Genomic DNA, 60,063 nt, shown 5'->3' with positions numbered 1-60,063 from the left:
ATCAATTTTAGCAAGAAAAATTCTTATTTTTAAATCGATAATGAGTTGCACAAACTGGACAATGCAAGTCATAGCAGTAAAATCGAATCACATTGTGCTGCAATATTCTGTGAATTTAAGCTTCGCAGTGTCTCGAATTTTGTTCTTGAAAGTTTATATTTGGATCTTGAAAATTTGCTGTTAAAACTGCATCTGAATTTGACTTTTTTTTCAACTGTAAACTGCTGTAATTCACAAGAGACAAATTATTGTGAGTCAGTTAAATGTCTCATTTTTGTCACTAGAGGGCGCTCTGACAAATTTACACTATTCTGGATTACTTTAGCAACATAAATTACACAGTTTACAGTACCACATGTAATCATAATTGACATCATAAGCTGACTCCACCAATCAGAGATTATCTTAATGTGAAATTTACATGTAACAAGTGATCTGATAGGCTAAGGTCACCTGGGTGTAACAAACACTGTGGCTGCTCTTCTAATGGGAATCTGTGTAATATTAATGTGTAATTTTATCATATTATTTTATCATTAACTGTTCATAATTCATAACTTCATGACCTTTGAACTTTGAACATTACAAAGAAATTTATCACCAAATAAGTGTGAGGAATCGACATGGACAAAAAATAAAATGTATACGAATGTTAATTTCAAATGAATATCGTTTTCTGACATTTTAGTAATACTGTAAAATACTTTATTTTCGCTTGGAATTAATTTTCGCTATTTTCGCTAAATAAATGATTCATTGAAAATAAAATTCAGCGCATATACCTTTCCTATATTTTACATTCAACTCGTCAAAAATCAGTGAAAATAAATTCCATACAAAACACCCAAAAAGTATTTTCAGGTATTTCCTTCAATCAATTTTATTGTCTGAAATTCATGGAAGCCTCAATGTCTGTTTTCGAGATACCAAACCTGTATACCTTCAGGACTTCACAGAGGTATAAAAAGTCAATTCTTTCGATGCCTAGGGAGTTTATTTTGGTGCCCTTAGTAAAAAATATAAAACACAGGCTTCGTTGATGGACAACCATATACAGACTAAAACAATATTGACAATTTGAACGACCTTTATGTCATCAAGGTACGTAATTGAAGCATTTTCTCTCTAGAGTGCGATATTTATAGGAAAGGTGTATCCTCGGGGGCGGAGCTACGTCACAAGACATTCCACGTTGCTAAGACGCGCACCACTGTACATGCATTTCTATAGGCTCTTTTCGCGCTACTGTGGAACGGCGGTCTAGCCGGTGAAAATTTGAGAAAACAACACAAACTCAACTTTGAAGTAATCCTGAACAATCAAATTTATATATGTTACACACGTAGGCCTAACATTGTTATACTGTTCAGGGGAGTTTCAACCACCATCCCAAAATATCGTTTTCTGCGAGTTTTTGGCCTTTGTTTTCACCGCCAGGGTTGCCAAGCGGTGAAAATGCCCGGATGTCCGCCCCCGAGGATACCAATTTTATCAAGCCCTGCAAAAAGTTTGATATTTCAAGTTCAGTTTTTGTTGTCTAAGACGTTTTTTTAGCTGGTTTGGTCTTGAATGTCGAGTATTTTCTGAAAACTAAAATCCCCCCCCATTTGTTTATTATTTATGCGGTGGCCCCAACTAAAACTAACATTGTTGTATAATACTGGTTTTGTGTCAATCAGAGTTCAAAGGTCATTGCAAGCTATATGTAAGTACATGCACTATTAATAGAGCAAATACAGTATTGTATACTGAATCATTAAAATATGACTTATTTTGACCATAGACACCTCTGTCATTTATGTAAGTACATGCACTACTAATAGAGCAAATACAGTATTGTATACTGAATCATTAAAATATGACTTATTTTGACCATAGACACCTCTGTCATTTACGTAAGTGCATGCACTACTAATAGAGCAAATACAGTATTGTATACTGAATCATTAAAATATGACTTATTTTGACCATAGACACCTCTGTCATTTACGTAAGTACATGCACTACTAATAGAGCAAATACAGTATTGTATACTGAATCATTAAAATATGACTTATTTTGACCATAGACACACCTCTGTCATTTACGTAAGTGCATACCTTCAACTTTTGTTTAAACTAACAATGCATTTTTTTTCGCGGTGAAAACATCAAATGGGACTGATTGCCTTACAGGTTATAAATATGATTGGGGAGCCAATTATGGGAACTATTGCATGTCACTTAATTTTTTCCCAATAAATATACTAAATGGTCCCTGATTGGGTATGGTGTCAGGAATGAGCAGCCAATCAGATTAATCATGTAAATAATAACCCATAATACCTCACTCCAAGTATGTCATACTAAGAGGGGTTTCTAGCATTCTAGTACATATGCGGGAGGTAGGGGGCTGTATACAGTGTAGCAGACAAATATTGACATTTGAATGCCAAAGTCAACTACAGTCGCCATCCACAAAATAGTTCCATTTATAGTCTGCTCTGATCAACTTAAAAGTTGATGAAAATTTTCCAAATTTTTCAATAACAAATTAGAAGCAATGCATTATGTTTTCTCCAAAATTAAGACTGAATTCAGTGAAAATTACAGAAAATCTCAAAATTAACTGAATTTCAGTTACCATCCACAAAATAGTTACATTTATAGTCTAGCTGCTCTGTTCAATCTAAAATGTTGAAAACAAATTTCAAATTTTTTGGTCATATTTATCTGTTTGGTTTAAGGGATTGGTCAGTTACTTCGGCCTGGGGGGGGGTGTTGGCAGATTCCATTTTGCCAGCTCTAAATCTCAGTCGACCCACCCCCTATCAAATAAAAAAAAGTGGGTGACCCCCCCAACATTATATTATTATGTGTTTATGAAAACAGAGGAAACCTTGATTTTGTTCAAATTTGTGTTGGATTTTGGTATTTTACAGAGCAAAATATGCATATTTAAAAGTTAAAAAAACAAAAAAACTATTTATTTTTTCATCATTTATTTTAATTTATATATCAACATTTTCACAAATTTAACTAATTTGATTTGCTGAACAAAAACTGTCACTGCTCTTTGTACTAATTGCTGTGTTGTCTTTCCCTCTCCTGTTATAATTGGATAAATCCAGTAAATATCTTATACAATGGTGACTTCAGACTTTAAATACAATAATCTGATATCAGCAGCACATGGACTTGGGATGTGCTTAAAACTTAACTGTATAATTGGGGTTCTAGCCGCATTGCATAATCTGTTAGTTATTTGGCAACTTTAACCTCAAAATATTTAGCCTATAACATTTTTTGCATCAACAAATTTATAGGTAACTGACCAATCCCTGAAATTAAAATTTACACCAATTTGGAGAATGAACATTTTGGCACTCAAAATGACAAAACATCTTTTCAAAACCTGGTCTGCAATGTAAGATTGCTGACAGTGATATGCATTAATTACATAGGTATTTATGCAAATTCCACTGCAGAGCACCTTTTTAGCCAAGATTTGTTTAATCGTCCATTGCCTTCACAACTATACCGTACTCGACCACGTTAGCGCCCAGGGTCCTCAACTCATAAAATCTGGATTTTTTAGGGGTGGGGGCTTACCCAAGCACCCCCTCGAAAAGTGCAACTGACAATTTTAATTCACCGATGACAGATTGAGGGGGATATAACGTCTTTGAAAATTTGAGGGAAAATAAAATTACGATATTAGTTGTGTCGTCATTGACTCTTACAATGAAGAAACAGAAATGGTCAATTATGCACATTTTATTACAATATTAATTACGTACCACCCGAATTTACAAGATTAAAAATATTTGAGTCTGTTGGAACATAGTCAAAGTCAAAATCTTAATCATTATCGCCATTGACGTATGTGTCGGATCATACACAAACTCTTGATAAAAAGCACTTTCCGCCATGATGTATTTGCATTTGACCTGCATCAACCTCCTTTGACCTAATGGGTCAAGTTGGTTATTAATCAATCAAAATGCTGTCACAGTGTGTGGTACCGACGTAATTCTTTAGAAATTCCTGAAGATTATTGGGTTAACGCAATGCGGAAGTGAATTATCCATGTCGAAGTACGATCTGTTGAAATTGATTTTGGCGAATAAACGACACGTTTTTTTTTTTTAAATGGTAACTAGCAATTTTTATCGGTAAACTGAATACGGCATGAAATATTTACTGCATTTTACTTTTATTAACAGGTCATTGTCGAAGCATGGTTGATGCACTGTTATCGTAGTCTACACATTCACAACATATTCACAGCAGTCAATATCCACGCTGTATCATGATACAAAAACGATTACCAGTATTCGTTAAGTAATGATCAAAGACCAAGTTTTAAATTATTGGCATTTTGAAGGGGTGGGCGCTTTGCTGAATGTGACCCCTAATATAAAAATTGCGCAAAAGTGGGGGGTGGGCGCTTGACCGGGCATGGGCGCTAACACGAACGAGTATGGTACCTTGACAGATATTGTTCAGCCAGTGTGTTTTGAAGTGCGCCCTCTTTGGCAAGTTGACATCCTGCACTTTTGTTTTATTTCGTTCGCGTCAGCACAGTCCCTCTAAGATAGAAGGACTGTGCCATAAGCTATGCAGACTATGATGAAGCAGATACATTAGAGGCGTGTGTAATCAGGTCTACGTAATACTGTAAAATACTTTATTTTAGCAGGAATTAATTTTCGCTGAAAAGACATTTTGGGTGTTTTGTATAGACTTTATTTTCACTGATTTTTGATAAGTTTAATGTAAAATATAGGAAAAAAGGTATATTCAGATTTTATTTCCATTGAATCATTCTTTCAGCGAAAATAGCGAAAATAAAGTATTCTACAGTATACCAAGTCTAGTATGCTACCGTTCGGTAGAATCACAAACAGGTTTGTTGGGAGTAGTAGATTTACATCAAGTTTTCAAAACTCCAGGATTCTGACGATGATTGCAGCGAGAAAGCTATATATTTTAGCTAAAAAACAAACAAACTTACCGTACCTATATTTGACAATAAATAGTTGTTTTTATGAGTAATGTTTCACAGATGAAATAAAATAACCCATATTTGCATTTAATATTTACTGTATGAGAGACACTCACACTGTGTCAGAATTGTTCAGAATAGAATAGAATAGAATAGAATAGAATAGAATAGAATAGAATAGAATAGAATAGAATAGAATAGAATAGAATAGAATAGAATAGAATAAAATAAAATGTGATGAGATGGAATGGAATGGAATAGATTAGAATAAAATAGAACAGAATAAAATAGAATAGAATATAGAATAGAATAGAATAGAATAGAATAGAATAGAATAGAATAGAATGGAAGGGATGGAATAGAATAGAATAGAATAGAATGGGATGAGATGGAATAGAATAGAATATAATATAATATAATAGAATAGAATAGAATAGAATAGAATAGAATAGAATACATAAATGTCATATGACACTGCACAGACCTGATAGTTTGTAGGGTAATATCAGTACATATTAATTACCTGATTTGCATAATTAATTAATTTTCAGGGGTTGGTATTCAAGTAATAATGATCACGTTTCAATGAAACTTGGTACATAGTTACTTGAGGACTGTACAGAGACCTAATTAGTTTTGGGTAAATATTTGTGCATATTAATCATCTTATTAGCATAATTAGTTAATTTTCAGCTTTTCACCTGATATCTCAAGTACTAATCATCACATTTCAATGAGACTTGCGACATAGATATTCTAGGACTACGCAGAAACCTGATTAATTTTGGGATAAATAATTGTGCCTATTAATTACCTAATTTGCATAATTAGTTAATTTTTTGCTGTTCTATGGCTGTTGCACTGATGTCTAAAAACCACTCATTGGATTTTAACGAAACTTTTCAAGAGTACCTGTCACATTTCAATGAACCTAGGACTATACACCATATTAGTTTTTGGTAAATATTTATGCTTCTTAATCACCTAATTAACATAATTAATTAATACTGTATATCTCAAGTATTGATCATCACATTTGAATAAAACTTGGTACATAAATGGTCTAGGACAATAGACAGCCTGATTAATTTTGGGTTAAAATCTGTTCATATTAATTCTCTAATTAGCATAATAATTAATATTTTTTTGGTTCTAATCACATTTCAATGAAACTTGGTACATTGTGCAGACCTTATTAGTTTTACACTTAAATCTGTTCGTTACCTTATTTGCATAATAAATTTTCTGCGTTTCCATCAACATCTCAAGTTCAAGTAATTTTGAATTAATTTTTAATGTGTCTCCAATACTCTCAACACATGGGAGTTCTTTCTAAGCTTTCTTTGATTTTGTTAGGTATTATTAAAATAGGCAAAAATGTTCAAGGAGTTAAAGGGCTTCATATTGTTTGGTATTTTTAAAATAGGCAAAAATGTTCAAGGAGTTAAAGGGCCTCATTTTGTTGGATATTATTAAAATAGGCAAAAATGTTCAAGGAGTTAAAGGGCTTCATTTTAGGTATTATTAAAATAGGCAAAAATGTTCAAGGAGTTAAAGGGCTTCATTTTATTAGGTATTATTAAAATAGGCAAAAATGTTCAAGGAGTTAAAGGGCTTCATTTTAGGTATTATTAAAATAGGCAAAAATTTTCATGGAGTTAAAGGGCTTCATTTTATTAGGTATTATTAAAATAGGCAAAAATGTTCAAGGAGTTAAAGGGCTTCATTTTGTTAGGTATTATTAAAATAGGCAAAAATGTTCAAAGAGTTAAAGGGCTTCATTTTGTTAGGTATTATTAAAATAGGCAAAAATGTTCAAGGAGTTAAAGGGCTCCATTTTATTAGGTAATATTAAAATAGGCAAAAATGTTCAAGGAGTTAAAGGGCTTCATTTTGTTAGGTATTATTAAAATAGGCAAAAATGTTCAAGGAGTGAAATGGCCTCATTTTGTTAGGTATTATTGAACACTGATAATTGAACTCCAAAACATAGCAAATATTTCTTCTTCTTCAGTGCATTGTATCTAGTAATAATTTTAAAACTAATTGTTCTTATTTCTTTTTGTCCCATATCGCATAAAACTTATTGTGACCTCCCCTCCCCATAATTATTTGGTCTGCCCCTTATTGTCCCATATTACCGGTACGTTAAACTAATGGTAATCTCCCCTCCCAATTATTTATAGATCTGTCCCTCATTGTGCAATATCACATTAAACTAATGGTAATCTCTCCCCCTATTATTTATTGGTCTGTCCTCATTGTGCAATATCACATTAAACTAATGGTGATCTCTCCCCCAATTATTTATTGGTCTGTCCCTTATTGTGCAATATCACATTAAACTAATGGTGATCTCTCCCCCAATTATTTATTGGTCTGCCCCTTATTGTCCCATATTTCCGGTACATTAAACTAATGGTAATCTCCCCTCCCTATTATTTATTGGTCTGTCCCTTATTGTCCCTATCGCAGTAAACTAATGGTAATCTCTCCCCCTATTATTTATTAGTCTGTTCCTTATTGTGCAATGTCACATTAAACTAATAGTGATCTCTCCTCCTATTATTTATTCGTCTGTCCCTTATTGTTCCTATCACATTATGTTGTCTATTAAGTCCATTTAACGTTAATCACTGTCAGTCACTGACACCAAGTACCTATTGTTAATAATCAAAAAGTGTCTATTGGTGGCATGTAAGGGAACTTCTCAAAAAAAGTCTTAAGTAAAAAAAAAAAGTTTTGCTTCTCTTCATTGCGTTAGTAGGAAACCTAAACCTCAAACAATTTCTTTCAAATTTCGTGAACTGTTTCATAAAAAGAAAAAATAAGGATATTATTTGTTTTCTGTTTCAGATGTTTTGTAGATTCAAATCAACTTTTTTAATGCATGTCCTCTATAAGGAGTTAAAAACATTTAACGTCTTGTCGTTGTGGCATTGAATAATCAAATACAAATAAAAAAAAATTAAACTGTGTCACCGCTATAATTGATTTAATTCCCCTAGAATGAGAAGCAAAAACATTTTTTTTACCTTAGCTGATGATCTTGATAGGTTATTCAGCAATCTAATCCAATTTTAATCTCATAATCCTTATATTCTAAATTACTATTGGGATTAAAAAAACTGATTAAAAAATTTAAAGTTGTAACATTTGAAATGAAAAAATTGAGAAGCCCCCTTAAAATGTACCTGTTTGAACAGAACACAGACAGTGTAAACTTGTAATGTGTGAACTAAACACAATAATTTATTTTGTGAGCCAGTAGTGGGGTGGAGGTTAGAATGTTGGCAAGTCGCCATTGCTTTAATAACCTAGTTACAAGCAGACAATGTTAAAAAACCTGTTGTATTGTCTATTGTTTCACTGTCTATCGCACCGTGGAGGGTAACAGTGGTGTCTTCCACGCTGTTAACACAGATGGAATAGTTACTTTGATACAAGATTCTTTCGTCTGTTTGCTATACTCTTCGCTTTCCTTGTATCTGTTAGATGTCCGCTTCTCCTTGTCGGAATTTTCGGATTATACACCTGTTCAGTACATGGAATTATATCGTTGGAAAACTTCAACGTCAACTGCGTTCGCATCGCTAAGGTTTCCTCTTTACCACTCTTCGTACGATCTGCCCATGGATTAATCTACTCGTATACTTGCCTGGACCAAATTAATTTAGCCATTCTCGTTTCCGAAATAACTCAAATTTTCGATCAGCTGATTGTTCGCTCTTCACAACAAGGATTACTATGGACGCTTGTGTAACCAAATAACTATTTGCGGTTTGAAATATTTTAATTATTGTTTGAAATATTTTAATTATATTGACATCATTCTGCATCTATGTTTGTTTCGACATTTTGATATTGCTACTGTGTCGTCATCCGTAATCTACCGATATTAAATGGAAATAAAATTATAGAAATATGTGACCCGCTGAACAGTGTTATAAATAATATATTGTAGCATAGTGGTTTGAACTGAATCGAACTTTGTGACCCCGTGGGATTCGTTTTTAAAATGCTGTGGATGTGAAACTTACATAGCTGCCAAACCATGTATAACACTATGAGGAGGTATGCCATGTTTCCGCCGGCTTTCAGATTGCAAGGTAACGTTATTTATTTATTTTCCTACCAGCGAAAAAATTCTTGCATTCTGATTGTCGACTACTTTGAGAATTTTCTTTTTGAACAGTTATTTATTTATTTATTTTTTTCCAAGCAGCAAAAAAAATATTCTGTACACACATTCTGTACAATCACATTGAAAATTCAAACTTTTTGTAAAATGTACTGGAACGGCAATTTGCAAAGGGGACCTACAATTATAAAACTGAAGTATGGGAGTCATTTTGACCTACCCTCCCCTGTCCAAAGAACAAAAAAAAAATAGACAGAGTGCGGGATTTTATTATTTTGTTGCATTGCAGTCCAGTTTTGCAAGTGATCTAGAAACACGCAGTGTGTATTAGAGCTGTCTGGATACAATTTCACTGTCTGAAATCAATTCATATATACCGGTACTGGGGTAGTTGGGATATTAGGCTCGGTCGAGTCCATAATAATTTGGATTTAGCGAGAATGTGGAATTAGAGATGCCTGATTATCGGTATATAATATTGTATATTTTGGAAATATATTCTCTATATTGTTAATTACAGTAATATTAAACAGCTTTAAATTTTTTACCACCAGTTCACACTTTTCATCACAAATTCACAAAATAGTTATAGTCTGCACTTTCTTTCAGAAGATTGGGACAAAAATAGTCAAATTTTTTGAGTAAAAACTGAAAATTGATTCAAATTTTGTCTGTTGAATTCAAAATTAGAGTTCATTCCCAGAAATATTGAAGAATATCAGAAAAAATTGCAGAATAATTTGGGTGCGAAAGTCTGGTGGTGAAAAAGTTAAGTTTGCAAAGTTAGAATTCAATATTTTGTGGTAGCAAAAATGTCATTAAGGTTTTTCAGTCAGAGAATCACGATAATTTTCATCCCTTTGTAGTTGTCAAATGGTAAAAAATACTAACGTAAGTACAAATTTGAATGACCGTTTCCGGTACAGATCTCCATGTACCATTTTGTTTGCAAAAACTGTTAACAATAGATACATAAAACAATAGCCAGTGACACAATAGATTGCTAAACAATAACTAGAAGCAAAACAATCAACAGGCTATGAAGCAGTGATCCGATTATACTTACAATATAACAATAGGTGACTTAAACAATAATAGTGGAAAATAATGGATTCATTGTTATACAATAGAAAAGAAGACAATAGAAATTCTGTTGTACAGAACTGTCTTTACAAATACTTGTTGTAGTAGTCCTGGCCTTTGTACGGTATATTTTCATCATCTTCTTGTAGTTGAACTTGAAACAAACACTTAAATCTGTTCGTTACCTTATTTGCATAATAAATTTTCTGCGTTTCCATCAACATCTCAAGTTCAAGTAATTTTGAATTAATTTTTAATGTGTCTCCAATGCTCTCAACACATGGGAGTTCTTTCTAAGCTTTCTTTGATTTTGTTAGGTATTATTAAAATAGGCAAAAATGTTCAAGGAGTTAAAGGGCTTCATATTGTTTGGTATTTTTAAAATAGGCAAAAATGTCCAAGGAGTTAAAGGGCCTCATTTTGTTGGATATTATTAAAATAGGCAAAAATGTTCAAGGAGTTAAAGGGCTTCATTTTAGGTATATTAAAATAGGCAAAAATGTTCAAGGAGTTAAAGGGCTTCATTTTATTAGGTATTATTAAAATAGGCAAAAATTTTCAAGGAGTTAAAGGGCTTCATTTTAGGTATTATTAAAATAGGCAACAATTTTCATGGAGTTAAAGGGCTTCATTTTATTAGGTATTATTAAAATAGGCAAAAATGTTCAAGGAATTAAAGGGCTTCATTTTGTTAGGTATTATTAAAATAGGCAAAAATGTTCAAGGAGTTAAAGGGCTTCATTTTGTTAGGTATTATTAAAATAGGCAAAAATGTTCAAAGAGTTAAAGGGCTTCATTTTATTAGGTAATATTAAAATAGGCAAAAATGTTCAAGGAGTTAAAGGGCTTCATTTTGTTAGGTATTATTAAAATAGGCAAAAATGTTCAAGGAGTGAAATGGCCTCATTTTGTTAGGTATTATTGAACACTGATAATTGAACCCCAAAACATAGCAAATATTTCTTCTTCTTCAGTGCATTGTATCTAGTAATAATTTTAAAACTAATTGTTCTTATTTCTTTTTGTCCCATATCACATAAAACTTATGGTGACCTCCCCTCCCCATAATTATTTGGTCTGCCCCTTATTGTCCCATATTACCGGTACGTTAAACTAATGGTAATCTCCCCTCTCAATTATTTATAGATCTGTCCCTCATTGTGCAATATCACATTAAACTAATGGTAATCTCTCCCCCCTATTATTTATTGGTCTGTCCCTCATTGTGCAATATCACATTAAACTAATGGTGATCTCCCCCCCAATTATTTATTGGTCTGTTCCTTATTGTGCAATGTCACATTAAACTAATGGTAATCTCCCCTCCCTATTATTTATTGGTCTGTCCCTTATTGTCCCTATCACAGTAAACTAATGGTAATCTCTCCCCCTATTATTTATTGGTCTGTTCCTTATTGTGCAATGTCACATTAAACTAATAGTGATCTCTCCTCCTATTATTTATTCGTCTGTCCCTTATTGTTCCTATCACATTATGTTGTCTATTAAGTCCATTTAACATTAATCACTGTCAGTCACTGACACCAAGTACCTATTGTTAATAATCAAAAAGTGTCTATTGGTGGCATGTAAGGGAACTTCTCAAAAAAAGTCTTAAGTAAAAAAAAAAAGTTTTGCTTCTCTTCATTGCGTTAGTAGGAAACCTAAACCTCAAACAATTTCTTTCAAATTTCGTGAACTGTTTCATAAAAAGAAAAAATAAGGAAATTATTTGTTTTCTGTTTCAGATGTTTTGTAGATTCAAATCAACTTTTTTAATGCATGTCCTCTATAAGGCGTTAAAAACATTTAACGTCTTGTCGTTGTGGTATTGAATAATCAAATACAAATAAAAAAAAATTAAACTGTGTCACCGCTATAATTGATTTAATTCCCCTAGAATGAGAAGCAAAAACATTTTTTTTGCCTTAGCTGATGATCTTGATAGGTTATTCAGCAATCTAATCCAATTTTAATCTCATAATCCTTATATTCTAAATTACTATTGGGATTAAAAAAAACTGATTAAAAAATTTAAAGTTGTAACATTTGAAATGAAAAAATTGAGAAGCCCCCTTAAAATGTACCTGTTTGAACAGAACACAGACAGTGTAAACTTGTAATGTGTGAACTAAACACAATAATTTATTTTGTGAGCCAGTACTGGGGTGGAGGTTAGAATGTTGGCAAGTCGTCATCGCTTTAATAACCTAGTTACAAGCAGACAATGTTAAAAAACCTGTTGTATTGTCTATTGTTTCACTGTCTATCGCACCGTGGAGGGTAACAGTGGTGTCTTCCACGCTGTTAACACAGATGGAATAGTTACTTTGATACAAGATCCTTTCGTCTGTTTGCTATACTCTTCGCTTTCCTTGTATCTGTTAGATGTCCGCTTCTCCTTGTCGGAATTTTCGGATTATACACCTGTTCAGTACATGGAATTATATCGTTGGAAAACTTCAACGTCAACTGCGTTCGCATCGCTAAGGTTTCCTCTTTACCACTCTTCGTACGATCTGCCCACGGATTAATCTACTCGTATACTTGCCTGGACCAAATTAATTTAGCCATTCTCGTTTCCGAAATAACTCAAATTTTCGATCAGCTGATTGTTCGCTCTTCACAACAAGGATTACTATGGACGCTTGTGTAACCAAATAACTATTTGCGATTTGAAATATTTTAATTATTGTTTGAAATATTTTAATTATATTGACATCATTCTGCATCTATGTTTGTTTCGACATTTTGATATTGCTACTGTGTCGTCATCCGTAATCTACCGATATTAAATGGAAATAAAATTATAGAAATATGTGACCCGCTGAACAGTGTTATAAATAATATATGTAGCATAGTGGTTTGAACTGAACCGAACTTTGTGACCCCGTGGGATTCGTTTTTAAAATTCTGTGGATGTGAAACTTACATAGCTGCCAAACCATGTATAACACTATGAGGAGGTATGCCATGTTTCCGCCGGCTTTCAGATTGCAAGGTAAAGTTATTTATTTATTTTCCTACCAGCGAAAAAATTCTTGCATTCTGATTGTCGACTACTTTGAGAATTTTCTTTTTGAACAGTTATTTATTTATTTATTTTTTTCCAAGCAGCAAAAAAATTATTCTGTACACACATTCTGTACAATCACATTGAAAATTGAAACTTTTTGTAAAATGTACTGGAACGGCAATTTGCAAAGGGGACCTACAATTATAAAACTGAAGTATGGGAGTCATTTTGACCTACCCTCCCCTGTCCAAAGAACAAAAAAAAAATAGACAGAGTGCGGGATTTTATTATTTTGTTGCATTGCAGTCCAGTTTTGCAAGTGATCTAGAAACACGCAGTGTGTATTAGAGCTGTCTGGATACAATTTCACTGTCTGAAATCAATTCATATATACCGGTACTGGGGTAGTTGGGATATTAGGCTCGGTCGAGTCCATAATAATTTGGATTTAGCGAGAACGTGGAATTGGAGATGCCTGATTATCGGTATATAATATTGTATATTTTGGAAATATATTCTCTATATTGTTAATTACAGTAATATTAAACAGCTTTAAATTTTTTACCACCAGTTCACACTTTTCATCACAAATTCACAAAATAGTTATAGTCTGCACTTTCTTTCAGAAGATTGGGACAAAAATAGTCAAATTTTTTGAATAAAAACTGAAAATTGATTCAAATTTTGTCTGTTGAATTCAAAATTAGAGTTCATTCCCAGAAATATTGAAGAATATCAGAAAAAATTGCAGAATAATTTGGGTGCGAAAGTCTGGTGGTGAAAAAGTTAAGTTTGCAAAGTTAGAATTCAATATTTTGTGGTAGCAAAATGTCATTAAGGTTTTTCAATCAGAGAATCACGATAATTTTCATCCTTTTGTAGTTGTCAAATGGTAAAATATACTAACGTAAGTACAAATTTGAATGACCGTTTCCGGTACAGATCTCCATGTACCATTTTGTTTGCAAAAACTGTTAACAATAGATACATAAAACAATAGCCAGTGACACAATAGATTGCTAAACAATAACTGGAAGCAAAACAATCAACAGGCTATGAAGCAGTGATCCGATTATACTTACAATATAACAATAGGTGACATAAACAATTATAGTGGAAAATAATGGATTCATTGTTATACAATAGAAAACAAGACAATAGAAATTCTGTTGTACAGAACTGTCTTTACAAATACTTGTTGTAGTAGTCCTGGCCTTTGTACGGTATATTTTCATCATCCTCTTGTAGTTGAACTTGAAACAAACAACTGGCCTATGTCATGGGCATTTTAGGTACTGTAAAATACTTTATTTTTAGCTGGATTTAATTTTTGCTGAAAAGATGTTTTGTAGGGAGTTTGTTTTCACTGATTTTTGGTGAGTTGAATGTAAAATGTTTTAACCAAATAACCCCTTCAGTGAAAATAAAGAAAAGTAAATTCAATCGATAACAGTATTTTACAGTATTCCCTTTAAAGATTAGAATCTGGTGAACTTCTCATAGCTTAATCCCTGACTTTCCCAATTTTTATTTCTTCTCGACACTGGAGCACGGTGAAATAAAGATAGTCTTGTTTACAAAGATACAGAAAAAAAAATTAATAAAACTTTTAGTAAAACACATCACTTTGTTCCAGATTTCTTTTTTTTTTTAAAACAATCACGTAATTATCATTTATAATTTCTCATTAGATACATAATGGTTACTGATAGATTATTAGTTCATTGATTTCAGATTTATATAAACCCGTCCTACAACAACAATTCCCAGGGTATCAATGTTATTCTTCAACTTCACTTTATAAAGTTTAGACCACAGTCCCTCTATAGATGGGATAGAGGGACTGTGTTTAGACTAACCGATCACTGGTAGCATAGTGGTTGTTGCATCAGACTCTTGATCGGTAAATCCATGTTCAAATCCTACCTTAGACTGAACATCAAAGGGTCGACCCCTACCCTGAGAGGGTGTGCCACAGACTCAATGGGAAGTCCTATTCCACTGGCCGAGATTCATTCACTAACGAATGCGACTTTGGGGGAACCTTGGTTAAGGTTTGCAGGTGCTTGTGTTCGACCAAGCCTGGTTGACGCCAGGGTAGTGCATTAAATTTCCATTTAAAAAAAAAAAGTTTAGACTAACTATTTTTAGAAATTTCGGTTAAACATTTCACACTTTTTCATGTATTCTTTTTATTAATTTTGAACCAAATAGATATAATTTTGCAGATTGTGATAAAAATTAAAATGCCTCAGCTGTCAAGGATTCAAACCGTTAATAAACATGTGGGTTGTATTTACTTAGTATTTCATTGAAATATATCAGTGGATTTTGAGCTTGAATCAAAAACAAATATTTTTTTTAATAAAAAAAAAGATTATTAATTTATACCTGAAGTTTAATATTTTGGCCTATTGCTGCATTAGGTAAATTGGAGAAAACGTCCCACAAACCAACCAACCACACCATGTAAAGGGCGAGTGACATACACCCCTATAAAAAATTTAAACGTTTGTTTTGTCGTGTGCGTGGTCATTCATTCATTCATGAATGTAGTAATTAAATCTAAACATTAAACATTATTTGTAAGGATTTATATCTTGTGAAATAAGGCAGTTTACGTTTACCATATTTGTTCAACTAGAAGCGCATATACAATAGAAGTTTTTGTGTTAAGTTTTACATATTCATTTACTTAAAATTGAATAATTTGCATAAACATTCTTTAAAATTGACTAATTTGCATAAAACATTTACTTAAAATTGACTTATTTGCAAAACATTTACTAAAAATTGACTTATTTGCAAAACATTCCTCAAAATTGACTAATTTGCATAAACATTTCCATAAAACTTTTTAATTTGCATGAACATTTACTTAAAATTTATTAATTTGCAGAACATTCCTTAAAATTGACTAATTTGCATGAACATTCCTTGTAATTGACTAATTTGCATAAACATTTACTTAAAAAAATTGACTAATTTGCATAAACATTTCCATAAAACTTCTTAATTTGCATAAACATTTACTTAAAATTGACTTATTTGCAGAACATTCCATAAAATTGACTAATTTGCAGAACATTCCTTAAAATTGACTAATTTGCATAAAAATTTCCATAAAACTTCTTAATTTGCATAAACATTTACTTAACATTTATTAATTTGCATAAACATTCCTTAAAATTGACCAATTTGCAGAACATTCCTTAAAATTGACTAATTTGCATAAACATTTACTTAAAATTGACTAATTTGCATAAACATTTCCATAAAACTTCTTAATTTGCATAAACATTTACTTAAAATTTATTAATTTTCATAAACATTTACTTAAAATTGACTAATTATCATAAAAAAAGTTATTAAATTAAATTCTGATTAGGTAAGTTTATCGACAATGCAATAATCATTTTGAGCTTGTTTTAAATATGGTATATTTTACCAGAATTTTAAAGGAAGCAATTTTTTTTCTAAAATTAAAAAAAAAGTCATAAAATTAGTGAACTAGTCCCAGTATTTGTACATTGGTTCATGCCAACTTAATGATAACAGTGTGTAAACAATAACTATAAGATTTACTGATGTTAGGTCAGCCATGAATGACATCATATGAAGTACTTGACTGCTACCTGGTGATTACACTAGGAATAGATATGTAATTAGTTAAACATACCTCCCACTGTGTTATTTCACTATAGGCAAAGCAGGTACTGTAAAATATTCTCACTTGGAATTAATTTTCGCTGAAGGAATGAATCAGTGAAAATAAAATCCAGTCAATATACCTTTTCTCCTATGTTTTACATTCAACTTGTCAAAAATCAGTGAAAATAAATTCAATACAAAACACCCAAAAAGTCTTTTCAGTAAAAATAAATTTCAGCTAAAATAAAGTATTTTACAGTACTCAACAAGACTGGCCCAGCCATGGCTATTTTGTTGTTTTATATTGAAGATAATTTACAGTCTAGTTCATATTGTCTGTGCCCATCTAATGGTCAATGTAAACTATCAGAATTTAATTCTGTGATAGAAAAAAAAAATTGTGGAAGCACTTCTCTTACTTCTGTCCTAAATAAATTTTGCCCAACAGTTTTGACTTGCAAAATATCATTAACCTTTTCATCCCCAGTTCCCTCTTTTCATCCCAAATTCACAAAATGGTCCTGTTTATTGTCTGCACTTACCTTCAAAAGATTGGGAGAAAAAATAGCCAAATTTGCTCCCTAAGTAAATGTGAATGACAACTCTACTTTCTAACCTACTGTAAATAGAATACTGTATGACTTTCAAAGTTACCGATAATGACAACTTGACAATGTCACTCCCTAAGTGACTGTAAATAACATCTTTGCTCCCTAAGTAAATGTGAATGACAACTCGACTTTCTAACCTACTGTAAATAGAATACTGTATGACTTTCAAAGTTACCGATAATGACAACTTGACAATGTCACTCCCTAAGTGACTGTAAATAACATCTTTGCTCCCTAAGTAAATGTGAATGACAACTAGACTTTCTAACCTACTGTAAATAGAATACTGTATGACTTTCAAAGTTACCGATAATGACAACTTGACAATGTCACTCCCTAAGTGACTGTAAATAAATCTTTGCTCCCTAAGTAATTGTGAATGACAACTCGACTTTCTAAGTTACTGTAAATAGAATACTGTACGAGTTTCCAAGTTACCGATAATGACAACTTGACAATGTCACTCCCTAAGTGACTGTAAATAAATCTTTGCTCCCTAAGTAATTGTGAATGACAACTCGACTTTCTAAGTTACTGTAAATAGAATACTGTACGAGTTTCCAAGTTACCGATAATGACAACTTGACAATGTCACTCCCTAAGTGACTGTAAATAAATCTTTGCTCCCTAAGTAATTGTGAATGACAACTCGACTTTCTAAGTTACTGTAAATAGAATACTGTATGAGTTTCCAAGTTACCGATAATGACAACTTGACAATGTCACTCCCTAAGTGACTGTAAATAAATCTTTGCTCCCTAAGTGAATGTGAGTGACAACTCGACTTTCTAAGTTACTGTAAATAGAATACTGTATGAGTTTCCAAGTTACCGATAATGACAACTTGACAATGTCACTCCCTAAGTGACTGTAAATAACATCTTTGCTCCCTAAGTAAATGTGAATGACAACTCGACTTTCTAACCTACTGTAAATAGAATACTGTATGACTTTCAAAGTTACCGATAATGACAACTTGACAATGTCACTCCCTAAGTGACTGTAAATAACATCTTTGCTCCCTAAGTAAATGTGAATGACAACTCGACTTTCTAACCTACTGTAAATAGAATACTGTATGACTTTCAAAGTTACCGATAATGACAACTTGACAATGTCACTCCCTAAGTGACTGTAAATAAATCTTTGCTCCCTAAGTAATTGTGAATGACAACTCGACTTTCTAAGTTACTGTAAATAGAATACTGTACGAGTTTCCAAGTTACCGATAATGACAACTTGACAATGTCACTCCCTAAGTGACTGTAAATAAATCTTTGCTCCCTAAGTAATTGTGAATGACAACTCGACTTTCTAAGTTACTGTAAATAGAATACTGTACGAGTTTCCAAGTTACCGATAATGACAACTTGACAATGTCACTCCCTAAGTGACTGTAAATAAATCTTTGCTCCCTAAGTGAATGTGAGTGACAACTCGACTTTCTAAGTTACTGTAAATAGAATACTGTATGACTTTCAAAGTTGCCGATGACAACTTGACAATGTCACTCCCTAAGTGACTGTAAATAACATCTTTGCTCCCTAAGTAAATGTGAATGACAACTCGACTTTCTAACCTACTGTAAATAGAATACTGTATGACTTTCAAAGTTACCGATCATGACAACTTGACAATGTCACTCCCTAAGTGACTGTAAATAAATCTTTGCTCCCTAAGTAATTGTGAATGACAACTCGACTTTCTAAGTTACTGTAAATAGAATACTGTACGACTTTCCAAGTCACCGATAATGACAACTTGACAATGTCACTCCCTAAGTGACTGTAAATAAATCTTTGCTCCCTAAGTAATTGTGAATGACAACTCGACTTTCTAAGTTACTGTAAATAGAATACTGTATGAGTTTCCAAGTTACCGATAATGACAACTTGACAATGTCACTCCCTAAGTGACTGTAAATAAATCTTTGCTCCCTAAGTGAATGTGAGTGACAACTCGACTTTCTAAGTTACTGTAAATAGAATACTGTATGACTTTCCAAGTTACCGATAATGACAACTTGACAATGTCACTCCCTAAGTGACTGTTAATAAGTCTATATTCCCTAAGTGAATGTGAGTAACAACTCGACTTTCTAAGTTACTGTAAATAGAATACTGTATGACTTTCCAAGTTACCGATAATGACAACTTGACAATGTCACTCCCTAAGTGACTGTTAATAAATCTATATTCCCTAAGTGAATGTGAGTAACAACTCGACTTTCTAAGTTACTGTAAATAGAATACTGTATGACTTTCCAAGTTACCAATAATGACAACTTGACAATGTCACTCCCTAAGTGACTGTTGATGACAGTGAAATAGAATCAAATACCTCAATTTTGAGATACTGTTTTGGCTGAACTTAATTTTTGTTGAAAAGACTTTTTAGGTGTTTTGTATGGAATTTATTTTCACTGACTTTTGACAAGTTTAATGTAAAATATAGAAAAAAAGGTATATTCGCTGGATTTTATTTTCACTTAATCACCCTTCCAATGAAAATAGTGAAAATAAAGTATTTCACAGTAACAAAACATTTCTTTTTGTGTTAAAATCACTCCCTAAGTTACTGTTTAAATGATTGAGAACATCACTCTCCTTGACTGTTAAGTCTATTTTTGCATGTATTCAACAATGAACCATTGTGAATCAATATTTGCTGTACTTTTGACTCCCTAAGTTACTACATATTCTGACATTATTTTAATACTTAAAAGTATTCAGATATTGTTACCCCCAAATGACCACCAGTCTAACATTACTCCCTAAGTGACTACATATTCTGACATTAGGACTCTCTAAGTATTCTGATATTGTTACCCCTAAAGGACCATCAATCTAACATTACTCTCTCGGTGACTGTATATTATGACATTGTGACTCCCTAAGTAACTACATATTGTGACATTATTACTACTCAAGTATTCTGATATTATTACCTTCTAAGTGACTATATATTCTGTGACATTATTGCTCCCTAGTAAAGTAAAAATTCTAATATTACTCCCTAAGTGACTGCTTACACTGTTTTCTTTGCTAAAGCTAAAATATAGTCAAGGACAAATGTTTTTTTTTTTCTTTCATTAATTTTGTACTTTGTTCTTACAGGCTACAGACAAGGCAACTGCCATCAGAAATACCAAGTGAGGAAAGTCAGCCGCAGTCTGAATCTGAAAGTCAAAAAGATCTCATCAGTAAGCTGAAACAACAAATGGAAGACAGGCGAACCGTACGACGACTATCAAAATCCACGTCAATGCACGGTTCGTTGCTAAGTGCTAAGTCACGTCCTGAGACAGCAACAACTGATGATGTACCATTCGCTGATGATGATGGTGAACCTGGTATGTGGAATTTTATAATCAACAAAAATGGTTTTGTTTTTTTTAAAGTTTGAAATTTCAGTTATATTTATAGCAGGATCTACACCAATCAGCCTGATTTATGCTAATAGCATGCTAATGATAACTAATCGATGCTAATGCTATGCTAATGATTGATAATCACCACCACTCATACTTCATGTAACTGTAATTTATGCTAATGATATGCACATACTTTAAGTTTAACCAATCAGCTTCAACATTGATTTATGATAATGAGATGTAAATGCTTATTCACCCAATAAGCTTGCACATTTCTACATTATGCTAATGATATGTAAATGATCTTGGATAATCACCATATATTTATGGGTTGCTGTTGACGATCTATCTCAAAACCTTGGTGTGATGTAATGCCATATTTCCCAAATGTTAACACATTTTGTTTTTATATAGATACAAACTGTGAGTCCTCCTGATGACAGGAACTTGGAGGCTTTATTAAAATTATATGCAAATTTATTCCAATGTCTAGCTGTAGAGCTCCAGTTTGAATGAATTCCTCTAGTTTATCATCGATTAACATATTAGTAAAATGAAGCCTTTTAGCTTAATATTAATGAACAGACTCCCTAAGTTGAGCAACTATTGTTCTTATTTGAGCAATCATTGCCCATATTTGGGCATCCTTTGTTCATATTTGGGCAACCATTGCCCATATTTGGGCATCCTTTGTTCATATTTGGGCAATCATTGCTCATATTTGGGCATCCTTTGTTCATATTTGGGCAACCATTGTTCATATATAGGTACCCGTAGTCCATATTTCAGTATCCCTTGTCTATGTTTGGGTACCCCTTGTCCATGTTTGGGTACCTCTTGTCCATATTTTGATACCCATTTTCCATATTTGGTTATCCATTTTCCAGAAACCAGTATAGATAAACTTAAATACAGGAATTCATGTCAAAAGTCTTATTGTAGTTCAAGTTCATTTGCTTTGCCCACCTGAAATCTGAACACTTTTTAATAATATCATTTATTTGTCTATTTCAGGAGATCTGTCTCAATATCTGGCCATCCTGTTGTACAGGAGTATTTAAAAACTTACCAGACAGTGACGGACTTCAGAGATGAGCTTGTCAAAATACTCACAGAAAAAGGTATGCATCATATCAATTAACCTTTGAACTTTAACCCTTGTAACATCAAGATCAACTTTTGTCACCTTTTGTCACAGAATAATCCAGCATATTTTTTTTTCTAATTTTTTGAAAATTTAAACAAGGTAAACAATAAACTGTAGACTAAAAAGTAGAAAAATCTGTGTTTATGGAGTCATAGTGATGTTTATATTTAAACACTTTTTTCATTTATATGGCTATAACTGTTTCTATGACAACCAACTGATTTATGAATTTCTGTCACATTTATCGCTGTAGAATTGATGTCCCACGCTGAGCAGCTTCAGGACACGGCATCCAACATCGAGTTCGACAAAGACAGAACGGTTCATTTGCAAATCACTGAGATGAGCCAAGACGTCCATAAAAGTGAGTCAAATCAGAGAATCTAATCTGTTTTTAATTCTAGATTTTCATGATTTATACTGTAAATCACTTCAATTTTGCTTTGTTGTTGCCATGGTTACTCTTTGATTCCCTCAATATATCATTTTCTGTTCACCGCAAGATCTCGTTTTATCCGTGAAATCAAGCGTAAAAACTAGTCAAAGATTCAACAAACGCAAAAATATTGTTTTGAGTTTTTACACCTACTAATGTGCTATATACATTTGATGATGGACAATATTGATGAAGTAAAGGTATCTCAACGCCATATTTCGACGTTGAACAATAAGAAAGAGAAATTAAAGTTCAAAAACTAATCATTTGCTTTATGTGGCAGACGCCTCATCCACGTCCTTCGGGCATTACGCAATGTCTTACAGTGAACGGAAAATCACTCATTCTTGTTCATACTGTTAACCGCTTTATTTTCGCTAGTCTGTTGTCATGGTTACTAATTATTGATTCCCTCAATTGTTGTCCTGTTAATTGCAAAGTAGTAAATGATTGTTTTGTTTTTTTTTGTTCTAGTTTTACGTGAAATATCAGAAATTCTGTCTTCCCTTATCAACAATGAATTTGTAAGTATTTAAACGGATTATGTAACCTTAGTTGGCGTGAAAATCTGTTTTGTTGCATTATTATAGTTCTGGGTTGAGCACTAATCATGAAAAAACAAACCCACATAACACTCAACAATCCTATTGACTTGTAGCTTTGACTGTGGTATCCCTGGGAGCACATTTATTTGTTGCTCGAATGTAGTCAACAGAAATGGGGAATTATGCCTAAAATCAAGAAATTATCCAAAAAAATAATTTTGTCAAAATTTCAACCAGGAATATTCAATCATTCAAACAGTTGTAATATTTCATTTTCATGACCTCTAAAGGTCACACATCCTGGTTCTTTTGTCAGAATAAAAATCAAAAATGGGTTTATTTTATCGATTTTTCAGCACAATTTCCAAGACTTGAGTATTTGTTTCAGTTACTTGTGTAAAAATCTTTTGTTAGTGATGATGTCATACTAACAAAGTACCAGGATATGTGACCTTTAGGGGTCATGAAAGGAGCTTATTGCATTTGATTCCTCTGTGATGTTCAACCTCTGCAGTATTACCATAATCTGATGAATATTCCTAGAATATTAGCATGCATAATTGTGTCAGTAAAAGTGGAGAGCATTTTATATTCATCAATCGCCATGCAGTCACTGTGAGTTATCAAAACAAAACTAGAAATACAACAAAACATGCGCAATTTTGCACCAAAATGAGAAAAATTATGACTTGAACATCGTAGAGGAATCAAAGGTATTAAAAATAGACCATTTTCATGAACACTAAAGGTCACACATCCTGGTACTTTCGTTGGTATGACATCATCACAAACATACAAAATTGTGGCATATTAATGTGCTCCTAACAGAAATATTTCTATTTCTTACACTAATATTTTACTCTAGTCGCTAAAACAGATAGTTAAGTCTAGGAAATCAATAAAATATCAATAAAATAAATTAAAATGAAAACTTTTTTGATTTTCATCTCTACGAAAGTACCAGGATATGTGACCTTTAGAGGTCATGAAATGTTCTCAAAGTTTGCCTTGATGCCTTTCTAAAAATTACAAACATACCCTATTTTTTTTCTACATATATACACCAAGGCAGTTTTATCAAATTTTGGCCTTGAAAAAGGGAGCTTTCTCAACTCCAAAGATCAAGCCTTGATAATGAAATAATTTTAATTCACAAAACTGCTCCTAAATTCAATTTCTATCAAAACTACAAAAAATTGTGTTGCTTTGAGAATTACAAAACATATAATGATATATTTTTCCCATAATCCCATAAAAATGTCACAAATCGAATGAAGTCACAGACATCTCTAAAAATCACCACATAAAATTCACACCATGATGATTCGCATAACAATACATTTGTTTTGTATGGCCTCACCTATTATAGTATGCATACTCAAAGGCCGCAATGGGGCATCATAAAAACTAACTGTCTTTTAGGAGTATATGTTGTTATTAGATATGTACTACATAGAATAATCGACATGTAGACGACAAAACGAACACAACATGGTTACACGGCTGTAACACTGGAAGGCTTACTTAGATACAAAGTTTCGTATTATTAATTTTGAAATCTTCAGTTATGTTGGTGTGCTCTGGACGGAAGTGCGCATTTCATGGCGGCCGCGCAAAGACGGCACCGGCTAGACAGCCTGGCAGGAAGAATTTATCTGAAACTGCCCGGCGACTGACCCGAACTGGTTGGTCTCGTCAGTCTAGTTTTTATCGGCCGACGAGACCAATGACTCAGAAACCAAGTTTGCAGTTATCTGTCTGCACGGAGCGTAATCAGAATATTGAATCTGTTGTTAATGGCAACGATACGAATAGTGATAATTCAGAGACTAATTATCCAATACGTGTTGAGTGTGTTCGAAAACAGGATCCACGAGTGTCGTCGCTGGGATCACGTGGAATGACCAATCAGACGCTGACAACACAGCATTCACAGCCAACAATGGCGGCCGATACGCAGTCTGTACATCGAGAAGAAAGCAACATGTCCTCCATGACAGAACTTGTAGTGAGGGATTTACAAGATGCACTCAGTAAACTGTAAGTTGAAATGCACCCGCACTGCGCCCTCTGGTGTCAGAGTTATATTTTAATAATTTGCTGTTACATAATTTTCTTGGATATACTGTAAAATACGTTATTTTTGCTTGGAACTAATTTTGCTATTTTCGCTGAAAAAATGATTCAGTGAACATGAAATCCACCGAATATATCGTTTTTTTCTATATTTTTCAACTCATCAAAACTCATAAAAATAAACTCCATACAAAACAGCCTAAAAGTCTTTTCAGAGAAAATAAATAGCAGCTAAAATAAAGTATATACAGTATTTCTTGTAAAAGTTGCCAAAAAGTTGAAATATTGCCATTTTAACATTCATTGTGATAGTCCTTAATGTTTTTCCTGCCAAAAATATTTCTACAATATTTCGGAACTTTTTTTCAAATTTCATCATCAATTTTGTTGAACTGAACAGACAAAAAAAGTTATTATTTGTGAATATTGGTTTTCAAATTTGTTATGGAACTAGCCGATTTGTGTCTTATAAAAAATCTTTTGCCACTTCCCACAACATACTGTAAAACATGTTGAAAAAGCGACATGCAATTTTAGCAAATTGTGGTAAAATGACGTAATAGTGAAATGTTGATTGAGCGAATCTCTCTTGTCATTGTTGATTTCCTGTTTTCACAATACTTGTCTGTCACGCATCAAAACAAATACGCAGTTATCATCTCCATAAAAACAAAGAAAAACTGTCAAGTGTAATTTGATTTTGTTTGCAATCATAAAAAAACTGATTCAACAGCGATTTAAAAAGCCGGTATCGTTGCTGCGTTACATCCAGAATATTGACCTTTTATATTGGGACTCAAAAATTACTAATTACTACTAATTTCCGTAATAATATATTAGTATCACTTTTATTTATTTATTTTCATTGAAATAATGACCACAATGAGTACGTTTATTTTTTTGTGTTAATTTACTTTTCAATAATGTGTATTCATCATGTCAGTACGGTGGAGAAAAGAAGACGTTTGGCGGCCATTTTGAATTTATAATAAAGTCATTAGCGACATCTTGAATTAGCGAATCAGTTTTCCCTTTCAAATTTTGATCAAAATAAATTCCGTCATTTTTTCTTAGAAAAATGGCGCCCTCTTGTGTGGAGTTGGTTAAGGATTCCATATTATGATTATTCATGTAAAATACATTTACCTTTTTTTAGAAAAGTATTTTGTATTTATATTAATGCATCTTGTGTTTATGTTTGTCATTACAGTAAAGATGAGAAGAAATGAGACAAAAAGGAATATGAAGAACAGTTGAAGTACCGGGTAAGTGTTTCTCCAAATCTTGAATAATTGACACTAATTAACATATTGTAAACCGAGGGTTTATGAGATAAGGGTAAGCAAGGGGTGTGATATAAGATGAAGATCTCGCGAGAATTGATGAAATCACATGAATTGTGAGATGATCACGAAATCCCAAGAGAAACCCACATTTCTAGAAATTTGATTGCAAATTAGTGAATCTAGGAAAGAACTGATCTGATATAAAAAACTGGAAAAATCATGCTCTGAAAAACTCAAAATGTCATCCTGCAATCTTTCAAACCCTCCATAAAAATACTTTTGAAAGTTACATGTGTAAATACGCTACGAATATATGCACAATATAAAAATAATATAAGGTTATTACGAGGTTACCTCAAAGTATGCACGAAGACAGAGGTTGATGCGGCAGAGTACTGTCTGAGTGCATACTTTGAGGTATCTTCATAATAACCTTATTATTATACATCTTTTCCTACCAAGGATACATCATGGGAATGCTGAAATCTAAAAAGTTTAGAACAGAATCAGCGAACTTCTTTGTATGGAGTCCAGTCAAACCATGGTGGCAGCCATGTTTGTTTTTATTATATAGAGGACACTTACACGCATAATCATTCCATATTTGGAATTCGCATTTCCTAATATGATAGGATGAAAATACCCCGTAAAATATCGCAAAATTACGGCACGCTGTAACTTATGGCGTTACGGTGACAGATGTATAATAATATTATAATTATAGCCATGTTTGAAATGTTTTTTAATTGTTTTTTTTTAGTCATAATGCTGTTGTTATGATGGAGATGCAGGATATGATAACTGAACTGCAACGTGAATTGAATGCAGCTGCCGCAACCTCCGGACGTTATGGTTCAAACTTACCAAGTCGTGAGCAGGATTCGGCCATTATGTTCACACGGTTGGACTGGGAACGTAACCAGCGTGCTCTTAAAAAAGTCGTGGCATCTGAGAAGGTACAGAGTGAGGTTTACAACAATGCAGTGGATGCGATGGAGCAGTACGTTGATTTGCCGTCACAACGATTAGTTCATCTCGTTAAAAAATATACGCACCATGTACAGATGAAACAAATAGAAGGTATGCGTAAATGAGATTATTATTGCCCATATTTGGGCTTTCAGTGACATCACAAATCTAGTTTAGGATTCATTTGACCAATACATGTCGTAAAAATATTATAATATATTTAATTTTTGCTTATCATACCGGAGAAGTTAAACGGCCGTAGGGTATCATGTGTGACGTTGTCCTTAACCTTTTTACCTCCAGACTTTCTCGCTCGAATTTTTCTGGACTTTTTCTTATATTCTTCAACATTTCTTGAAATGAACTTGAATTTTGGAGCCGACAGACAATTTTTTTTTTAAATTTTCAGTTATTACTCAAAAAAATTGCCTATTTCACCTCCAGACTTTCTCGCCCGAATTTTTCGGCACTTTTTCTTATATTCTTCAACATTTCTTGAAATGAACTTGGATTTTGGAGCCGACAGACAAAATTTTATTCAATTTTCAGTTCTTACTCAAAAAATTGTCTATTTTTGTCCCAATCTTCTGAAGGAAAGTGCAAGACTATAAATACGACTATTTTATGAATTTTTATGAAAAGAGGGAATTGGTGTTGAAAAAGTTAGCTTGTGGCCTACCATGTTGTGTATTAGCATATATCACTAATGTATCCAACACACCACACCGTTTAGCAACAGAGGGCTTTTGTAACTTATTGGTGTATTTACAAATACCGTTCACTGTGCATCAATATTGTTTCAATCAGTGATAAATAAAAATATTTACTTTTTAGACATTTTCTAAATTCTAAATGATAAACAACTTATTTCATCCAATCTACGTCATTTTGATGGTACAGTAGAAATTTATCAATCACAAGTCATTGGAAAGGTGAATTGAGTGTCATTCCTTTATGACACCTTACCCCCCGAACACCATGTCCTAGAAACAAAACACCATGGCCCTCGGACGGCATACTCTATGATGCCATATACCTCATGGACACCTTGCCCTGGTATGTCATATTTCCCAGGAATGTCATTCCCAAGATGTCATGCTTGTTTTAACTTTGTAACATCAGTAATCGTCAATATTTTTGTTCCGTTTTTTTTTTCTTCCAGAGGGCGTACGTCAGAACTTAGATGACGATGTGTTTAATTTATTGGACAAAATGGAGGCATTACAAAACACAGTAAGTGGTAAAAGTTGTAAAACATATTAAACTGACATTCTTCAATCCCTGGGATTGCAGCATGGAATTATGGGAATACAAGTTCAAAGTTAATTAATTCATTAGATGTATTTACTATGAAATGAAGGTCATTACAGTTTAAATTTATTCACTGTTACTGAAAACTATCGTAATCTTAATTGAACAACAACACATTTATAGGGCGACATGTTTTGCTGAATGTAGAAAAGGCCGGTGGTCGTCGTGCCACGTCCTGTTCGATATGGGACTCAAAGCGACGTATACAACGCGTGTAAAATACATTGTATGTTTACATGAAATTTGAACGTGCGCTGGGCGACGACCACCGCGCTTTAACCTTTTAAAAGCATTGGTCAACTTTTGTCATAGAATGGATCAAAATCGGCAGACGATGGGAAATAATATGTACAAATAGCTCAAAATTAAAACATAAATTAAGGCAGGGAAAAAAAATCCTCTGTTTCTTGTTTCATGGAAATTTTAAAATGAGGTGGCAAGACGTTTTCTTTTTTCTTTTTGATTACTGAGCTAAAATGGGGAAATTTGTGTCAAGTGCGAGTACAAGCGCATTTTGGAATGTTTTAGAAGGAAAAGAAAAACGTCTGAGGCGCATAGTTCAAAATGATGTGCATGGAAACGAGAAACAGAGATATTTTTTTTTTCTCAACCTTACAAAAAAAATACAAAAATAATTGAAAATGTCTTTAATCCCTATCTATTGGTACTGCATTACATATTTTCGATTTGTCTATTTAACTTTTTGTTGATAAAATCTACACATATACAATGTATATTTGTAACTGTGGCATGCAATATCTGCTGTAATATTTGTAGTCCTGCTATCTAATTTGGGACGTAAAAACCAATAAAAACAACTGTACCAGAACTTGTTGAGAGCCGTTGACAGCAACACTTGAAAAGAAACAAAATTTTTTTACACAGGCCTTTCAATGTCCATTATTCTCACTGCTAGATATATTGTTGATTTAAAAAATGAAAATGAAATAACAATAACAAAATTATATGTCCCTGAAAATATGATAAAAATTTTTGTTGCATAAATATTGCCTTTTCTAAATCTGACCGCCATTTTGTTTTCACCAGAGAGCACAGCGATGGAACGACAGAATGGATGAAATGGGAGAAGAAAGATTACGACTAGCGCACATACTTATGGATACGCTCTCAATGATAGAGGAAGAATCCGGAATATTTCTAATCAAACCTATTTATTCATGGAAAGGAAAGTAAGTTGACTTTTCCTCACTTTATTTTAGCTCCACTGTTGACTTTGTCGAGCGGAGCTTATCATATGAGTGATTGTCCCTCGTTGTCCATGACAATGTTTTACTTTTTCAACTTCTTCTTGAAAACTACAAGCCTGAATGCTTTGATACTTGGTGTATATGTACCTTGGGTAGACCTCTCTCATATTTGTTCGTTTCATGATGATATCTTCAATTTTCTAATTTTGGTGAATATTTTTGGTAAAAAGTGATATTTTCAACTTCTTTTAAAAAAACACAAGTCTGATTGATTTTATATTACATATATAGGTACTACATGTGGACTTCTTTCAGATTTGTTAATTTTGTGGTGATATCTTCAATTATTATTTTTGTAATTTTTGGTAAAAAGTGATATTTTTGAATTCTTGTTGAAAACAGCAAGCTGGTTGCTTTGATACTATACATATTGTTCATTTTCTAATGTTCTTTAATTGAAATGTGCATTGCTAACAGCGGAGCTATCTCAGCTGACAGGCTGCTTGTTATTATTATGTAAACAGTGATCATAGCGTTTAGGAGCATTTGTCGTATTGCTGTGTCTAGTGCCCTCTAGAGTTACATAATTTGCTGTTTCACAATATTCTTGGATAAACTGTAAAATACTTTATTTTCGCTCTTTTTGGTGAATGAGTTATTCAGTAAAAATAAAATCCAGAGAATATACCTTTTTTCTATATTTTACATTCAACTCATCAAAAATCAGTAAAATTAATTTTCATACAAAACACCCATAAAAATATTTTAGCAAAAATTAATTCCAGCTAAAATATTTTATAGTAATCATAAAGGGCTGTTTAGCGTATGAAAGATTCAATTTCAATTCAATTTTTGGTGAAAAGACTTTTTGGGTGTTATGTATGGAGTTTGTTTTCACTGATTTTTTTCCACAAATTTAAAAGAACAGCAAAAAATGACATATCTAGATGCCTTGTTGAAAATTTAATGAGTGGAAAAAAAGAATCAGATCTATCGTCACTGTTTTGAATTGATATATTCTGTCGTTCAATATTTACAGTGCTCGCTTTGATCGTTGTCACTGCAAGTTAAAATTTGAAAGACTTACGTAATTTTCATTTTTGTTTTATTTTCAGGGGTTATCTTTCCAAGTATACTGGTAAAATAAGTAACAATTACAGACCCCCTAAAATGATTAGTAGGACAATGACCCCACTACGTGAGGGCACACCTATGAATACGGTACCAGCACCAACGCCAGCGTCCATCCATGCTAGCAAGTCTACTCAGAGACCATCCACTCGGGTACAAAGATATTTTTCTTTAATTTTTGCAAACTTTTATGATATTATGGTAAATTATTTTTTTAAAAACGATAAAAGTTCCATCACAAGAGGGCGGTCTTCGACGGCCCCATGCCAAGTCAAGTGCTAGCAGCGGACGGAGTAAGTCAGACTCCATTGCTCCTTCCCTTATCGGTAAGTACAATGAATAATAACTATTTGAATACTCAGAATAATTTTTAACATCATAATTCTTCCTCCTTTCCTCCGCTGGTGTTGTGACTCTACAAATTTTATTTAATTGGCTATAGTTCTCGGTCAGAATTTTCAAAAAAAGTACATCTTGATTCAAAAATTTTGAACAATTCTGAATAAAATTATGCATTTTGATTTTGTGAAATGAGAAGGAGGCTGACATTGTTGTTCTTCAAAGAATGAATTATACTATAAACAGTTATTAAAAAATTCGTTGCTAGAAATGTTCATAATTTAACACCTCAAGTGTGTGTTAAGACGAAGACCTAAATAAAATGTTGAATTTACCAAAGTCACAATTCATAAAAATAACCCGCATAATGTTTATCATAATTTATAATAATTTATCATAATTGAAAAGAAAAAAAATATTTTGATCAGGATCAGTGGATGATTGGAAATTATGCTCATTAAGAAATTTTTGTTAAAATACATGAAAATACAGTTCCTGCAAATTGCGCCCTCTAGTGTTCTGCTCTGTGATGTCAAAATGGTGAATATGCCTTTCATGCAGTGCCAATTTCGTTATCATTCACAAAATAAAACCTGCATATTTTTTCAAAAATTTAAATCAATACCTGTCATCAATGGGGAATTATGTTCGTTTGGTCCCAAATTAATGTGAAAAAGTACATAAAATGCAAAATGTTGCAACCAATTTTGATTGTCAATGGATAAATTTTCTCATCTTTGTTCTTTCTCATCAGAAACCCCAATTACACCGGTACATCAAACATCATCACCGAACACTCCTCCTGGATCTTCCGTAGAACCGACACCGTTGCCAACGGATACACCAATAGGTCACATCACAAAGGTCGTTGCAAGGTCACCATCGCAGTCAACTACTCAGTTTTACAGCGGTGGAAGCCGAATCATAAAACGTCTGCAATTTCTCTTAAATACTGTGAACTGCTTTAATTTCACACAAGAAAAATTTTGAGAATTACTGAAAATTTACAAATTTCGTAGATGTGAAAATTAAAGCCGTGGAGTTGTCACCTGCGCATGCGGCAAACGGCCATAGCGTGTTGTTGTTTACAACAAGCATCTTCCCATGAGCCTTTGCATTTTCCCATCGTTGCTTGGAACTCGATTCCCGCACAAGCGCAGGTGACGATCCTCTCGCTTTAAGCTGTTAACAATGCAGTTGAAGTGCCATACTGTCATGTCTGGAATGGGTCACATGACAAATATGTGGTTTGTTTTATACAACATTCAAACTTGAGCTATGTATGTAGCACTTTATTTTATTAACGTGCGAACATTTTGTTAACTTTTTCAGTGTTCACCAGAACAGACACTTTAATTAAAATGAGATCACAGATTTTTGACCTAAAATGCTTAATTTTTATTTCCAGCATTTCAATTTCTTTTTTGCAAAAATCTGAATGTGCTGAAATAAAACCAGGGAAGGTTAAACCAGATAATTTTTTACCTCTAGAAATTGTTTGCATCGATGATCCCTGGATGATTGTGAGAAAAAAATTTACTGAAAGTCACTATGACTTAGGGGGTCTTAAGTCTCTACAGTCAAATATTCATTGTGACTTAGGGGGTCTTAAGTTTCTCACTTTTTTGATGGTAACTTAAGGGGTCTAAATCCCTTCAGTAAAATGTTCACTGTGGGTTAGGGAGTCTTAATTCCCCTCCATAAAATATTCACTTTCTCATTAAATTTTGTTTCTAGCAAGTAAATTCAGTTTAAATCTTAAAGAAAGTTAGTGACTGCCATGAGTGTTAACAGAGAATATCACTATTGGGCCATCCAAGCAAAACAATGAAGGAAATATAAACATTTGTGTGTATCTGTTGGTATTGGAATTACCATCGAAAGTCAAATCATCGAAAGTCAAAGTATTTTTCTTCCCTCTTCTTGAGTTGCTTTATTTTTGTTTCATTGTGTAAGAAATGTGTGAATTACAGTGACAATTTCTTTTTTTTTAAGTAAGTATTTTCTTGTTTTTCATTAACCCCCAATTAATTAGTTGGTTCGTCCCTTGCTAAAAGTTGGTTTGTTTCTAAAGATACAAATGAAGCAGTCCTATGGATAAACCAGGGGGGACCAATTAAGGTTGTGACACTGAATACTGCAAAGATTGATATATTTGGCATTGGATTTCTGGAGAATTCTAACCAATTTTGACCTCACCTTCTGGTGAGTCTGATGACAGTGTGCAAACAAGTTTTCCAATTTTTGCCTGTGATGGCAGTGATAGTAGTATGGTTCCAGCCTTCTCACCACTAAAGTGTGTCAATATAATTGGCTGCCTACCACTGGCACCTAACATTCAGACCAATCATAGAGCTGCTTGTTTTTCTACATGTTTTTATCAATGTATCAAAATTCTGCCTTATCTATATGCAACTTACAAGACTGTGTCTGATTGGCTACCCAGCCCCAACACCTTACAGTCAGATCAATCAGAGAGCAGCTTGTTTTTCGACAGGTTTTTTTTTTATTGTATCAAATTCAGCCTTGTATATATTCTCAACTCAACAAAAATCATTACTCTGATAACCTTTGACCTCAATAGTGACACTCATAATTTTTTGATAAACCTGTTATTGCAGTTTTCTCTAAAATTTTGCACAAATCATGTAAATTGTAGCAAATTCTGTTCATTGCATCCAAACAATGCTATTAAAGTTAAAATATACACTAAAGGTGGAAACAGTAATGTATATATTGTTTATATCATAATATTGTCATTTTTTTTACTCGCTAAATTATTAGTTGCGCTTCGAAAATATGCCGATTTCTTTTTAACATGAATTATACTTTCACCATATCGCGTTCTTCATTTGTCTGTCACTCCACTTCGGAGAGCCAAGCGGAGAAACAGACAGAGGAAGCTAGGATAATTAATTATGCTTTTAACAATTTTGATTTTGAATAACCAATTTCCTCTGCAAAAACCTACAGAATAAAAATAGATTTTAATTTGTATAGTTTTGAATGTAAATTTGATCATTTTTAAGACCGTCCAATGTCGCAGCACCACCTAGTGGTGGAATTTATTTACCTTTTGTTTTTAAGTGTTATTTAATGGTATTATTGAAACTTTGTCATGTGAAACTTTTTGTATTGTTTTTTTTTTAATTAATTTTAATATCATGGCACTCTATAAATAAAAATCCTTTCTATCAATCTTCATTGTTGCATTTTCTTTTTCAATGGAAAAAAAAAATGTTTTTTAAAATGTAATTTATTATATACTCTCACTCCTGATGTAAGTGTCTGAAAAAAATGACACTCAGTAATCACCGCTAACTTGCGATCCGCAGTTACAACGTTGAAAACAAGTTGTAATATTAACCGGGTAATGTATTCAACTCTCTTAATTTATCTTTGGGTGCGAGATATAAATGAGTGCAGTAGACTGCAGACCTTTTTTCATAAGTCTGGCGCCCTCACAGTTTCATGTGGGAGAGTCCTTTCAGTTGAACTCTGTATTTGCTGCATGCATAGGCAAAGAAATTTAGCTGGAGACAAAATTTTGGTGAAGGATCGAAAAACGTTCGTTTCCAAAGTTGCAAAAATTTGCTAGAGAGTCAGAGATGTTGGTTGAATTGCGAAAATTCAGAACAGTTGGTTGCAAAGTTGAAAATATAAGCCAGGAAATCAAGAAAGTGGAAAGTCAAAAAATTTGCAAAACCCAACAATAAAGTCAGCTTGAAAGCTGGGATGTTGAAAATGTTGGTTTACAAAGTTACAGAAGTGAGGTAAAAAGTCAACAAAAATTGTATGTCAAATTACAAAGGTTTGCTGAAAGTAGAAAAATAGGACAGAAAATTGTCTTGGAAAGTTGCAAAAGTTAATTGGAAAGTTGAAAATGCTGGTTGCAAATTTGCCACAGTTAGATAGAATTAGAAACGGTTAGTTCGATCGCAAAATTGAAAATGTGGGTTGAGTTCACTCTGATCAAACTAACTTAATATGTGATATTGGAATGTGCCAAATTGTGTTCCCTACAACACCGTGCAAGCATATTTTTTCCTTGGTGTCTAGCTTGAATTGATTTTAAATACCCCCCCCCATGATTTTTAATGGTTTAATGGGGGGGGGCTGGAGGCGCCCAAGCTTGCAAGGTCGTGTAAGCAATACAACCAAGGCTGAGGACAGCAAAAGCTGTATCCAGTCAATAAAAATTTTATTATATACCGGGGTACCTTATGGGTGTAATTACCATGGCATGACTTTAAACACATGATGCATTTTGTTGACATTTCAGTTGAACAAACATAGAATGTACACTTATACACTCATGTGACTGCACTCAAGTCACTGAGTAAACTCTCATTTTGTGCTTGAAACAGTCACATTAAGGTTGAACACTTAAATCATTTTAAAGTAGAAGCCTATAAACTTATAAACGCAAATACCCAGAATTTATTCATTTTGCAATATAGTGTACCTACCAGTAAATATAAGGATATTTATAAAAAAAAAAAGTCGCCAGCCTAATTTTCAAGAAAATATTGCGGCCATATTGTCAGTACATTTGTATTACAATGTATAATGTTTTTGCTATGGCTTCCTATGGCAGAGATATTATGCCATATCTCAGATTGTAGTCCAGTAGAAATCATATATTGTTAATGATTGGCCACTTTGTTGATCTAAATTAAATCTAGGTGTCAAAAAAACCTGTTTTCTTCAACATTGAGAAGTCATCAGCCTTATAGCACCACATAAATACAGGTTAGGTTTCTGATAATGATACAATCACAACCTGTATACCATTTATTTCAAAAACTACTCTAGTAAAAATACAGCGGTAAAAAACAGAAATTTAATTGCACACGAGCAGAAGTTAAAAAAACACTGATTGGTCAATAACAACCATGTGCGAACGTAGATCGACCCTAATTAACATAATTTATGCATTACATTTGGATAACAGCTGTATTACTGTAATGTTGAATATAGCGATAAAAACCCAAAATTAATAACAATATTAATGTTCGTGACAAGAAAATGATGGTTGTATTTTAGTGCTGGCCATTTTGTCAGTATTTTGCCTTTTACCAAAGGTTCCTATGGCAGAGATGTTATGCCATATCTCAAATTGTAGGCCAGTAGAAATCATATCTTGTGAATGATGGGCCATTTTGTTGACCTAAATTATTTCGAAAATCTGGGTTTTAAATCTGGGTGTCAAAAAAAGCATGTTTCCTTCAACATTGAGTTTTATGGAGTCGTTCTAAAATAGCAATTATTATAAAATATTAGGAAAAGTTTCTCAAAAATACATAACAGTAACACACAAATAATGCTATTTCATAGGAGCAAGGAACAATAGCTCGAGTGCATAATATTACATAATAAACCAATTCACATTGTCATGTGATTTATGACCAACTTTCTCAAAAATTAAGAGTTGGCTTCTACCTTTTCCAGTGTTTTGCTATTTTTCCAGTGGGGGGGGGGGGGGGATTGTTGACAATGGGTGATTCATAGTAAGTAGACACAGCCCAAGGAGACGACGGTAGAATGCAGTGCTTTCTGCTTAACAAATACCTACATTTCAATTCTTTTAATTGAGCACGCATAATTAGATAATAAAATTTAAAATGTCAGTTCATTTCCTGGTCACTGACCTATGTTAGGAGAATGCGGTTGTTGCATCTTTCAATTTAAAAGTTTTGTGTCATATTTCTTTCAAACGAATTGACGGCCCAACATTTTGCCTATACCGTATTTGTTCCATTAGAAGCGCATTTTGCACTTGGATAAATAACCTTTTCACCACCAGACTTTCTCGTCCCAATTATTTTGCCTTTTTTTTTATATTCTTTAAATTTTCCTCGAAATGAATCCTAATTTTGGATCTAACAGACAAAATTTGAGTAAATTTTCAGTTTTTACTAAAACAAATTTGGCTATTTTTTGTCCCAATCTTCTGAAGGAAAGTGCAGACTACAAACAGGATTATTTTTGTGAATTTGTGATGAAAAAAAGAAACTGGTGGCGAAAAGATTAAAGTATGACTTATTTTGACCAAAGATATACTTCTGTCATTTCCATAAGTTTATGCTAATGGTTCAAATATGGTATTTTTTTGTAAAATTTTGGACATTTTTTTGACATAATTTCCTCTTGGCTACAGCTCTTGATATATATTTTAGAAAAAATGTGAAAACAATTTATGCAGGTTTTGTTTTGTGAATGAAGACAACAGTTGACATCGATGCTCAGTGGATTCATGTTATTTGGACACAGAGAAGTAAGAAGTGACTTTAGGGTAGTGTCAGGTTTTGGTGGTGGTGGGAGGTGGGGTCCAGGTCTTGTAAAAGTAAAATCAACGAATGTCCTACACCAGCCCTTAATTGATAAACAGGAGAAACCATTTTGACTATTAAATGAACAATTTAACGAGATTACAGTAGAAACTGATTGATTAGTTTAGAGTACATCCTGGAATGTGCAAACTTTTTATGAATATAAATTGTAATACTGTAAAATACTTTATTTTCTCTTTGAATTAATTTTCGCTATTTTCTCTGAAGGAATGATTCAGTGAAAATAAAATCCAGCAAGTATAACTTATATATTTTACATTCCACTCATTGAAAATCAGTGTAAATAAATTCCATACAAAACACCCCAAAACACTTTTCAGCGAAAATTAATTCCAGCTAAAATAATGTATTTCACAGTACCTCAGGTCACTTTCTTGACCTTTGAATGTCACATCCTGGTACATTCATTAGTATCAAAATCAAAAATGATTTTTTTTATTGATATTTCAGCAAAATTTCATGGACTTGATTTCTTTTTTGTCTACTTGAGTAAAATACTTCTGTTAGGAGCAAAAAAAACATTAAAATGACCCACTGTGAAATACTTTATTTTGGCTGGAATTAATTTTCCCTGTAAAGACTTTATGTGTGTTTTGTATGGAATTTATTTTCACTGATTTTTGACAAGTTGAATATAAAGTATAGGAAAAAAGGTATAATCGCTGGATTTTATTTTCACTGAATCATTCCTTCAGCGAAAATAGCGAAAATTAATTCCAAGCGAAAATAAAGTATTTTACAGTAATTGTCCAAGTTTGTGATGATGTCATACTAACAAAAGCACCAGGATGTGTGACCTTTAGGGGGTCATGAAAGTGGACTATAAAAATGAAATAAATAGGATAATTTTCACGTATTATCTTATATGAATATAAGGTTATTACGAGGATACCGAAAAGTATGCACGAAGACAGTACAGTGAGAGTATCCACCGACGCGCAGCAGAGGTTGATGCAGTGGCGTACTGTGCGAGTGCGTTTATGTTTACCCAATCAAACTTTTACAAGTTTTGTGTGACGCCATTGATCAGAGCAGGTTCCAATTATGGAATAAACTCCTTAACACAGATCACTGTACAGCCTTACATGCTACAACCTTTTCACCACCAGTTCTCTCTTTATCTCACAAATTGACAAAATAGTCCCGTTTGTCTGCACTATCTTTCAAAAGATTTGCACAAAAATACCAAATCTTTTGAGTAAAAAATAAAAATTGATTCAAATTTTGTCTTCTGGCTCCAAAATTAGGGCTCATTTCCAGAAGTATTACAGAATTTTAGAAAAAAGTACAGAATAATTTGGGCAAGAAAGTCTAGTGGTGAAAATGTTAAATCAATACACAGACAATATAATCCCGTTTATATATTCTGTTTATTTACAAATCGTACTTCACACGTTACAGATAATACACTCACTAATAATCTGGAAATCTCAAACCAAATAGATTTGGAAGTCAGAACAATCATATAAGTTTACATAACATTAGGATAAAATAAAATACTAGTATCGAAGAAAAAATAAATAAACGCAAATGAATATATATCATCCTACTGTAAACTGCTTTATTTTCACGAGCGAAAAATTTTCATGAATTCAGAGTACGTGAAAATCATGAAATTTGTAGCAATGACAATTTCTTTTGGGTCCTGTGACCTGAGTGCTATGACTTTCGCATCATTTCGTTGTCACAAAAGACAAAATATCCGGTAAGCGTCACAATTACAAGCAGTGAAACATAAGCAGTTTACAGTACACAGCGTTGGAACCAATGGCTTTACAGCGACTTAAAAGTGTATTTTTCATCATTTTTTTCAATTCATGTAATTACGAGGTAAAATGACCTTTGTGTTATCAAGTACATACATTGTGAACATAGTTTAAAAACATGAAAATGAATTCAAAAAAAACAAAAACATTTCAAGTTATGGCATGCCATTATTACAACTATAATCTATGTGACCTGATAACAAATGTGCGTTCAATGAAGACACATTTTGTGAGCGCTTCATACAATTTTTGACCAAACGTTTCGTCATTTGCGAAAGTTGTGTTATGACTCACCAACATACCAAAATGGCAGAAAGGTTTACTCATCTGGTATTAAAACAAAGGTCAGTTTGGCTTGATATTACACGCACTAAAGAAAAATATGTTAAAAGTGTTACTTGCGTCTCTTTAACAAATTATACCCATATGACTTTCGGACACTTCAAAGAAATGCAAACTCATACGAAACTATTTTTCGCACAAGAATAATTTTTTATAAAGCAAGTCAATTCAAACACAGTCAACTGGCATGCAAGTGATAATCAAATAAATGTGACTAATCCCTCGGTAGATATTTACTATATGGGGGCAGCCATCTTGAATATGGTTTAAAAACCAATTAAGTCAAATAACAGATTTGTCAGATTCCTACAGAGAAAAAATACAAAACTTTCACACCCAAATGATCATATATAATTTTAAGCCCATATTTTTGTTTTTTTGGCGTGTAAAATCCCATGCATATGAACACCAGATTACACGAAGAACACTTTCCTGGGTTATTTGAAACCAAAATTATCTGTCAATGGTAAGAAGCTTGTCACTAATTAGCTTCTTACCATTGACAGATAATTTTGGTTTCAAATAACCCAGGAAAGTGTTCCAGGTTTTTATGTCATTTTGTGTTCATATACAAAAGAATTTTTCAAACAAAAACAATGAATTCAGATGAATTTGTTGGCTTAATATTACCCCAACAGATCATTTGATTGTGAATGCTTGGTATTTTTTTCCCTGATTTGTAGGAATCTGAAAACCTTGTTGTGCTTTCTTTAGTTTCAAGACATACTCAAGATGGCTGCCCCATATAGTAATATTGGTAAATTGATTGCATTTATTTTATTATCACTTGTACGCCAGCTGACTGTGTATTCAAAGTTACACACTGTAATTATTCATAAAGTGCTATTAGGATCTTGGGACTATTAAGTATCACTATATTCGGTCTGAATTTGTATAAATCCTAAGAAATATCGCCGTCAATTGTCAGCATGTCTAAATGCTAGCCATCAATTAGGCTACCCATTTTTGTATTCTAAGGGACACAATACTGTGAATTCACAAAGATTTGATTCTGATCTGAATTACTACCATCAACAGTAATTCAAATCCTTGTTTTTTTCTACATGTGAATTCACAAAGATTTGATTCTGACCTGAATTACTGCCATCAACAGTAATTCAGATATTTGTTTTTTCTACATGTGAATTCACAAAGATTTGATTCTGTTTTGAATTACTGCCATCAACAGTAATTCAGATATTTGTTTTTTCTACATGTGAATTCACAAAGATTTGATTCTGTTTTGAATTACTGCCATCAACAGTAATTCAGATATTTGTTTTTTCTACATGTGAATTCACAAAGATTTGATTCTGATCTGAATTACTGCCATCAGCAGTAATTCAGATATTTGTTTTTTCTACATGTGAATTCACAAAGATTTGATTCTGATTTGAATTACTGCCACCAGTAGTAATTCAGATGTTTTCTTTTTTCTACATGTGAATTCAAAGATTTGATTCTGATCTGAATTACTACCATCAACAGTAATTCAAATCCTTGTTTTTTTCTACATTTGAATTCACAAAGATTTGATTCTGATCTGAATTACTACCATCAACAGTAATTCAAATCCTTGTTTTTTTCTACATGTGAATTCACAAAGATTTGATTCTGATCTGAATTACTACCATCAACAGTAATTCAAATCCTTGTTTTTTTTTCTACATGTGAATTTACAAAGATTTTATTCTGATTTGAATTACTGCCATCAACAGTAATTCAGATATTTGTTTTCTCTTTTCTACATACGAGTTCACAAAGATTTGATTCTGATTTGAATTACTTTCACCAGCAGTAATTCAAATCCTTCTTTTCTTTTCTCTGGCAATGCTCACAAATTCAGACTATCCCATACTTCACATAATAGTCCAAAGAACCCAATAAGTGCAACTTTAAAACAACAAAGTCAAAATGACTTTGATCTAATTTCATTCTTATGAAAGCCCGAAACTCATATAGGTAAATTTATATCAGCAGAATAGTTTACAATATTATTCGACACGGGTCTTCCCAGAATGCCACAGAACGTCAATAACGAAAAGGAATAACATTTTACAGGGAAACACTGAGTCATGTGCCATTGGATCCAAACATCAATTCTCACTTCAAATCACTAAAATTAAAATATATAAAATAACTCACCCTGACGATGTTACTCCACTACTCACTTGTAAATAGTATAATCATGTCTGAAGAAATAACTGGTCAAACCATTTGGGGAGAGGTGAGGTGGAGTGGGGTGAGGTGAGGTGCAAGAAAAAATAAACATAATTGTAAAACCATAATCCAAGTATTTATGAACATTACTGGAAAATAGAAAAAATAATATTTATTAGTTATAGATAATTTAATAAAAATCTAAAAGGATATGCAAATTTTGCGATTCAACGCATTCCCAAAAATTATGCATAAAACAAAGTATGTAGACAACAACGTATTCTCGGGGGCGGAGCTACATCATAGAATGTTCTACGTTTCTATCACACGCACCACTGTACCATGTATTTCTATGGGCTCTGCACGAGTTGCTGTGGAACGCCGGTTGAAGAGCCGATAAAAACTGCACAAACTGAAGTTCAATTTAAACGCGAACAACAAAATATATAGATATATGTTGCACACGTAGGGGTTATCTCAAATCCAGTTTTCTGAGTTTTTCGGCCTCTCAAGATGGTTGCCAGACGGTGAAAATGCCCGGATGTTCGCTCCTGAGAATACAACGAAAGTTTTTGAAAAATATTGTTATGCATATAAATTATACATATTACCACTTGTGACATTTGCTGACAGTTGTCAATATCTGAAACCTGATATTTTGCAGGTTATTGAATATCATAAACACTATGTAAATTATTATACATATTATGTAGCATTTGATGCTTCTCTGTTCGAGAATACAGCACTATCACACCATGAGGCATTATCAAACAATTAGGGGATAAGCCTGATATTAAAGGTCAGTTCATTACAATTTATGCGTAAATTAATTAACATCCAAGCTGACATTGCCTTTGCATAAAAACTTAAAGCAGTCTTAAAGCAGGTATAATTGTTAACTTATTCTTAGTAGTATTTACCAATGTTATTAATATAGGATAAATTTAGACGATTACTCTGCACAGCAATCTAAGTTAGTTCAAGCCAAGCTTGCTAAATGTTAAACTATAATCAAACCAAACTCTATTCACTCAAATATAACACTTAATTAACAGTCAATATTGGCAAAATTAATAAAATATGTAAATATGAAGTAATATGACATAAGCAAAACAACTAAAGAATAAACCAATAAAAACAAAAAGGTTTTGATTAATAAAGTTGATTTCTTCATATATGTGGTTAGTTTTACTATTTGTAAATTTTGTAAAAACCAAATCATTTTAATTTGTAACAATTTTTAGAAGACCCATAACAGGAGGAAACTGTGGATAATATATTCGTAATCCATTCCTTTGATTAAATGGTTTAAAGAGCCTTATCAAATTTTAATTTTTACTTCTGAAAAACTGTAATTAATGTTTCACCATTTTCAAAAAAGTGATAAATTGAAAATAGATATTGGAACATGCAAAAGCTGAAGATAAACATTGACTGAATATTACTTTTTCATAATTTTTGACATTTATTGTAGGTTTATAACTGTATATGGCCATCAAAAGAAAGAAAATATGAATTTAGTTCAATGCTGAATTAAAAGAAAAACAAAAAACCATAAATTCAGTTGCTATATTTTCTTGATATAGGCACAAAATTGATTAAAATTGATTATAATAATTTTTCTGGATGTTAAAATGATTAACTGATTCGCAAATGTTAAGTCATGAATAAAAGCAAATTCAAATAAAGATATAATAGAATTCAGACATGTTTTGAATTACAATTCAATTCCATTGGTTGTCATATCAATAATGAGATAAATTTAGTGGAAAATAACAATTGGCAGGTAAAAGCACACTCTCCCTGGTCAAACTAGTGGGGGCGCTCCATGGCGACTACCTAGCTCAGTGATAAAAGACTGTGAAGGAGAACAGCAAAAGCATGGTGACTACCTAGCTTAGTGATAACAGACTGTGAAGGAGAATAGCAAAAGAAATAATTTATGTTGAGGTGAACATTTCACTAGAAATCACATTTTTTTAAAGTCTGCACGAAAAAAAAAAAAATCGAGAAGAGAAAATAAGTTGCATGTCAAAAGCAAAAATCTAGAGTAAGCTGCGAAAACGAAATTTTTTTTCACGAGTCATCAAATTATATACGAGTTGGAAACGTTTCCAAAGTGAAGAAAATTTAAATTTAAAAAAAATTAAATTTAAATTTTCTTCACTTTGATTTATTTTCGTTCAAATTGAGTCTGCACGTGGTCTTCAAACGCGTCCTGATCACACGAGTCTTTCGGGAACTGTTTGCGACACATCGGACATACTCGTCCAAAGTGACTCTGTACGTGCTGCTCAAATGTATCAGAAGGACACGAAGGAGGAAAGAGAAGATTGCATTCTGGGCACCATCTAGCAGCCCTGTCAGCGGAAAATTCTTGCGCATCGTGGAATTCAGTAGCAACGTCATCTCTAAAAGATAATAAAGACAATAATTAATGGATCAGTCAGGTTTTCAAGACATCTTGGTGGCAACTAGATTTCTCAAGTTCATCTGATTTTTTTGAAATTTGAAACTTCACAATATTATACAAATAGCACTAACAACAATAAAATTTGCCGAAACTTATCAACACTCGTTCAAATGTTCAAAAGCCAAATTTTCCCCTAAACGTGGTAAGCTATGTCACCAACATTGCCATGTTCAAGGTTTGGACGTTACATGTGAACACTTTTCAATGTTTTTCTTGGCTGCAGAAGCACTACAGAGCATGACAAAAATAGAAACCTGTCAATATAATTTCATGATTATAGTATAATTAATGTGCCAAACAATGGTAAACATTGTAAAAGCACACATGTACATGTACGTTGAAATTGACAACTCATTGCACGCTAACGTAGAAATCGACAACCCCCTGCACATGTTAAGGCTGTACAAGGGCAATGGGACGAAACCTTTTTAAAACGAATGAGAATTAGAATGAAAATAAATTGGGACGAATGTGTTTGGATGAATATAAATTGGGAAAAATTGACTGTGAATTCTCGGATATCCTCATAATAAACTGAAGCCAAACAAAATAAGAGAGGTCAGAAATACTTTTTTATAAAATTAGAAGTTTAGAACTGTTTCAGATTTACCAATTTTTTGACTCCACCACTTTTGTGTTTGGGTCTATGGCAGTAATATGTAAAAGTTTGATAACCACTTTTCTTATTTACGAAGTAAGTTACAAGTAAGTTTTAAATCTCCAAGGATTACTAATGTATCTTACTGATGAGTTAGAAATTTGTACCTTTCTTCTGGAACGTGCCCGTCAACTTGTATTGTGACCGTTTCTTGTGGAGTCACAGCGTCGGGTTCATCATACACATCACTGTCACTCTGATCAGCTGCATCAGCAGCGGTACGTGTTTCGTTCTTGACAGCAGCTAGTTTGGCTTGTGGTAATACAGTCGGACGCATTGGTGGCAGTAAGGGAGCGGATGTCGCTGCAGCTCCAAAGCACTCTGGTAGCAGGTCTGGTGTTGTTGGTGGCACCATTGGCATCACGTAACCAGGGCGTGGGCGCGGTGGTGGGATTGGTGGTGGGATCGATCGGGGACTGTGCATATTGTAGTGGATTCCCCTAGTTACTACTTCGTGTTGTCTACCTAACTCTCTTGCTTCGTCAACATACGGGTTTATAAACATGTTTTCAAAAGGATTGGCTGCTGGGGCGTTGTTGTTATTGATGCTTTCTGGCATTCTCAGTGACATGTTAGAATTCTCAACCTGTTTTAGCAGACTCACATATGCTTCATCTTTGTCTTGTTTTTCTTTAATTTCTCTCTTCAATTCTTCTCTCAGAAGCATTGTCTCTTCCTGATGAAATACAAGAAATTAACAAAAATGTATTAATTAACAACAAAATAATTAAGCTGCACCATTCAGTCTCACCAGTCAGATCTGAGGGGTCATTGCCCTTATGACTTAGCTGTGTGGTGTGGATCAGCTTGAACGGGCTTTATGCTCTCTGTACATAATAAGTTTGGTTATTAAGCATACATGTCAGGTGGCCGAGGGGGAGACATGCTGTGACGTGAAGCTAGGTGATTAGGTGCTGTATATGAGCATCGGTTGGAGTCACATAGTATTAACCCTTCCATATAGATGATGTCATTAACTAATGCCACACATTGCTGTCTGGTGATATTTCAAGGGGAACCTGGAAAACCCACGGATTGTACCAATGAATTATGGGACACTAATGTTTATGTTGTTTACTATGTTAATCTATCTTTTGTTATCCATTGTAATTTTAATCCAGAAAGCAAATTTGGTGTGAGCTTAGGCTTAAATAGAGAAGCCCAAGATGTATATTGTTTTTTGGTCCAGATTGGTGTGTCCTCTGGGTCCAGAATGGTATATGTCCTCTGGTTCAAGAGTGGTGTGTCCTCTGGTTCAAGAGTGGTGTGTCCTCTGGGTCCAGAATGGTATATGTCCTCTGGGTCCAGAGTGGTGTGTCCTCTGGTTCAAGAGTGGTGTGTCCTCTGGGTCCAGAGTGGTGTGTCCTCTGGGTCCAGAGTGGTGTGTCCTCTGGGTCCAGAGTGGTGTGTCCTATGGGTGCAGAGTGGTGTGTCCTCTGGGTCCAGAGTGGTGTGTCCTCTGGGTCCAGAGTGGTGTGTCCTCTGGGTGCAGAGTGGTGTGTCCTCTGGGTCCAGAGTGGTGTGTCCTCTGGGTCCAGAGTGGTGTGTCCTCTGGGTCCAGAGTGGTGTGTCCTCTGGGTGCAGAGTGGTGTGTCCTCTGGGTGCAGAGTGGTGTGTCCTCTGCGTCCAGAGTGGTGTGTCCTCTGGGTCCAGAGTGGTGTGTCCTCTGGGTCCAGAGTGGTGTGTCCTCTGGGCCCAGAGTGGTGTGTCCTCTGGGCCCAGAGTGGTGTGTCCTCTGGGCCCAGAGTGGTGTGTCCTCTGGGTCCAGAGTGGTGTGTCCTCTGGGTCCAGAGTGGTGTGTCCTCTGGGTCCAGAGTGGTGTGTCCTCTGGGTCCAGAGTGGTGTGTCCTCTGGGTCCAGAGTGGTGTGTCCTCTGGGTCCAGAGTGGTGTGTCCTCTGGGTCCAGAGTGGTGTGTCCTCTGGGTCCAGAGTGGTGTGTCCTCTGGGTCCAGAGTGGTGTGTCCTCTGGGTCCAGAGTGGTGTGTCCTCTGGGTCCAGAGTGGTGTGTCCTCTGGGTCCAGAGTGGTGTGTCCTCTGGGTCCAGAGTGGTGTGTCTTCTGGGTCCAGAGTGGTGTGTCCTCTGGGTCCAGAGTGGTGTGTCCTATGGGTCCAGAGTGGTGTGTCCTCTGGGTCCAAAGTGGTGTGTCCTCTGGGTCCAGAGTGGTGTGCCCTCTGGGTCCAGAGTGGTGTGCCCTCTGGGTCCAGAGTGGTGTGTCCTCTGGCTCCAGAGTGGTGTGTCCTCTGCGTCCAGAGTGGTGTGTCCTCTGCGTCCAGAGTGGTGTGTCCTCTGGGTCCAGAGTGGTGTGTCCTCTGGGTCCAGAGTGGTGTGTCCTCTGGGTCCAGAGTGGTGTGTCCTCTGGGTCCAGAGTGGTGTGTCCTCTGGGCCCAGAGTGGTGTGTCCTCTGGGCCCAGAGTGGTGTGTCCTCTGGGTCCAGAGTGGTGTGTCCTCTGGGTCCAGAGTGGTGTGTCCTCTGGGTCCAGAGTGGTGTGTCCTCTGGGTCCAGAGTGGTGTGTCCTCTGGGTCCAGAGTGGTGTGTCCTCTGGGTCCAGAGTGGTGTGCCCTCTGGGTCCAGAGTGGTGTGTCCTCTGGCTCCAGAGTGGTGTGTCCTCTGCGTCCAGAGTGGTGTGTCCTCTGCGTCCAGAGTGGTGTGTCCTCTGGGTCCAGAGTGGTGTGTCCTCTGGGTCCAGAGTGGTGTGTCCTCTGGGCCCAGAGTGGTGTGTCCTCTGGGCCCAGAGTGGTGTGTCCTCTGGGCCCAGAGTGGTGTGTCCTCTGGGCCCAGAGTGGTGTGTCCTCTGGGTCCAGAGTGGTGTGTCCTCTGGGTCCAGAGTGGTGTGTCCTCTGGGTCCAGAGTGGTGTGTCCTCTGGGTCCAGAGTGGTGTGTCCTCTGGGTCCAGAGTGGTGTGTCCTCTGGGTCCAGAGTGGTGTGTCCTCTGGGTCCAGAGTGGTGTGTCCTCTGGGTCCAGATTGGTGTGTCCTCTGGGTCCAGATTGGTATATATCTGGGTCCAGAGTGGTGTGTCCTCTGGGTCCAGAGGGGTGTGTCCTCTGGGTCCAGAGGGGTGTGTCCTCTGGGTCCAGAGGGGTGTGTCCTCTGGGTCCAGAGTGGTATATATCCTCTGGGTCCAGAGTGGTGTGTCCTCTGGGTCCAGAGTGGTGTGTCCTCTGGGTCCAGAGGGGTGTGTCCTCTGGGTCCAGAGTGGTGTGTCCTCTGGGTCCAGAGTGGTGTGTCCTCTGGGTCCAGAGTGGTGTGTCCTCTGGGTCCAGAGTGGTGTGCCCTCTGGGTCCAGAGTGGTGTGCCCTCTGCGTCCAGAGTGGTGTGTCCTCTGGGTCCAGAGTGGTGTGCCCTCTGCGTCCAGAGTGGTGTGTCCTCTGGGTCCAGAGTGGTGTGTCCTCTGGGTCCAGAGTGGTGTGTCCTCTGGGTCCAGAGTGGTGTGCCCTCTGGGTCCAGAGTGGTGTGCCCTCTGGGTCCAGAGTGGTGTGCCCTCTGGCTCCAGAGTGGTGTGTCCTCTGGGTCCAGAGTGGTGTGTCCTCTGCGTCCAGAGTGGTGTGTCCTCTGGGTCCAGAGTGGTGTGTCCTCTGGGTCCAGAGTGGTGTGTCCTCTGGGTCCAGAGTGGTGTGTCCTCTGGGCCCAGAGTGGTGTGTCCTCTGGGCCCAGAGTGGTGTGTCCTCTGGGTCCAGAGTGGTGTGTCCTCTGGGTCCAGAGTGGTGTGTCCTCTGGGTCCAGAGTGGTGTGTCCTCTGGGTCCAGAGTGGTGTGTCCTCTGGGTCCAGAGTGGTGTGTCCTCTGGGTCCAGAGTGGTGTGTCCTCTGGGTCCAGAGTGGTGTGTCCTATGGGTACAGAGTTGTGTGTCCTATGGGTGCAGAGTGGTGTGTCCTCTGGGTCCAGAGTGGTGTGTCCTCTGGGTCCAGAGTGGTGTGTCCTATGGGTCCAGAGTGGTGTGTCCTCTGGGTCCAGAGTGGTGTGTCCTCTGGGTCCAGAGTGGTGTGTCCTCTGGGTCCAGAGTGGTGTGTCCTCTGGGACCAGAGTGGTGTGTCCTCTGGGTCCAGAGTGGTGTGTCCTCTGGGTCCAGAGTGGTGTGTCCTCTGGGTGCAGAGTGGTGTGTCCTCTGGGTGCAGAGTGGTGTGTCCTCTGGGTCCAGAGTGGTGTGTCCTCTGGTTCAAGAGTGGTGTGTCCTCTGGGTCCAGAGTGGTGTGTCCTCTGGGTCCAGAGTGGTGTGTCCTCTGGGTCCAGAGTGGTGTGTCCTCTGGGTCCAGAGTGGTGTGTCCTCTGGGTCCAGAGTGGTGTGTCCTCTGGGTCCAGAGTGGTGTGTCCTCTGGGTCCAGAGTGGTGTGTCCTCTGGGTCCAGAGTGGTGTGCCCTCTGGGTCCAGAGTGGTGTGTCCTCTGCGTCCAGAGTGGTGTGTCCTCTGCGTCCAGAGTGGTGTGTCCTCTGGGTCCAGAGTGGTGTGTCCTCTGGGTCCAGAGTGGTGTGTCCTCTGGGTCCAGAGTGGTGTGTCCTCTGGGTCCAGAGTGGTGTGTCCTCTGGGCCCAGAGTGGTGTGTCCTCTGGGCCCAGAGTGGTGTGTCCTCTGGGCCCAGAGTGGTGTGTCCTCTGGGCCCAGAGTGGTGTGTCCTCTGGGTCCAGAGTGGTGTGTCCTCTGGGTCCAGAGTGGTGTGTCCTCTGGGTCCAGAGTGGTGTGTCCTCTGGGTCCAGAGTGGTGTGTCCTCTGGGTCCAGAGTGGTGTGTCCTCTGGGTCCAGAGTGGTGTGTCCTCTGGGTCCAGAGTGGTGTGTCCTCTGGGTCCAGAGTGGTGTGTCCTCTGGGTCCAGAGTGGTGTGTCCTATGGGTACAGAGTTGTGTGTCCTATGGGTGCAGAGTGGTGTGTCCTCTGGGTCCAGAGTGGTGTGTCCTCTGGGTCCAGAGTGGTGTGTCCTCTGGGTCCAGAGTGGTGTGTCCTATGGGTCCAGAGTGGTGTGTCCTCTGGGTCCAGAGTGGTGTGTCCTCTGGGTCCAGAGTGGTGTGTCCTCTGGGTCCAGAGTGGTGTGTTCTCTGGGTCCAGAGTGGTGTGTCCTCTGGGTCCAGAGTGGTGTGTCCTCTGGGACCAGAGTGGTGTGTCCTCTGGGTCCAGAGTGGTGTGTCCTCTGGGTCCAGAGTGGTCCTCTGGGTGCAGAGTGGTGTGTCCTCTGGGTGCAGAGTGGTGTGTCCTCTGGGTCCAGAGTGGTGTGTCCTCTGGTTCAAGAGTGGTGTGTCCTCTGGGTCCAGAGTGGTGTGTCCTCTGGTTCCAGAGTGGTGTGTCCTCTGGGTCCAGAGTGGTGTGTCCTCTGGGTCCAGAGTGGTGTGTCCTCTGGGTCCATAGTGGTGTGTCCTCTGGGTCCAGAGTGGTGTGTCCTCTGGGTCCAGAGTGGTGTGTCCTCTGGGTCCAGAGTGGTGTGTCCTCTGGGTCCAGAGTGGTGTGTCCTCTGGGTCCAGAGTGGTGTGTCCTCTGGGTGCAGAGTGGTGTGTCCTATGGGTGCAGAGTTGTGTGTCCTCTGGGTGCAGAGTGGTGTGTCCTCTGAGTCCAGAGTGGTGTGTCCTCTGGGTCCAGAGTGGTGTGTCCTCTGGGTCCAGAGTGGTGTGTCCTCTGGGTCCAGAGTGGTGTGTCCTATGGGTCCAGAGTGGTGTGTCCTCTGGGTCCAGAGTGGTGTGTCCTCTGGGTCCAGAGTGGTGTGTCCTCTGGGTCCAGAGTGGTGTGTCCTCTGGGTCCAGAGTGGTGTGTCCTCTGGGTCCAGAGTGGTGTGTCCTCTGGGTCCAGAGTGGTGTGTCCTCTGGGTCCAGAGTGGTGTGTCCTCTGGGTCCAGAGTGGTGTGTCCTCTGGGTCCAGAGTGGTGTGCGATGCAACTAATTATGCTAATTTCCATGATGCAACAGGTGATCTTACTAAAGGTTTTGAAAATGAAATTTGATAAAATGAAATTCACTTTATAAACAAAGAAAGCCTCAAAATAAGAAATCAGGTGCTACAACAGTTCAGTTTGTGATTTCAGAGGTCACAGCCACATAGAATCTTGAATTTGTCTTGAATACTGGATAATACTTTATTTTAGCTGGAATTATTTTTCGCTGAAAAGACTTTTTGGGTGTTTTGTATGGAATTTATTTTCACTGATTTTTGATGAGCTGAATGTAAAATAAAGAAAAAGATGTATATTCACTGGAATTTACTTTCGCTGAAAATTGCAAAAAAATTCCAAGCGAAAATAAAGTATTTTACAGTACTTCTCCCTTCAGCAGTCACCGAGGTAACCCAACTTGACTTTGGGGATTCCATTTTGACCAATGTCCTAACAAAATCAGTCCTATAGAGAATGCACTATAAGAACCCCAACCCGGTTGAATACTTGTGTCTTACCTCCTGTGCTTCATTTTGTCTCTTAGCCTCCTTAATTTTCTTTTTCAGTTCATTCAATTCCTTCTCAGCATCTGCAAATCGCTTCACCGAATCCTGGTATTTTCCATCCAATTCCAAGACTTTCATTTCTGTTTTTTCCATATTTGTCTTCTCACTCTGAAAATAAAATTATTCCATGTAAAACCGTGCACATTCTTCTTTCATAGTACTTTTTGGAGTCAGAAGTTGCCCATCAGAAACATTGAGAATGAAGAGGAGGAGTAGGTAGATTTACTATGCAAAATGTGTTTCTTTCACTTTGTTTTGAACTGGATTTTTTTTTATGATGTTACTGTAATTTGTTTTTGGTACTTTTATCCAACGAGTTGTATTTTCTTTTTATAAATATTGTTTTTTTTTGTAATATTGGGAAAATATAGTAGTGACGTAGCATTACCATGAGGACACACGTTAACATGTGCGAATGAGACGAGTTTTGGATGTATATAGCGGACACACTAGCATCATCATCCGAATCGTGCGGTTAGGTTTGGTAAATGAAAACATGCTCTCCATGTGGCAATGGCCGAATAAATGAACCTTGGCTGGTGAAGATGCACTAGCATTAAACTGCACCACAATTGTACATTGCTTGATAATATAACCAAGTTAAAGTTATCACAACGCAAACCTGAAATTCATAAACCGAGAGGGTCATCACCTGCGCACACGCAAGAATTGAGTCGCAAGCAATGATAACAACACACGCTAAAAATGCAAAGGCTCATGGGTAGACGCTTGTTTGTAAACAATGACACGCTATGGCCATCTGACGCATGAGGAGGTGACGACTCCCTGGCTTTAATGATAAATCAAAGAAAGCTTAGAAAGAACTCCCGTGTGCTGAGAGTATTGAAGACACATTAAAAATTAATTCAAAACTACTTGTACATGAGATATTGATAGAAAAGCTGAAAACTAATTATGTACATCAGGTAACTAATATGAACAGAACAGAACAAAAAAATTATGAATTATTATGCTAATTAGAGAATTAATATGAACAAATTTTAACCCAAAATTAATCAGGTCTGTCTATTGTCCTAGAGCATTTATGTACCAAATTGTATTCAAATGTGATGATCAGTAATTGAGATATCAGTGTTAATTAATTATGTTAATTAGGAGATTAATAAGCATAAATATTTACCAAAAACTAATTGGGTTTCTGCATAGTTCTCTTTAAAAGTTTCTTTAAAATCCAATTTGTGGTTCTTTATATATCAGTGGAACATTATGCAAATTAGGTAATTAATATCCAATTAAAACTAATTAGATCTCTGCATAATCCGAGAAGATCTATGTAGCAAGTCTCATTGAAATATGATGATTACTACTTGATATATCAAAAGCTGAAAATTAATTAATTATGCAAATTAGATAATTAATATGTACTCGTATTACCCTAAAAACTATCAGATTTGTGCAGTGTCCTATGACATCTATGTACCAAGTGTCATTGAAATGTGATGATTACTACTTGAAATATCAAAAGCTGAAAATTAATTAATTATGCAAATTAGCTAATTAATATATACTGATATTAGCCTAAAACTATCAGGTCTGTGCAGTGTCCTATGATGTCTATGTACCAAATTTCATTGAAATGTGATGATTACTACTTGAAATATCAGAAGCTGAAAATTAATTAATTATGCAAATTAGGTAATTAATATGTACTCGTATTACCTTAAAAACTATCAGGTCTGTGCAGTGTCCTATGACATCTATGTACCAAGTGTCATTGAAATGTGATGATTAGTACTTGAAATATCAAAAGCTGAAAATTAATTAATTATGCAAATTAGGTAATTAATATGTACTCATATTACCCTAAAAACTATCAGGTCTGTGCAGTGTCCTATGACATCTATGTACCAAGTTTCATTGAAATGTGGCAATTAATACTTGAAATATCAAAAGCTGAAAATTAATTAATTATGCTAATTAGGTAATTAATATCTACTGATATTACCCTAAAAACTTTCAGGTTTGTGCAGTGTCCTATGACATCTATGTACCAAGTTTTATTGAAATGTGATGATTAATACTTGAGATATCAGTGGAAAAGCCGAAAATTGATTAATCATTATGCAAATTAGGTAATTAATATTGCACAGATTTTTACCCAAAACTAATCAAATCTGCGCATTAGTTTGGAGCATCAGTGTGCCAAGTTTCATCAAAATCCAATGAGTGGTTCTTTAGATATCAGTGGAACAGTCATGAAACAGCCAAAAATCAGCTAATTATCATGCAAATTAGGTAATTAATATGCATGGGATTTTTACCAAAACCTACTCAAATCTGCGCATTGGTCCAGAGCATCTATGCACCAAGTTTCATCAAAAACTGATGTATGGTTCTTGAGATATCAGTGGAACAGACGGACACACATACACACACACACACACACACACACACATACTTGTATTGCAATATGTTCCGAGGACTTCATTGGATTAACTTTTAATTCTCTATCTCCCAAAGGGAGTATGACCTTTCTGGCCAATTGTGTATAGTTTTGGTAGAGCCCTGATACTTTGCGTTAACTTCCACTTTAACTGACAAACTCATACACAACTGGATCAGGTTACACTTGCCTACTCAAATATAACTGGGCCAAGTACACAACAGATAACAACTGATATGGAGTGGCTTGCTGACAACCTAAGTACAATTACATAGTACAGAGGCACAGTCATGAACAATTGGATAGGCTTGTAGGCACACATAGTAATCTATGGTGTGTCTTGCTGAGCACATTCATGAACAATTGGACAGCACACACACAGTTATTGACAACTGAGGCGTTGTTCTGTGCATTTAAAAAAACTGGCATGGAGTATTATTTATTGAGTCCTATTTGGTCTGGTTTTCAGAAATATCTAATTACCTAAAAATACACTGATTAGTAGGTATATATATATAATATTCACACTGCACTGATTCATTAGTCCTGCAAAATAAAGCATACATGGTCAGTTTACAATTGCATAAATATCACCCTACCCAACACCACCCACCACCCTTGGGCCCATCCTAACAAAAAGTTCCAGCACTAATTTCTAAGCTGTCTTCTTCTTGGTCTTCCCACTCTTGGTCTTTCTTGATTTCTAGGATCTCTGCCATCCCACCTTAGTCTGGCTTCTGCCTGATCCTCTTCATTATACTGGGTCTCTTTGTACACAGTTGACTTCCCTGTAGAAATATGGTGATAGGGCAGGAAGCAGTCCCTGCAAAGGTGAATACTGCATCGGTTGCACTTGTAGCTGCTCAGGTGGTAGCCTCCACTCCTTGTCTTTCTATTTAGTTTGATACACAGCCTACAACAATGTCCACGTCCTGCCTCACGCACCAGTGTGTGCCCCTTGTAGCTGTCAATTGATGGCTGTGCAGTGACAAGCTCTTTCTTACGTGAAGAGAAACCACCAACCAGAGCTATACCAATCTTTAATTGATAAGATTTGTGTGTCAGATTGGCATTGGTTATGGTTTGATAAATTATCCAACTGTTGGTCAAGGCAGTGTCCAACAAATAGAAAAATACATATTTCCACCACTTGTGGGTTTGGCGTTGTGAGGTGTAATATGCCCTCAACTGGTTTGCTCTGTCTACACCACCCATAAACTGGTTATAATTTTCTATAACCTCAGGTGCTGGCACTGTGTAGGTCACTCTTTTATGCGATTCTTTGTTTTTTACATATCTTACAAGTCTCTCTCCCCTGGTCCTGAAACCTTCCTTGCATGTTGTCAGAGCAGTGAATAATTTTGAGTCTTTCCATACGACTACAACCAAGTCTCCTTTCTGTCTTGAGACAAATTGACCCCTCTCAAGCCGTTTTATCCTTTTACTGTCAGGATTCTTATCACTTGCCTTTAGACAAGTTGGCATTCCCTTCCTGGTTGGCCGAGTACTGCCAATAAGGAATGTGTGATGATTGTTTAGCAGAGTCATTGCCAAGTCAGGACTAGTGTAAAAACTGTCTGTATATAAAATATGATTGAACCCTTGTACATGGCTGATCATATCAACACACAGATCATGGGTTTTTCTATCCCCTTTTCTATCAGTAATGGCAGATACTGTCATGAATCTGATACAGCTTATGTAATTAGAGACTGCATCTGCAAGTACATAAACTTTAAATCCCTTGGATCTTGGTTTGCTATGAATAAATACGGTTGGGATACCTGCTTTACTCCCCTTATAACCTATGATAGCTTCATCTATTACTATCTCTTGGTGGAGATTATAGGAATTTTGGGAAGACTCCATAATTTTGTTTAGGACTGGAAGTACTTTATACATTGGTTCCCGACTTTTCTCAATTCTACGTCTCTCAGGATCACTAATATTTGCTGGATCTTTGTCAGCATCATTGCAGTGAAAATACTGAAGTATTTTTTGAAATCGATTTCTACTCATTGTTCCTGCTATAAATTCATTCCTAAGAGCAGTCTGGTTAGACCAGTAGTCCCCAATTTCCATCTTTGGATCAACACCCATCAAGATAAGGATTCCAAGAAATGCTCTAATTTCATCATCTTTGACTTCATGCCAAAATTTATCTCTCTTGCGTTTTCTGAGCTGGCTCCATTGAGCATATTTGTTTGTCTCACGGCGCAGTTTTTTAATCAGATATGTAGGAAAAATGGTATGAAATGCTTCCAGGACACTTGCATTCTCATCCAAAGGAACATTGGGGCCAGGTGGGTCACCTGTAAATTCCATTGAACCAGTGTGACGTTTCAGGTGTGATGACCACCCTTCATCATCCTCACTTTCAGAACTGTCATCAGAACCAAGGTGCATGTATTCAGTTGGCTCCTCATACCTGTGGCCTCTTTTCCATGTGTCTTCAATTCTTCTGACATTTACATTTTGTCTTATTCTCCTACGTGATCTCAAGGTAAGCCCTTCATGCGGGTCTTCATCTGACACTACATCTTCCCCAGAAGATGAGGGGAAACAATGGTCACTACTGACTTCCATATCTTCCCCTGACTCCAGGCAATCATCTGACAGGTCATTTTCTTCACTGACGGCAATCACCCTATCATGTCTCTCATCATTGGTCTGTTCATTGCTTCTCTCATCTCCCCCAATACTGGCCATGTCCTGTGGTGGTTCATTGCCAACTACTGCCATGTCCTGTAGTGGTTCATTGCCAACTACTGCCATGTCCTGTGGTGGTTCATTGCTAACTACTGCCATGTCCTGTGGTGGTTCATTGCCAATTACTGCCATGTCCTGTGGTGGTTCATTGCCACCTTCACTAGTGCCAACTACTGCCACGTACTGGGGTGGTTCACTGTTACCTTCACTCATGTCAACTACTGCCATGTCTTGCGGTGGTTCATTGCCAACTACTGCCATGTCCTGGGGTGGTTCACTGCCAGTGCCACCTTCACTAATGCCAATTACTGCCATGTCCTGAGGTGGTTCACTGCCACCTTCACTCGTGTCAACTACTGCCATGTCCTGGGGTGGTTCACTGCCACCTTCACTAGTGCCAACTACTGCAATGTCCTGTAGTGGTTCATTGCCAACTACTGCCATGTCCTGTGGTGGTTCACTGCTAACTACTGCCATGTCCTGCAATGGTTCAATTTCCTGTGGTGTAGATGTACCACTAAAAGGAGTGGCTCTACCACTATCTGTATATCTTAAATGTACCCTGTCTTGCAGTGGGTCACTGTCACTGACATCTATTGCCATGTCCTGCGGGGGTTCACTGGCATGTTCAGGATTGCGAACCACTGGCATTTCTTCTGGTGGTTCACTAGGTGTAGATTCACCACTAGAAGGGGTGGTTCTATCTGTAAATTGTAACCTGCTGCCTCTCCTTGTCCTGCCACCAGAATTCATTATACGTGACTCCTCATTGCTGAGTTGCAAGGCAGCCACCTCTCTAAGTGACATTTCCAGCTCCTCACACACTTATGCAAAAAAAGAGAAAAACTTGTAAGTATAAAGTATTTAGCCCAAGGTCAATTTTGTGTATCAAAAATACATCAACCATATGGGATTCAATATACTTTAACTACATGCCAGTTATTTCCCCATGCATCAGAAACACAGCCAATTGTGACTAAATGTTCCTATTAGCCCAGGCTAACTATGTCATGAATAGTTAGAAGCATTGCCAGTTACATCTACATTTGTTTAAAACACTACCCAATTGTACCTCAGTGGGCCCAGTACAATGTCTAGTTGCTACTCACTGTTTTTATCCATAGTGCCAATTGTGTTTCAATGTACCTTCAAATCAGGCCAGTTGTATACTTGTGTGTATACATATACTGCCAATTGTGTTCTAATGTGTTGCCTTCCATCCGTATCCATAGTGCAGTTGTTTCTCAATGTGCATGCAAGGCAGGCCAATTGTGTTCTAATGTGTTCAAAACACTGGCCAATTATTTCCTAGTATTTCCACTGATATAGCCAACTGTTACTTACTGTTCTTATCCATAGTGCAATTGAGTCCTATTGTGCCTGCAAAATTACTGAAAACCATGTAAAGGACTGCAAAAATTCTGCCGATTTTCCCACTTTTTGAAGACGATGTGAAGTATGCCACTGTAGATTTAACTGCCTATTTATAGCTCTTCACAAGCACTAGCAGTAGTACTCAAGGCCGACCTGATATGTGATACCAGGCCAGATCAAGTTTCACATTTTTCAGACACAGTGAGTTATATAGTTGAATTAACTTTTAATATAGTTGCGATATGAACTCGATTAAAACGCGTTCCTATATAGGGTTGCGTTTTAATTGGAGTTTAATTAAACTCAATTACAATGCAATACAATGGAGAATTGCATTTTAATTAAGTTTAATTAAACAAGAGTTGAATATCCGGTGACTGAACATAGAAATGTTTGCGAAGCTTAGGTTTAGTATCGGGGTAAGGTATGGTACAATTATATTAATATTAATATAACGTGAACCATACCTTCCCCCGATACTAAACCTAAGCTACGCAAAACGTATTAATAATCGAATTAACTATTAATATAAATTATGTTTTCCGAGGACTATGAAAAAGATCCTCGGAAGGTGTGTATGTCCTCGGAAGTAGGTATATATCTGTATTTTTGTCCTCGCAACATATAGCAATCCAAACACACACACACACACACACACACACACACACACACACACACACACACACACAGACACACTAACTGCAAAGACTCCCATTATGTGCTTCGCACATGGGAGTCAAAAATTGTCAAATCGAAATGGAAATGCTGCAGACTATTAAGAACAAACAAATAAATTGTAAAAGGCTAAATGAAACGCGATTGAAACGTTTCAGCCAGGAATATGTTCTCGACTTCCATGATCTTATTTACTACAAAAACATTCTCCTTCAAAACATTGTTCATTATTCGTACCGTCAGCTTCTACAACGTTTACATTTACAGTAATGAACGAACAAATAAAACTTCCAAACGATCATCAAAGTTACGACGTGACTTAACTTACTTCGCGATGTTATACACCGGTTATACCAATAATTCCTCATACTCAGTCATGCCATGAAAAAATGTTACTTATTTTTTTATACGAAATAGACGTAAAATTTGAGCGATTATTTTTGATCACTCGATCGCTTGGGTGAAAAACAAAGACCGCCATGATAATTGTGACGTATTAATTGACCGGCATGTGTCTTTTGACCCTATGGGTCAAAAACTCCATTAACCAATCAGAATACCGCATGGTAATGCCGGCAGAACCCGAAGTTTTCCGAATGGTAGTGATCATAATAATTACAGTGCGGAAGTAAAGCGATGTTGTAGCACGATGTGTTGGTATGGATTTCAGATGAAAACTGCATGATGGTTTTCGAAATAGGTGATAAGCAATTTTTAAAAGGTAAAAGAAGTCTTGCCATAAACAGTAAAATTGCAACTAACATTTTTGCAAACTCCACATTGTTTCAAACCGTTATTTTGTTTTTGAAACGGTTGATTGAAATGAACACACGTTATTTACGCAATATCGGACAATGCTGTGTACGCTGCTGGGGAATCCGTTGTGACGTCACAGGAAGCGCTGTCCCAGCTCAGGTGCAGCGTCAACGGGAAAAATCCCACACACCAAACATTCGAACGAGGGAAACGAAAGCGAGGGCGCCGCCAGTGTTTGGAGTGTGGGGGAATCCCAATCTTCCATGCAAAGTTCTATTTCTACGAATATATACTTTTGGTGTTCTAGCCGAAAGGATCTTTGGGGAGAAGAATGGTGGAATTCCTCACCGCATTACGTAATGACAACAACGTGACGTCACATTGATCACGTGACACCGACCGCGTCCGGTGTGAGATGGCGACATGACCCTTCAAGAATACTTGGATGAATGGGCTTTATTTCGAATAATTACGTCTCAGTGGTTACTGTGGTGAGTATTTAATCAATAGACAATCTATCGACCTTAGTTGAGAGTCGTGTTTCACAGAACATTGCATGATTTTTAATCGTTTATTGCGCATTGGTCTCATTGCTGCGTCAACATGGACGGTCCTCTAAGACTGTCACCATAGAATGCTATGGTGACAGTCTTATGTTCCAGTCAATGTCAA

At 36.0% G+C, this 60,063-nt stretch overlaps 2 protein-coding genes and 1 long non-coding RNA gene across 3 annotated transcripts; 2 read left to right on the top strand and 1 right to left on the bottom strand.

Annotated features, from left to right (window-relative positions):
* Window positions 1–12,488: 12,488 nt before the first annotated feature.
* Window positions 12,489–22,275, top strand: LOC146729914 (uncharacterized). The gene is made up of 4 exons (XR_014927978.1): window positions 12,489–13,211; window positions 20,605–20,840; window positions 21,876–21,982; window positions 22,262–22,275. It is a non-coding gene; the product is annotated as an uncharacterized LOC146729914 (long non-coding RNA).
* Window positions 22,276–24,965: 2,690 nt separating this feature from the next.
* On the top strand, window positions 24,966–32,524 carry LOC146729913 (uncharacterized). Its single transcript, XM_085494643.1, has 7 exons — window positions 24,966–25,029; window positions 26,276–26,330; window positions 27,112–27,431; window positions 28,483–28,553; window positions 29,679–29,821; window positions 30,955–31,296; window positions 32,064–32,524. The coding sequence occupies exons 3-6, from the start codon at window positions 27,128–27,130 to the stop codon at window positions 31,250–31,252; spliced, it is 816 nt and encodes a 271-aa protein (XP_085350769.1). The 5' UTR covers window positions 24,966–25,029; window positions 26,276–26,330; window positions 27,112–27,127; the 3' UTR covers window positions 31,253–31,296; window positions 32,064–32,524.
* An 11,579-nt stretch (window positions 32,525–44,103) lies between these two features.
* Window positions 44,104–59,818, bottom strand: LOC100367786 (uncharacterized). Its single transcript, XM_085494674.1, has 4 exons — window positions 59,740–59,818; window positions 51,426–51,581; window positions 45,169–45,737; window positions 44,104–44,341 (listed from the first exon to the last, which is right to left on the bottom strand). The coding sequence occupies exons 2-4, from the start codon at window positions 51,564–51,566 to the stop codon at window positions 44,104–44,106; spliced, it is 948 nt and encodes a 315-aa protein (XP_085350800.1). The 5' UTR covers window positions 51,567–51,581; window positions 59,740–59,818.
* Between the last annotated feature and the right edge of the window lie 245 nt (window positions 59,819–60,063).

Source organism: Saccoglossus kowalevskii, chromosome 20, assembly GCF_978046115.1.
Source record: "Saccoglossus kowalevskii chromosome 20, keSacKowa6.1, whole genome shotgun sequence".
Taxonomy (NCBI): Eukaryota; Metazoa; Hemichordata; class Enteropneusta; family Harrimaniidae; genus Saccoglossus; species Saccoglossus kowalevskii.
The sequence above is the reverse complement of the archived record's forward strand: the minus strand, read 5'-3'. Positions and strand labels throughout refer to the sequence as shown.

Coding starts and splice junctions, on each gene's coding strand:
- LOC146729913 (XM_085494643.1), top strand. CDS start 27,128: ATGATGGAGATGCAGGATATGATAACTGAACTGCAACGTGAATTGAAT. Junction 27,432..28,482: donor ACAGATGAAACAAATAGAAG/GTATGCGTAAAT, acceptor TTTTTCTTCCAG/AGGGCGTACGTCAGAACTTA. Junction 29,822..30,954: donor ATTTATTCATGGAAAGGAAA/GTAAGTTGACTT, acceptor TTTTATTTTCAG/GGGTTATCTTTCCAAGTATA.
- LOC100367786 (XM_085494674.1), bottom strand. CDS start 51,566: ATGGAAAAAACAGAAATGAAAGTCTTGGAATTGGATGGAAAATACCAG. Junction 45,738..51,425: donor GACAAAATGAAGCACAGGAG/GTAAGACACAAG, acceptor GTATTTCATCAG/GAAGAGACAATGCTTCTGAG. Junction 44,342..45,168: donor GGGCACGTTCCAGAAGAAAG/GTACAAATTTCT, acceptor ATTATCTTTTAG/AGATGACGTTGCTACTGAAT.